The sequence below is a fragment of the Nothobranchius furzeri genome, chromosome 1 (assembly GCF_043380555.1).
Source record: "Nothobranchius furzeri strain GRZ-AD chromosome 1, NfurGRZ-RIMD1, whole genome shotgun sequence".
NCBI lineage: Eukaryota > Metazoa > Chordata > Actinopteri > Cyprinodontiformes > Nothobranchiidae > Nothobranchius > Nothobranchius furzeri.
This window is the reverse complement of record NC_091741.1, coordinates 3,338,398-3,409,546: the sequence shown is the minus strand read 5'-3', so window position 1 is coordinate 3,409,546 and position 71,149 is coordinate 3,338,398.

The window sequence follows — 71,149 nt, the reverse complement described above, 5'->3', positions numbered from 1 at the left end:
TGACATGTGGCAAGACGCTCCTCGGGACGCGTCTTGCTTGGGCCTCTCTCCAGAAGGCCCTCAATCAGACCCAGTGTTGACACGTGGCAAGACGCTCCTCGGGGCGCGTCTTGCTTGGGCCTCTCTCCTGGAGGCGCTCAGTCAGACTGAGTAGTGACATGTGGCCTGACGCTCCTCGGGGCGCGTGTTGCTTGGGCCTCTCTCCTGGAGGCGCTCAGTCAGACCAAGTGGTGACATGTGGCAAGACAATCCTCGGGGCGCATCTTGCTTGGGCCTCTCTCCTGGAGGCTCTCTGTCAGACCCAGTGTTGACATGTGGCAAGACACTCCTCGGGGCGCGTCTTGCTTGGGCCTCTCTCATGGAGGCCCTCTGTCAGACCCAGTGTTGACATGTGTCAAGACGCTCCTCGGGGCGCGTCTTGCTTTGGCCTCTCTCCTGGAGGCGCTCAGTCAGACCCATTGTTGACATGTGGCAAGACGCTCCTCGGGGCACGTCTTGCTTGGGCCTCTCTCCTGGAGGCGCTCAGTCAGACCTAGTAGTGACATGTGGCAAGACGCTCCTCGGGGCGCGTCTTGCTTGGACCTCCCTCCTGGAGGCGCTCAGTCAGACCGAGTAGTGACATGTGGCAAGACGCTCCTCGGGGCGTGTCTTGCTTGGACCTCTCTCCTGGAGGCGCTCAGTTAGACCGAGTAGTGACATGTGGCAAGACGCTCGTCGGGGCGGGTCTTGCTTGGGCCTCTCTCCTGGAGGCGCTCAGTCAGAACTGGAAGATATGTTGCGTCATAAGCCTCTGATGGTTCACCAGGTGCACGGTCCACTCGAAATCCTAATGCTGTATTTGTAGTACATACACTAAGTCTTCTCTGTTGATGTCAGACTAGAGTTTTATTAGAGTTTTACTTTGCAACAATGGGATTCGAGCAATTGATGTGTATATTTTTAATAGTGCACAATGCTACTATTCCTAGGCTGAATGTATGACATGGCTCTTATGTATCATTATGTATCGTTTCCATTAAGTACTAATTTAAATAAAGTCCCTCTGTCCTCAGTGCTAGGTTGTGGGTTTAATACACATTATTATGATCAACCTGTTGAATAGTATAAGCCCCATACAATGTGACGGTCCGTGTGACGGACCGGTGTGTTACGACCCGACTAACGAAACGTACCAGGTGATAACATTGCATCTGCCCATTACAGCGGAGCGAGCGTTTCGCCACACTCCCAAACCAAGGTTAATAGTTGTAGCGCACGCCTTTTCGGACCTCGGTGCACGCGAAACACTGGTGTACACTCACAACATCACGCTCGAGACAGCTCAAGCGTTACGCGAAACAAAGGACGTGTTCAAATCCATAGAGAATATACGGTCTTTAGCGTATGCGTATATAAAGAAGGTCGATGACATTTACAGACCCGGCGGCGTGGGCACCACAGTAGAACAACAAGGTGCTCTCAAGCGCACACAGATACTGGCCGCATTATCACTCGCGATGTCTATCCTGACATACCCGTTTCTGATTTCTATCTATATTAAATTATGACAAGAGCTACTTTAGGTGGTTACGATTACACTCTGACCACGTGCCTTAGTTTCTGCAAGTGACCTATAAATACATTTGCCCACTTGCTCTCACTGCCAATAAAGCGGCTGTACCCACACGTACAACACCCAAGAAAAAAAATTGATCTCGCTGTCTATACTGGGTGTACTCTCAGTAGTCGCAGTTGCTCAGGCCATGGTGGTACGCTCACATAACGCCTCTGAGATACGTTCCATCACACCACCTCCTAGACTACTCGCGAAGGAGTATTCAACACCCCCTTTGTACGAAGACAACCATTATAACGAGCACAGCACAACGCTTGCCGCACGCGAAGACAACATGCAGGAGACAACGCTACCACCTGTCGTGAGAACAACGGATTCGAGTGACAACGATCGCGACTTTGACGAGCACATTACAACACCCTCTGTGCACGAAGACCAGGTGCAGGAGACAACGCTACCACCTGTCGTGAGAAACAAGAGTTTGGTTAACAATGATCATCGCCGTGTCCCATTGTAAACGGGCGCGCCATCGCACACATCGTACATGTGTGTTAACCCACCTGTATGCGACAGACTTTGTGTGTTGCATGACATCGAGATGTATTGACGTCTGTGTCAATACAGGACTCTCTATAAGCCAGGAGCTGGACGCTAACCACCCGTGCATGCGCCACACAAAAGGTATCGTACATGTGTTAACCCACCTGTATGCGACAGACTTTGTGTGTTGCATGACATCGAGATGTATTGACGTCTGTGTCAATACAGGACTCTCTAAGCTGGGAGCTGGACGCTAACGACCCGTGCATGCGCCACACAAAAGGTAACTCGACTAACTACAAAACGCATATTGTGATGTAGAAAGTTGGCTCGACTGTTTGAATCAGCTGCAGCTGCGGTTTACTCACGAAGTGAATCGCACGCTTGTTAGAAGTCTATTCGGAGCACTTAAAAAATACATCGCTCTCATCGAGTTCCGTCTCAGCATTCACCGGCTGATGGGCAAGAGCGTGACATGGGATCGCCAGGAACTTACTTAAGGACTATCATCTCATTTGGCATTTACTCACGGACCCAAGAAACCAGTTCCGAAAAATGGTCGAGAATTATAACTTGTCTAATAGCAACTGGAAGATATGTTGCGTCATAAGCCTCTGATGGTTCACAAGGTGCATGGTCCACTCGAAATCCTAATGCTGTATTTGTAGTACATACACTAAGTCTTCTCTGTTGATGTCAGACTAGAGTTTTATTAGAGTTTTACTTTGCAACAATGGGATTCGAGCAATTGATGTGTATATTTTTAATAGTGCACAATGCTACTATTCCTAGGCTGAATGTACGACATGGCTCTTATGTATCATTATGTATCGTTTCCATTAAGTACTAATGGCATTTACTCACGGACCCAAGAAACCAGTTCCGAAAAATGGTCGAGAATTATAACTTGTCTAATAGCAACTGGAAGATATGTTGCGTCATAAGCCTCTGATGGTTCACAAGGTGCACGGTTCACTCTAAATCCTAATGCTGTATTTGTAGTACATACACTAAGTCTTCTCTGTTGATGTCAGACTAGAGTTTTATTAGAGTTTTACTTTGCAACAATGGGATTCGAGCAATTGATGTGTATATTTTTAATAGTGCACAATGCTACTATTCCTAGGCTGAATGTGTGACATGGCTCTTATGTATCATTATGTATCGTTTCCATTAAGTACTAATTTAAATAAAGTCCCTCTGTCCTCAGTGCTAGGTTGTGGGTTTAAGTGGCAAGACGCTCCTCGGGGCGCATATTGCTTGGGCCTCTCTCCTGGATGCCCTCTGTCAGACCGAGTGTTGACATGTGGCAAGACTCTCCTCGGGGCGCGTCTTGCTTGGGCTTCTCTCATGGAGGCCGTCAGTCAGACCCAGTGTTGACATATGTCAAGACGCTCCTCGGGGCGTGTATTGCTTGGGCCTCTCTCCTGGAGGCGCTCAGTCAGACCCAGTGTTGACATGTGGCAAGATGCTCCTCGGGGCGCGTCTTGCTTGGGCTTCTCTCCTGGAGGCCCTCAGTCAGACCCATTGTTGACATGTGGAAAGACGCTCCTCGGGGCACGTCTTGCTTGGGCCTCTCTCCTGGAGGCGCTCAAACAGACCGAGTAGTGACATGTGGCAAGACGCTCCTCTGGGCGCGTCTTGCTGGGGCTTCTCTCATGGAGGCACTCAGTCAGACCCAGTGTTGACATGTGGCAAGACGCTCCTCGGGGCGCGTCTTGCTTGGACCTCTCTCCCTGAGGCGCTCAGTAAGACCGAGTAGTGACATGTGGCAAGACGCTCCTCGGGGCGCGTCTTGCTTGGGCCTCTCTCATGGAGGCCCTCTGTCAGACCCAGTGTTGACATGTGTCAAGACGCTCCTCGGGGGGCGTCTTGCTTTGGCCTCTCTCCTGGAGGCACTCAGTCAGACCGAGTGCTGACATGTGGCAAGAAGCTCCTCGGGGCGCGTCTTGCTTGGACTTCTCTCCCGGAGGCCCTCAGTAAGAACCATTGTTGACATGTGGCAAGACGCTCCTCGGGACGCGTCTTGCTTGGGCCTCTCTCCAGAAGGCCCTCAATCAGACCCAGTGTTGACACGTGGCAAGACGCTCCTCGGGGCGCGTCTTGCTTGGGCCTCTCTCCTGGAGGCGCTCAGTCAGACTGAGTAGTGACATGTGGCCTGACGCTCCTCGGGGCGCGTGTTGCTTGGGCCTCTCTCCTGGAGGCGCTCAGTCAGACCAAGTGGTGACATGTGGCAAGACAATCCTCGGGGCGCATCTTGCTTGGGCCTCTCTCCTGGAGGCTCTCTGTCAGACCCAGTGTTGACATGTGGCAAGACACTCCCGGGGCGCGTCTTGCTTGGGCCTCTCTCATGGAGGCCCTCTGTCAGACCCAGTGTTGACATGTGTCAAGACGCTCCTCGGGGCGCGTCTTGCTTTGGCCTCTCTCCTGGAGGCGCTCAGTCAGACCGAGTGCTGACATGTGGCAAGAAGCTCCTCGGGGCGCGTCTTGCTTGGGCTTCTCTCCTGGAGGCCCTCAGTAAGACCCATTGTTGACATGTGGCAAGACGCTCCTCGGGGCGCGTCCTGATTGGGCCTCTCTCCTGGAGGCGCTCAGTCAGACTGAGTAGTGACATGTGGCCTGACGCTCCTCGGGGCGCGTGTTGCTTGGGCCTCTCTCCTGCAGGCGCTCAGTCAGACCAAGTGGTGACATGTGGCAAGAGACTCCTCGGGGCGCGTCTTGCTTGGACTTCTCTCCTGGAGGCCCTCTGTCATACCCAGTGTTGACATGTGTCAAGACGCTCCTCGGGGCGTGTCTTGCTTGGGCTTCTCTCCTGGAGGCCCTCAGTCAGACCCATTGTTGGCATGTGGCAAGACGCTCCTCGGGGTGCGTCTTGCTTGGGCCTCTCTCCTGGAGGCGCTCAGTCAGACCGAGTGCTGACATGTGGCAAGACGCTCCTCGGGCCGCGTGTTGCTTGGGCTTCTCTCCTGGAGGCCCTCAGTCAGACCCATTGTTGACATGTGGCCTGACGCTCCTCGGGGCGCGTGTTGCTTGGGCCTCTCTCCTGGAGGCGTTCAGTCAGACCAAGTGGTGACATGTGGCAAGACACTCCTCGGGGCGCGTCTTGCTTGGGCCTCTCTCCTGGAGGCCCTCTGTCATACCCAGTGTTGACATGTGTCAAGACGCTCCTCGGGGCGCGTCTTGCTTGGGCTTCTCTCCTGGAGGCCCTCAGTCAGACCCATTGTTGGCATGTGGCAAGACGCTCCTCGGGGCGCGTCTTGCTTGGGCCTCTCTCCTGGAGGCGCTCAGTCAGACCGAGTGCTGACATGTGGCAAGACGCTCCTCGGGCCGCGTGTTGCTTGGGCTTCTCTCCTGGAGGCCCTCAGTCAGACCCATTGTTGACATGTGGCAAGACGCTCCTCGGGGTGCGTCTTGCTTGGGCCTCTCTCCTGGAGGCGCTCAGTCAGACCGAGTGCTGACATGTGGCAAGACGCTCCTCGGGGCGCGTCTTGCTTGGGCCTCTCTCCTGGAGGCGCTCAGTCAGACTGAGTAGTGACATGTGGCCTGACGATCCTCGGGGCACGTCTTGCTTGGGCCTCTCTCCTGGAGGCGCTCAGTCAGACCCAGTGGTGACATGTGGCAAGACACTCCTCGGGGCGCGTCTTGCTTGGGCCTCTCTCGTTGAGGCCCTCTGTCAGACCCAGTTTTGACATGTGTCAAGACGCTCCTCGGGGCGCGTCTTGCTTGGGCTTCTCTCCTGGAGGCCCTCAGTCAGACCCAGTGTTGACATGTGTCAAGACGCTCCTCGGGGCGCGTCTTGCTTTGGCCTCTCTCCTGGAGGCGCTCAGTCAGACCGAGTGCTGACATGTGGCAAGAAGCTCCTCGGGGCGCGTCTTGCTTGGGCTTCTCTCCTGGAGGCCCTCAGTAAGACCCATTGTTGACATGTGGCAAGACGCTCCTCGGGGCGCGTCCTGATTGGGCCTCTCTCCTGGAGGCGCTCAGTCAGACCGAGTGCTGACATGTGGCAAGACGCTCCTCGGGCCGCGTGTTGCTTGGGCTTCTCTCCTGGAGGCCCTCAGTCAGACCCATTGTTGACATGTGGCCTGACGCTCCTCGGGGCGCGTGGTGCTTGGGCCTCTCTCCTGGAGGCGCTCAGTCAGACCAAGTGGTGACATGTGGCAAGACACTCCTCGGGGCGCGTCTTGCTTGGGCCTCTCTCCTGGAGGCCCTCTGTCATACCCAGTGTTGACATGTGTCAAGACACTCCTCGGGGCGCGTCTTGCTTGGGCTTCTCTCCTGGAGGCCCTCAGTCAGACCCATTGTTGGCATGTGGCAAGACGCTCCTCGGGGCGCGTCTTGCTTGGGCCTCTCTCCTGGAGGCGCTCAGTCAGACCGAGTGCTGACATGTGGCAAGACGCTCCTCGGGCCGCGTGTTGCTTGGGCTTCTCTCCTGGAGGCCCTCAGTCAGACCCATTGTTGACATGTGGCAAGACGCTCCTCGGGGCGCGTCTTGCTTGGGCCTCTCTCCTGGAGGCGCTCAGTCAGACTGAGTAGTGACATGTGGCCTGACGATCCTCGGGGCACGTCTTGCTTGGGCCTCTCTCCTGGAGGCGCTCAGTCAGACCCAGTGGTGACATGTGGCAAGACACTCCTCGGGGCGCGTCTTGCTTGGGCCTCTCTCGTGGAGGCCCTCTGTCAGACCCAGTTTTGACATGTGTCAAGACGCTCCTCGGGGCGCGTCTTGCTTGGGCTTCTCTCCTGGAGGCCCTCAGTCAGACCCATTGTTGACATGTGGCAAGACGCTCCTCGGGGCGCGTCTTGCTTGGGCTTCTCTCCTGGAGGCGCTCAGACAGACCCAGTGTTGACATGTGACAAGACGCTCCTCGGGGCGCGTCTTGCTTGGGCCTCTCTCCTGGAGGCGCTCAGTCAGAACCAGAGGTGACATGTGGCAAGACGCTCCTCGGGGCGCGTCTTGCTTGGTCCTATCTAATGGAGGCCCACAGTAAGACCCATTGTTGACATCTGGAAAGAAGCTCCTCGGGGCTCGTCTTGCTTTGGCTTCTCTCCTGGAGGCCCTCAGTCAGACCCATTGTTGACATGTGGCAAGACGCTCCTCGGGGCGCGTCTTGCTGGGGCTTCTCTCATGGAGGCACTCAGTCAGACCCAGTGTTGACATGTGGCAAGACGCTCCTCGGGGCGCGTGTTGCTTGAACCTCTCTCCTGGAGGCGCTTAGTCAGACCGAGTAGTGACATGTGGCAAGACGCTCCTCGGGGCGCGTCTTGCTGGGGCCTCTCTCCTGGAGGCGCTCAGTCAGACCCAGTGTTGACATGTGTCAAGACGCTCCTCGGGCGTTTCTTGCTTGCGCCTCTCTCCTGGAGGCGCTCAGTCAGACCCAGAGGTGACATGTGGCAAGACGCTCCTTGGGCCTCTCTCCTGGAGGCGCTCAGTCAGACCCAGTGTTGACATGTGGCCAGACGCTCCTCGGGGCACGTCTTGCTTGGGCCTCTCTCCTGGAGGTGCTCAGTCAGACCCAGTGTTGACATGTGGCAAGACACTCCTCGGGGCGCGTCTTGCTTGGGCCTCTCTCATGGAGGCCCTCTGTCAGACCCAGTGTTGACATGTGTCAAGACGCTCCTCGGGGCGCGTCTTGCTTTGGCCTCTCTCCTGGAGGCGCTCAGTCAGACCCATTGTTGACATGTGGCAAGACGCTCCTCGGGGCACGTCTTGCTTGGGCCTCTCTCCTGGAGGCGCTCAGTCAGACCTAGTAGTGACATGTGGCAAGACGCTCCTCGGGGCGCGTCTTGCTTGGACCTCCCTCCTGGAGGCGCTCAGTCAGACCGAGTAGTGACATGTGGCAAGACGCTCCTCGGGGCGTGTCTTGCTTGGACCTCTCTCCTGGAGGCGCTCAGTTAGACCGAGTAGTGACATGTGGCAAGACGCTCGTCGGGGCGGGTCTTGCTTGGGCCTCTCTCCTGGAGGCGCTCAGTCAGAACTGGAAGATATGTTGCGTCATAAGCCTCTGATGGTTCACCAGGTGCACGGTCCACTCGAAATCCTAATGCTGTATTTGTAGTACATACACTAAGTCTTCTCTGTTGATGTCAGACTAGAGTTTTATTAGAGTTTTACTTTGCAACAATGGGATTCGAGCAATTGATGTGTATATTTTTAATAGTGCACAATGCTACTATTCCTAGGCTGAATGTATGACATGGCTCTTATGTATCATTATGTATCGTTTCCATTAAGTACTAATTTAAATAAAGTCCCTCTGTCCTCATTGCTAGGTTGTGGGTTTAATACACATTATTATGATCAACCTGTTGAATAGTATAAGCCCCATACAATGTGACGGTCCGTGTGACGGACCGGTGTGTTACGACCCGACTAACGAAACGTACCAGGTGATAACATTGCATCTGCCCATTACAGCGGAGCGAGCGTTTCGCCACACTCCCAAACCAAGGTTAATAGTTGTAGCGCACGCCTTTTCGGACCTCGGTGCACGCGAAACACTGGTGTACACTCACAACATCACGCTCGAGACAGCTCAAGCGTTACGCGAAACAAAGGACGTGTTCAAATCCATAGAGAATATACGGTCTTTAGCGTATGCGTATATAAAGAAGGTCGATGACATTTACAGACCCGGCGGCGTGGGCACCACAGTAGAACAACAAGGTGCTCTCAAGCGCACACAGATACTGGCCCCATTATCACTCGCGATGTCTATCCTGACATACCCGTTTCTGATTTCTATCTATATTAAATTATGACAAGAGCTACTTTAGGTGGTTACGATTACACTCTGACCACGTGCCTTAGTTTCTGCAAGTGACCTATAAATACATTTGCCCACTTGCTCTCACTGCCAATAAAGCGGCTGTACCCACACGTACAACACCCAAGAAAAAAAATTGATCTCGCTGTCTATACTGGGTGTACTCTCAGTAGTCGCAGTTGCTCAGGCCATGGTGGTACGCTCACATAACGCCTCTGAGATACGTTCCATCACACCACCTCCTAGACTACTCGCGAAGGAGTATTCAACACCCCCTTTGTACGAAGACAACCATTATAACGAGCACAGCACAACGCTTGCCGCACGCGAAGACAACATGCAGGAGACAACGCTACCACCTGTCGTGAGAACAATGGATTCGAGTGACAACGATCGCGACTTTGACGAGCACATTACAACACCCTCTGTGCACGAAGACCAGGTGCAGGAGACAACGCTACCACCTGTCGTGAGAAACAAGAGTTTGGTTAACAATGATCATCGCCGTGTCCCATTGTAAACGGGCGCGCCATCGCACACATCGTACATGTGTGTTAACCCACCTGTATGCGACAGACTTTGTGTGTTGCATGACATCGAGATGTATTGACGTCTGTGTCAATACAGGACTCTCTATAAGCCAGGAGCTGGACGCTAACCACCCGTGCATGCGCCACACAAAAGGTATCGTACATGTGTTAACCCACCTGTATGCGACAGACTTTGTGTGTTGCATGACATCGAGATGTATTGACGTCTGTGTCAATACAGGACTCTCTAAGCTGGGAGCTGGACGCTAACGACCCGTGCATGCGCCACACAAAAGGTAACTCGAATAACTACAAAACGCATATTGTGATGTAGAAAGTTGGCTCGACTGTTTGAATCAGCTGCAGCTGCGGTTTACTCACGAAGTGAATCGCACGCTTGTTAGAAGTCTATTCGGAGCACTTAAAAAATACATCGCTCTCATCGAGTTCCGTCTCAGCATTCACCGGCTGATGGGCAAGAGCGTGACATGGGATCGCCAGGAACTTACTTAAGGACTATCATCTCATTTGGCATTTACTCACGGACCCAAGAAACCAGTTCCGAAAAATGGTCGAGAATTATAACTTGTCTAATAGCAACTGGAAGATATGTTGCGTCATAAGCCTCTGATGGTTCACAAGGTGCATGGTCCACTCGAAATCCTAATGCTGTATTTGTAGTACATACACTAAGTCTTCTCTGTTGATGTCAGACTAGAGTTTTATTAGAGTTTTACTTTGCAACAATGGGATTCGAGCAATTGATGTGTATATTTTTAATAGTGCACAATGCTACTATTCCTAGGCTGAATGTACGACATGGCTCTTATGTATCATTATGTATCGTTTCCATTAAGTACTAATGGCATTTACTCACGGACCCAAGAAACCAGTTCCGAAAAATGGTCGAGAATTATAACTTGTCTAATAGCAACTGGAAGATATGTTGCGTCATAAGCCTCTGATGGTTCACAAGGTGCACGGTCCACTCTAAATCCTAATGCTGTATTTGTAGTACATACACTAAGTCTTCTCTGTTGATGTCAGACTAGAGTTTTATTAGAGTTTTACTTTGCAACAATGGGATTCGAGCAATTGATGTGTATATTTTTAATAGTGCACAATGCTACTATTCCTAGGCTGAATGTGTGACATGGCTCTTATGTATCATTATGTATCGTTTCCATTAAGTACCAATTTAAATAAAGTCCCTCTGTCCTCAGTGCTAGGTTGTGGGTTTAAGTGGCAAGACGCTCCTCGGGGCGCATATTGCTTGGGCCTCTCTCCTGGATGCCCTCTGTCAGACCGAGTGTTGACATGTGGCAAGACTCTCCTCGGGGCGCGTCTTGCTTGGGCTTCTCTCATGGAGGCCGTCAGTCAGACCCAGTGTTGACATGTGGCAAGATGCTCCTCGGGGCGCGTCTTGCTTGGGCTTCTCTCCTGGAGGCCCTCAGTCAGACCCATTGTTGACATGTGGAAAGACGCTCCTCGGGGCACGTCTTGCTTGGGCCTCTCTCCTGGAGGCGCTCAAACAGACCGAGTAGTGACATGTGGCAAGACGCTCCTCTGGGCGCGTCTTGCTGGGGCTTCTCTCATGGAGGCACTCAGTCAGACCCAGTGTTGACATGTGGCAAGACGCTCCTCGGGGCGCGTCTTGCTTGGACCTCTCTCCCTGAGGCGCTCAGTAAGACCGAGTAGTGACATGTGGCAAGACGCTCCTCGGGGCGCGTCTTGCTTGGGCCTCTCTCATGGAGGCCCTCTGTCAGACCCAGTGTTGACATGTGTCAAGACGCTCCTCGGGGGGCGTCTTCCTTTGGCCTCTCTCCTGGAGGCACTCAGTCAGACCGAGTGCTGACATGTGGCAAGAAGCTCCTCGGGGCGCGTCTTGCTTGGACTTCTCTCCCGGAGGCCCTCAGTAAGAACCATTGTTGACATGTGGCAAGACGCTCCTCGGGACGCGTCTTGCTTGGGCCTCTCTCCAGAAGGCCCTCAATCAGACCCAGTGTTGACACGTGGCAAGACGCTCCTCGGGGCGCGTCTTGCTTGGGCTTCTCTCCTGGAGGCCCTCAGTCAGACCCATTGTTGACATGTGGAAAGACGCTCCTCGGGGCACGTCTTGCTTGGGCCTCTCTCCTGGAGGCGCTCAAACAGACCGAGTAGTGACATGTGGCAAGACGCTCCTCTGGGCGCGTCTTGCTGGGGCTTCTCTCATGGAGGCACTCAGTCAGACCCAGTGTTGACATGTGGCAAGACGCTCCTCGGGGCGCGTCTTGCTTGGACCTCTCTCCCTGAGGCGCTCAGTAAGACCGAGTAGTGACATGTGGCAAGACGCTCCTCGGGGCGCGTCTTGCTTGGGCCTCTCTCATGGAGGCCCTCTGTCAGACCCAGTGTTGACATGTGTCAAGACGCTCCTCGGGGGGCGTCTTGCTTTGGCCTCTCTCCTGGAGGCACTCAGTCAGACCGAGTGCTGACATGTGGCAAGAAGCTCCTCGGGGCGCGTCTTGCTTGGACTTCTCTCCCGGAGGCCCTCAGTAAGAACCATTGTTGACATGTGGCAAGACGCTCCTCGGGGCGCGTCTTGCTTGGGCCTCTCTCCTGGAGGCGCTCAGTCAGACTGAGTAGTGACATGTGGCCTGACGCTCCTCGGGGCGCGTGTTGCTTGGGCCTCTCTCCTGGAGGCGCTCAGTCAGACCAAGTGGTGACATGTGGCAAGACAATCCTCGGGGCGCATCTTGCTTGGGCCTCTCTCCTGGAGGCTCTCTGTCAGACCCAGTGTTGACATGTGGCAAGACACTCCTCGGGGCGCGTCTTGCTTGGGCCTCTCTCATGGAGGCCCTCTGTCAGACACAGTGTTGACATGTGTCAAGACGCTCCTCGGGGCGCGTCTTGCTTTGGCCTCTCTCCTGGAGGCGCTCAGTCAGACCGAGTGCTGACATGTGGCAAGAAGCTCCTCGGGGCGCGTCTTGCTTGGGCTTCTCTCCTGGAGGCCCTCAGTAAGACCCATTGTTGACATGTGGCAAGACGCTCCTCGGGGCGCGTCCTGATTGGGCCTCTCTCCTGGAGGCGCTCAGTCAGACTGAGTAGTGACATGTGGCCTGACGCTCCTCGGGGCGCGTGTTGCTTGGGCCTCTCTCCTGCAGGCGCTCAGTCAGACCAAGTGGTGACATGTGGCAAGACACTCCTCGGGGCGCGTCTTGCTTGGACTTCTCTCCTGGAGGCCCTCTGTCATACCCAGTGTTGACATATGTCAAGACGCTCCTCGGGGCGTGTCTTGCTTGGGCTTCTCTCCTGGAGGCCCTCAGTCAGACCCATTGTTGGCATGTGGCAAGACGCTCCTCGGGGTGCGTCTTGCTTGGGCCTCTCTCCTGGAGGCGCTCAGTCAGACCGAGTGCTGACATGTGGCAAGACGCTCCTCGGGCCGCGTGTTGCTTGGGCTTCTCTCCTGGAGGCCCTCAGTCAGACCCATTGTTGACATGTGGCCTGACGCTCCTCGGGGCGCGTGTTGCTTGGGCCTCTCTCCTGGAGGCGTTCAGTCAGACCAAGTGGTGACATGTGGCAAGACACTCCTCGGGGCGCGTCTTGCTTGGGCCTCTCTCCTGGAGGCCCTCTGTCATACCCAGTGTTGACATGTGTCAAGACGCTCCTCGGGGCGCGTCTTGCTTGGGCTTCTCTCCTGGAGGCCCTCAGTCAGACCCATTGTTGGCATGTGGCAAGACGCTCCTCGGGGCGCGTCTTGCTTGGGCCTCTCTCCTGGAGGCGCTCAGTCAGACCGAGTGCTGACATGTGGCAAGACGCTCCTCGGGCCGCGTGTTGCTTGGGCTTCTCTCCTGGAGGCCCTCAGTCAGACCCATTGTTGACATGTGGCAAGACGCTCCTCGGGGTGCGTCTTGCTTGGGCCTCTCTCCTGGAGGCGCTCAGTCAGACCGAGTGCTGACATGTGGCAAGACGCTCCTCGGGGCGCGTCTTGCTTGGGCCTCTCTCCTGGAGGCGCTCAGTCAGACTGAGTAGTGACATGTGGCCTGACGATCCTCGGGGCACGTCTTGCTTGGGCCTCTCTCCTGGAGGCGCTCAGTCAGACCCAGTGGTGACATGTGGCAAGACACTCCTCGGGGCGCGTCTTGCTTGGGCCTCTCTCGTTGAGGCCCTCTGTCAGACCCAGTTTTGACATGTGTCAAGACGCTCCTCGGGGCGCGTCTTGCTTGGGCTTCTCTCCTGGAGGCCCTCAGTCAGACCCAGTGTTGACATGTGTCAAGACGCTCCTCGGGGCGCGTCTTGCTTTGGCCTCTCTCCTGGAGGCGCTCAGTCAGACCGAGTGCTGACATGTGGCAAGAAGCTCCTCGGGGCGCGTCTTGCTTGGGCTTCTCTCCTGGAGGCCCTCAGTAAGACCCATTGTTGACATGTGGCAAGACGCTCCTCGGGGCGCGTCCTGATTGGGCCTCTCTCCTGGAGGCGCTCAGTCAGACCGAGTGCTGACATGTGGCAAGACGCTCCTCGGGCCGCGTGTTGCTTGGGCTTCTCTCCTGGAGGCCCTCAGTCAGACCCATTGTTGACATGTGGCCTGACGCTCCTCGGGGCGCGTGGTGCTTGGGCCTCTCTCCTGGAGGCGCTCAGTCAGACCAAGTGGTGACATGTGGCAAGACACTCCTCGGGGCGCGTCTTGCTTGGGCCTCTCTCCTGGAGGCCCTCTGTCATACCCAGTGTTGACATGTGTCAAGACACTCCTCGGGGCGCGTCTTGCTTGGGCTTCTCTCCTGGAGGCCCTCAGTCAGACCCATTGTTGGCATGTGGCAAGACGCTCCTCGGGGCGCGTCTTGCTTGGGCCTCTCTCCTGGAGGCGCTCAGTCAGACCGAGTGCTGACATGTGGCAAGACGCTCCTCGGGCCGCGTGTTGCTTGGGCTTCTCTCCTGGAGGCCCTCAGTCAGACCCATTGTTGACATGTGGCAAGACGCTCCTCGGGGCGCGTCTTGCTTGGGCCTCTCTCCTGGAGGCGCTCAGTCAGACTGAGTAGTGACATGTGGCCTGACGATCCTCGGGGCACGTCTTGCTTGGGCCTCTCTCCTGGAGGCGCTCAGTCAGACCCAGTGGTGACATGTGGCAAGACACTCCTCGGGGCGCGTCTTGCTTGGGCCTCTCTCGTGGAGGCCCTCTGTCAGACCCAGTTTTGACATGTGTCAAGACGCTCCTCGGGGCGCGTCTTGCTTGGGCTTCTCTCCTGGAGGCCCTCAGTCAGACCCATTTTTGACATGTGGCAAGACGCTCCTCGGGGCGCGTCTTGCTTGGGCTTCTCTCCTGGAGGCGCTCAGACAGACCCAGTGTTGACATGTGACAAGACGCTCCTCGGGGCGCGTCTTGCTTGGGCCTCTCTCCTGGAGGCGCTCAGTCAGAACCAGAGGTGACATGTGGCAAGACGCTCCTCGGGGCGCGTCTTGCTTGGTCCTATCTAATGGAGGCCCACAGTAAGACCCATTGTTGACATCTGGAAAGAAGCTCCTCGGGGCGCGTCTTGCTTTGGCTTCTCTCCTGGAGGCCCTCAGTCAGACCCATTGTTGACATGTGGCAAGACGCTCCTCGGGGCGCGTCTTGCTGGGGCTTCTCTCATGGAGGCACTCAGTCAGACCCAGTGTTGACATGTGGCAAGACGCTCCTCGGGGCACGTCTTGCTTGGGCCTCTCTCCTGGAGGCGCTCAGTCAGACCCAGAGGAGACATGTGTCGAGACGCTCCTCGGGGAGCGTCTTGCTTGGGCCTCTCTCCTGGAGGCACTCAGTCAGACCGAGTGCTGACATGTTGCAAGACGCTCCTCGGGGCGCGTCTTGCTTGGGCCTCTCTCCTGGAGGCGCTCAGTCAGACCCAGTGGTGACACGTGGAAAGACACTCCTCGGGGCACGTCTTGCTTTGGCCTCTCTCCTGGAGGTGCTCAGTCAGACCCAGTGTTGACACGTGGCAAGACGCTCCTCGGGGCGCGTCTTGCTTGGGCCTCTCTCCTGGAGGCGCTCAGTCAGACCCAGTGTTGGCATGTGGCAAGACACTCCTCGGGGCGCGTCTTGGTTGGGCCTCTCTCCTGGAGGCGCTCATTCAGACCCAGTGGTGACATGTGGCAAGACGCTCCTCGGGGCGCTTATTGCTTGGGCCTCTCTCCTGAATGCCCTCTGTCAGACCGAGTGTTGACATGTGGCAAGACTCTCCTCGGGGCGCGTCTTGCTTGGGCTTCTCTCATGGAGGCCCTCAGTCCAACCCAGTGTTGACATGTGTCAAGACGCTCCTCGGGGCGTGTCTTGCTTGGGCCTCTCTCCTGGAGGCGCTCAGTCAGACCCAGTGTTGACATGTGGCAAGACGCTCCTCTGGGCGCGTCTTGCTTGGGCTTCTCTCCTGGAGGCCCTCAGTCAGACCCATTGTTGACATGTGGCAAGACGCTCCTCGGGGCATGTCTTGCTTGGGCCTCTCTCCTGAAGGCGCTCAGTCAGACAGAGTAGTGACATGTGGCAAGATGCTCCTCGGGGCGCGTCTTGCTTGGACCTCCCTCCTGGAGGCGCTCAGTCAGACCGAGTAGTGACATTTGGCAAGACGCTCCTCGGGGCGCGTCTTGCTTGGACCTCTCTCCTGGAGGCGCTCAGTTAGACCGAGTAGTGACATGTGGCAAGACGCTCCTCGGGGTGCGTCTTGCTTGGGCCTCTCTCCTGGAGGCGCTCAGTCAGACCGAGTGCTGACATAAGGCAAGACGCTCCTCGGGGCGCGTCTTGCTGGGGCCTCTCTCCTGGAGGTGCTCAATCAGACCCAGTGGTGACACGTGGCAAGACGCTCCTCTGGGCGCGTCTTGCTTGGGCCTCTCTCCTGGAGGAGCTCAGTCAGACCCAGTGGTGACACGTTGCAAGACGCTCCTCGGGGCGCATCTTGCTTGGGCCTCTCTCCTGGAGGCGCTAAGTCAGACCCAGTGTTGACACGTGGCAAGACGCTCCTCGGGGCGCGTCTTGCTTGGGCCTCTCTCCTGGAGGCGCTCAGTCAGACACAGTGTTGACATGTGGCAAGACACTCCTCGGGGCGCGTCTTGCTTGGGCTTCTCTAATGGAGGCCCACAGTAAGACCCATTGTTGACATCTGGAAAGAAGCTCCTCGGGGCGCGTCTTGCTTGGGCTTCTCTCCTGGAGGCCCTCAGTCAGACCCATTGTTGACATGTGGCAAGACGCTCCTCGGGGCGCGCATTGCTTGGGCCTCTCTCATGGAGGCCCTCAGTCAGACCCAGTGTTGACATGTGTCAAGACGCTCCTCGGGGCGTGTCTTGCTTGGGCCTCTCTCCTGGAGGCGCTAAGTCAGACCCAGTGTTGACATGTGGCAAGACGCTCCTCGGGGCGCTTCTTGCTTGGGCTTCTCTCCTGGAGGCCCTCAGTAAGACCCATTGTTGAAATGTGGCAAGACGCTCCTCGGGGCACGTCTTGCTTGGGCTTCTCTCATGGAGGCCCTCAGTCCAACCCAGTGTTGACATGTGTCCAGACGCTCCTCGGGGCGTGTCTTGCTTGGGCCTCTCTCCTGGAGGCGCTCAGTCAGACCCAGTGTTGACATGTGGCAAGACGCTCCTCTGGGCGCGTCTTGCTTGGGCTTCTCTCCTGGAGGCCCTCAGTCAGACCCATTGTTGACATGTGGCAAGACGCTCCTCGGGGCATGTCTTGCTTGGGCCTCTCTCCTGAAGGCGCTCAGTCAGACAGAGTAGTGACATGTGGCAAGACGCTCCTCGGGGCGCGTCTTGCTTGGACCTCCCTCCTGGAGGCGCTCAGTCAGACCGAGTAGTGACATTTGGCAAGACGCTCCTCGGGGCACGTCTTGCTTGGACCTCTCTCCTGGAGGCGCTCAGTTAGACCGAGTCGTGACATGTGGCAAGACGCTCCTCGGGGCGCGTCTTGCTTGGGCCTCTCTCCTGGAGGCGCTCAGTCAGACCGAGTGCTGACATAAGGCAAGACGCTCCTCGGGGCGCGTCTTGCTGGGGCCTCTCTCCTGGAGGTGCTCAATCAGACCCAGTGGTGACACGTGGCAAGACGCTCCTCTGGGCGCGTCTTGCTTGGGCCTCTCTCCTGGAGGAGCTCAGTCAGACCCAGTGGTGACACGTGGCAAGACGCTCCTCGGGGCGCATCTTGCTTGGGCCTCTCTCCTGGAGGCGCTAAGTCAGACCCAGTGTTGACACGTGGCAAGACGCTCCTCGGGGCGCGTCTTGCTTGGGCCTCTCTCCTGGAGGCGCTCAGTCAGACACAGTGTTGACATGTGGCAAGACACTCCTCGGGGCGCGTCTTGCTTGGACTTCTCTAAGGGAGGCCCACAGTAAGACCCATTGTTGACATCTGGAAAGAAGCTCCTCGGGGCGCGTCTTGCTTTGGCTTCTCTCCTGGAGGCCCTCAGTCAGACCCATTGTTGACATGTGGCAAGACGCTCCTCGGGGCGCGTATTGCTTGGGCCTCTCTCATGGAGGCCCTCAGTCAGACCCAGTGTTGACATGTGTCAAGACGCTCCTCGGGGCGTGTCTTGCTTGGGCCTCTCTCCTGGAGGCGCTCAGTCAGACCGAGTAGTGACATGTGGCAAGACGCTCCTCGGGCCTCTCTCCTGGAGGCGCTCAGTCAGACCCAGTGTTGACATGTGGCAAGACGCTCCTCGGGGCACGTCTTGCTTGGGCCTCTCTCCTGGAGGCGCTCAGTCAGACCGAGTAGTGACATGTGGCAAGACGCTCCTCTGGGCGCGTCTTGCTGGGGCCTCTCTCCTGGAGGCGCTCAGTCAGACCCAGTGTTGACATGTGTCAAGACGCTCCTCGGGCGTTTCTTGCTTGCGCCTCTCTCCTGGAGTCGCTCAGTCAGACCCAGAGGTGACATGTGGCAAGACGCTCCTCGGGCCTCTCTCCTGGAGGTGCTCAGTCAGACCCAGTGTTGACATGTGGCAAGACGCTCCTCGGGGCGCGTCTTGCTGGGGCTTCTCTCATGGAGGCGCTCAGTCAGACCGAGTGCTGACATGTTGCAAGACGCTCCTCCGGGCGCGTCTTGCTTGGGCCTCTCTCCTGGAGGCGCTCAGTCAGACCCAGTGTTCACATGTGGCAAGACGCTCCTCGGGGCGCGTCTTGCTTGGGCCTCTCTCCTGGAGGCGCTCAGTCAGACCCAGTGTTGACATGTGGCAAGACGCTCCTCGGGGCGCGTCTTGCTTGGGCCTCCTTCCTGGAGGCGCTCAGTCAGACCGAGTGCTGACATGTGGCAAGACGCTCCTCGGGGCGCATCTTGCTTGGGCTGCTCTCCTGGAGGCCCTCAGTCAGACCCAGTGTTGACATGTGGCAAAATGCTCCTCGGGGCGCGTCTTATTTGGGCCTCTCTCCTGGGGGCCCTCAGTCAGACCCAGTGTTGACATGTGGCAAGACGCTCCTCGGGGCGCGTCTTGCTTGGGCTTCTCTCCTGGAGGCCCTCAGTCAGACCCATTGTTGACATGTGGCAAGACGTTCCTCGGGGCACGTCTTGCTTGGGCCTCTCTCCTGGAGGCGCTCAGTCAGACCGAGTAGTGACATTTGGCAAGACGCTCCTCGGGGCGTGTCTTGCTTGGACCTCTCTCCTGGAGGCGCTCAGTTAGACCGAGTAGTGACATGTGGCAAGACGCTCGTCGGGGCGGGTCTTGCTTGGGCCTCTCTCCTGGAGGCGCTCAGTCAGAACTGGAAGATATGTTGCGTCATAAGCCTCTGATGGTTCACCAGGTGCACGGTCCACTCGAAATCCTAATGCTGTATTTGTAGTACATACACTAAGTCTTCTCTGTTGATGTCAGACTAGAGTTTTATTAGAGTTTTACTTTGCAACAATGGGATTCGAGCAATTGATGTGTATATTTTTAATAGTGCACAATGCTACTATTCCTAGGCTGAATGTATGACATGGCTCTTATGTATCATTATGTATCGTTTCCATTAAGTACTAATTTAAATAAAGTCCCTCTGTCCTCAGTGCTAGGTTGTGGGTTTAATACACATTATTATGATCAACCTGTTGAATAGTATAAGCCCCATACAATGTGACGGTCCGTGTGACGGACCGGTGTGTTACGACCCGACTAACGAAACGTACCAGGTGATAACATTGCATCTGCCCATTACAGCGGAGCGAGCGTTTCGCCACACTCCCAAACCAAGGTTAATAGTTGTAGCGCACGCCTTTTCGGACCTCGGTGCACGCGAAACACTGGTGTACACTCACAACATCACGCTCGAGACAGCTCAAGCGTTACGCGAAACAAAGGACGTGTTCAAATCCATAGAGAATATACGGTCTTTAGTGTATGCGTATATAAAGAAGGTCGATGACATTTACAGACCCGGCGGCGTGGGCACCACAGTAGAACAACAAGGTGCTCTCAAGCGCACACAGATACTGGCCGCATTATCACTCGCGATGTCTATCCTGACATACCCGTTTCTGATTTCTATGTATATTAATTTATGACAAGAGCTACTTTAGGTGGTTACGATTACACTCTGACCACGTGCCTTAGTTTCTGCTAGTGACCTATAAATACATTTGCCCACTTGCTCTCACTGCCATTAAAGCGGCTGTACCCACACGTACAACACCAAAGAAAAAAAATTGATCTCGCTGTCTGTACTGGGTGTACTCTCAGTAGTCGCAGTTGCTCAGGCCATGGTGGTACGCTCACCTAACGCCTCTGAGATACGTTCCATCACACCACCTCCTAGACTACTCGCGAAGGAGTATTCAACACCCCCTTTGTACGAAGACAACCATTATAACGAGCACAGCACAACGCTTGCCGCACGCGAAGACAACATGCAGGAGACAACGCTACCACCTGTCGTGAGAACAACGGATTCGAGTGACAACGATCGCGACTATGACGAGCACATTACAACACCCTCTGTGCACGAAGACCAGGTGCAGGAGACAACGCTACCACCTGTCGTGAGAAACAAGAGTTTGGTTAACAATGATCATCGTCGTGTCCCATTGTAAACGGGCGCGCCATCGCACACATCATACATGTGTGTTAACCCACCTGTATGCGACAGACTTTGTGTGTTGCATGACATCGAGATGTATTGACGTCTGTGTCAATACAGGACTCTCTATAAGCCAGGAGCTGGACGCTAACGACCCGTGCATGCGCCACACAAAAGGTATCGTACATGTGTTAACCCACCTGTATGCGACAGACTTTGTGTGTTGCATGACATCGAGATGTATTGACGTCTGTGTCAATACAGGACTCTCTAAGCTGGGAGCTGGACGCTAACGACCCGTGCATGCGCCACACAAAAGGTAACTCGACTAACTACAAAACGCATATTGTGATGTAGAAAGTTGGCTCGACTGTTTGAATCAGCTGCAGCTGCGGTTTACTCACGAAGTGAATCGCACGCTTGTTAGAAGTACATTCGGAGCACTTAAAAAATACATCGCTCTCATCGAGTTCCGTCTCAGCATTCACCGGCTGATGGGCAAGAGCGTGACATGGGATCGCCAGGAACTTACTTAAGGACTACCATCTCATTTGGCATTTACTCACGGACCCAAGAAACCAGTTCCGAAAAATGGTCGAGAATTATAACTTGTCTAATAGCAACTGGAAGATATGTTGCGTCATAAGCCTCTGATGGTTCACAAGGTGCACGGTCCACTCGAAATCCTAATGCTGTATTTGTAGTACATACACTAAGTCTTCTCTGTTGATGTCAGACTAGAGTTTTATTAGAGTTTTACTTTGCAACAATGGGATTCGAGCAATTGATCTGTATATTTTTAATAATGCACAATGCTACTATTCCTAGGCTGAATGTATGACATGGCTCTTATGTATCATTATGTATCGTTTCCATTAAGTACTAATTTAAATAAAGTCCCTCTGTCCTCAGTGCTAGGTTGTGGGTTTAATACACATTATTATGATCAACCTGTTGAATAGTATAATAACAATATTCCTGTAAAAGTCATTTAGTAATGAACAACCTCAGTTCTGTGAAAGCACATCATGTCTCTGATGTGTACACTGCAGGCCTGACCGGGGTTTGCATGCAAGGGCCTGTGTGTGTGTGTGTGTGTGTGTGTGCGCGCGCGTGTGTGTGTGTGTGTGTGTGTGTGTGTGTGTGTGTGTGTGTGTGTGTGAAACAAATAAAGATAAATATAGCTAGTGCGGCCACGAGCGGTCGTGCAGGGTAGAGGCTGCACGAAAACGCCTCTAAAAACAAGCGCGTGCCCACGCCCGATCCGTGGAAGCACGTAGACCTAGCACACGTACTAGCAGAAATCAACGATCGCACACGGGTCATTGAGTGTGTACAGGGTTCGTCTGCGTGTGTGGCATTGGGCAATCTAGCGGCACAAGAGTGGCCTGAAGGCGGAACCGGCCAACCCGTTGCCCTCACCATCGTTGCGCTTCGAGATGAACTATTGCTAAAGATGATCGTCCTCATCAACCACGGCGCTACCAGAGTAGCTCGTAACGAAGACCCTCTCCGCGACCTCACGGCCAGTGTGCGCAGTGTACAGCAAATGACTAACGATGTTGCGAGCGATATATCGGAAAAACTTTGCACTGACGCGACGGTCGCCACTGCAGGTTGTGTGAGTCTCGCGCAAAGTGCCATATCAAACGTGCGCAAGCTAGTGACAAGCAACTTCACCAGATCCGTAGATTCTGCATACGCTTGAATACCAACGAAAGTATCGAGAGATAACACCGACACGAGTTGCGCGACGGCGCTGGCTGCAGTCGCTACAACACTGGATTTATTAATCAACGTAATTGTGATCGTAATGGCGTATCGAGTGTGCACCAGAAACTACAACCAGTACTACAGAAAACTGGCATGAGGGTCGCGGTCTAACGTTATGTTGGTGTCTCGCATCGACCGTCGACGGCCGTTTGCCAGCGCCTGAAAATGGCACAGTTGACGAAATGGAAACGCTGACCGTCCATAGTGCACTCTCGCAAGTTCCAACCGCACCATCTCAGGAGACAGACCACAGAGTCATATTAGCGGAGGGTAGATAGAAAATGCGCAAACCGCCGCAACCGCCCATATACATACTATACGAGTTCAACATAGAGTGGAGTAAGAAGTTACTACCGATTGTATTTACAACGTGCAAGCAGCTGGTGTGTGACGCTTTACTTGATTATCACAGAGGTTGCGATGTCCTGTGTTCCACGAGCGCATGGAAACAAGTGAACGAACTTCTACGGACCGTACTGTTGGGGTATGAGCGAGCTGTAAAATCAATACACGCTAGACACTCGGACTTTGCCGCATTACTGGACACGCATATCGCCACAACAAAACCGGGTCAAGTGTTCGGGGCGTCACCGCGCTCGACTATACACGTCTTGGCCTACCACGAGTACATGAGCCCACAAGATCCTAAGCGAGGTAGAAGCCGTTGTGTCTACCCAACGCAAATTCAGCACAGCCGTGCGCGCTAAGACAAGTCCCTCTAGATTGCTGGAAACTTTGGAAACGTGGAAGGCTGGCGTGTACGCGCTTTCTACACATCTCAACGGTATGATCGCGATACTCTCGGCCGCACAACAACTAATGGTCATGTGTTCGGAAGGTCTGATCAGGTCTGACATGACCGGTTGTCAATCGACGTCGAGCGTGCACTCACACACGGATATCCTGGCGTACAGTAAAGCGACAGCGACCTCTACGCTCACGTTGATCGCCGATGTTTCGAAGGGCAATCGAGTGTGTTGGCTGACGAAAGCTATGGTGACCGACGGTCGCGTCGACTACAATGTGCCTCATTGCGACTTTAGAGGCGTATGTGATCCTTTGCAAATCGACAACACCACCGCGGTCGAGTGCGAAGTCACGGTCGGTGGCGTGTTGTCCTTACTGTGCCCCATACAATGTGACGGTCCGAGTCACGGACCGGTGTGTTACGACCCGACTAACGAAAAGTACCAGGTGATAACATTGCATCTGCCCATTACAGCGGAGCGAGCGTTTCGCCACACTCCCAAACCAAGGTTAATAGTTGTAGCGCACACCCTTTCGGACCTCGGTGCACGCGAAACACTGGCGTACACTCACAAAATCACGCTCGAGACAGCTCAAGTGTTACGCAAAACAAAGGACGTGTTCAAATCCATAGAGAATATACGGTCTTTAGCGTATGCGTATATAAAGAAGGTCGATGACATTTACAGACCCGGCGGCGTGGGCACCACAGTAGAACAACAAGGTGCTCTCAAGCGCACACAGATACTGGCCGCATTATCACTCGCGATGTCTATCCTGACATGCCCGTTTCTGATTTCTATGTTAATTAAATTATGACAAGAGATACGGTGGTTACGATTACACTCTGACCACGTGCCTTAGTTTCTGCTAGTGACCTATAAATACATTTGACCACTTGCTCTCACTGCCATTAAAGCGGCTGTACCCACACGTACAACACCCAAGTAAAAAAATGATCTCGCTGTCTGTACTGGGTGTACTCTCAGTAGTCGCAGTTGCTCAGGCCATGGTGGTACGCTCACATAACGCCTCTGAGATACGTCCCATCACACCACCTCCTACACTACTCGCGAAGGAGTATTCAACACCCCCTTTGTACGAAGACAACCATCATAACGAGCACAGCACAACGCTTGCCGCACGCGAAGACAACATGCAGGAGACAACGCTACCACCTGTCGTGAGAACAACGGATTCGAGTGACAACGATCGCGACTATGACGAGCACATTACAGCACCCTCTGTGCACGAAGACCAGGTGCAGGAGACAACGCTACCACCTGTCGTGAGAAACAAGAGTTTGGTTAACAATGATCATCGTCGTGTCCCATTGTAAACTGGGCGTGCCATCGCACACATCGTACATGTGTGTTAACCCACCTGTATGCGACAGACTTTGTGTGTTGCATGACATCGAGATGTATTGACGTCTGTGTCAATACAGGACTCTCTATAAGCCGGGAGCTGGACGCTAACGACCCGTGCATGCGCCACACAAAAGGTATCGTACATGTGTTAACCCACCTGTATGCGACAGACTTTGTGTGTTGCATGACATCGAGATGTATTGACGTCTGTGTCAATACAGGACTCTCTAAGCTGGGAGCTGGACGCTAACGACCCGTGCATGCGCCACACAAAAGGTAACTCGACTAACTACAAAACGAATATTGTGATGTAGAAAGTTGGCTCGACTGTTTGAATCAGCTGCAGCTGCGGTTTACTCACGAAGTGAATCGCACGCTTGTTAGAAGTACATTCGGAGCACTTAAAAAATACATCGCTCTCATCGAGTTCCGTCTCAGCGTTCACCGGCTGATGGGCAAGAGCGTGACATGGGATCGCAAGGAACTTACTTAAGGACTATCATCTCATTTGGCATTTACTCACGGACCCAAGAAACCAGTTCCGAAAAATGGTCGAGAATTATAACTTGTCTAATAGCAACTGGAAGATATGTTGCGTCATAAGCCTCTGATGGTTCACAAGGTGCACGGTCCACTCGAAATCCTAATGCTGTATTTGTAGTGCATACACTAAGTCTTCTCTGTTGATGTCAGACTAGAGTTTTATTAGAGTTTTACTTTGCAACAATGGGATTCGAGCAATTGATGTGTATATTTTTAATAGTGCACAATGCTACTATTCCTAGGCTGAATGTATGACATGGCTCTTGTGTATCATTATGTATCGTTTCCATTAAGTACTAATTTAAATAAAGTCCCTCTGTCCTCAGTGCTAGGTTGTGGGTTTAATACACATTATTATGATCAACCTGTTGAATAGTATAATAACAATATTCCTGTAAAAGTCATTTAGTAATGAACAACCTCAGTTCTGTGAAAGAACATCATGTCTCTGATGTGTACAATGCAGGCCTGACCGGTCTTGCTGGGGCCTCTCTCCTGGAGGCGCTCAATCAGACCCAGTGGTGACACGTGGCAAGACGCTCCTCGGGGCGCGTCTTGCTTGGGCCTCTCTCCTGGAGGCGCTCAGTCAGACCCAGTGGTGACACGTGGCAAGAAGCTCCTCGGGGCGCGTCTTGCTTGGGCCTCTCTCCTGGAGGCGCTCAGTCAGACCCAGTGTTGACATGTGTCAAGACGCTCCTCGGGGCGTGTCTTGCTTGGGCCTCTCTCCTGGAGGCGCTCAGTCAGACCCAGTGTTGACATGTGGCAAGACGCTCCTCTGGGCGCGTCTTGCTTGGGCTTCTCTCCTGGAGGCGCTCAGTCAGACCGAGTGCTGACATGTGGCAAGAAGCTCCTCGGGGCGCGTCTTGCTTGGGCTTCTCTCCTGGAGGCCCTCAGTAAGACCCATTGTTGACATGTGGCAAGACGCTCCTCGTGGTGCGTCTTGCTTGGGCCTCTCTCCAGAAGGCCCTCAATCAGACCCAGTGTTGACACGTGGCAAGACGCTTCTCGGGGCGCGTCTTGCTTGGGCCTCTCTCCTGGAGGGGCTCAGTCAGACTGAGTAGTGACATGTGGCCTGACGCTCCTCGGGGCGCGTCTTGCCTGGGCCTCTCTCCTGGAGGCGCTCAGTCAGACCCAGTGGTGACATGTGGCAAGACGCTCCACGGGGCGCGTCTTGCTTGGGCTTCTCTCCTGGAGGCCCTCACTCAGACCCATTGTTGACATGTGGCAAGACGCTCCTCGGGGCGCATCTTGCTTGGGCCTCTCTCCTGGAGGCGCTCAGTCAGAACCAGAGGTGACATGTGTAAAGACGCTCCTCGGGGCGCGTCTTGCTTGGGCCTCTCTCCTGGAGGCCCTCTGTCAGACCCAGTGTTGACATGTGGCAAGACGCTCCTCCGGGCGCATCTTGCTTGGGCCTCTCTCCTGGAGGCCCTCAGTAAGACCCATTGTTGACATGTGGCAAGACGCTCCTCGGGGCGCGTATTGCTTGGGCCTCTCTCCAGAAGGCGCAATGCTACTATTCCTAGGCTGAATGTGTGACATGGCTCTTATGTATCATTATGTATCGTTTCCATTAAGTACTAATTTAAATAAAGTCCCTCTGTCCTCAGTGCTAGGTTGTGGGTTTAAGTGGCAAGAAGCTCCTCGGGGCGCATATTGCTTGGGCCTCTCTCCTGGATGCCCTCTGTCAGACCGAGTGTTGACATGTGGCAAGACTCTCCTCGGGGCGCGTCTTGCTTGGGCTTCTCTCATGGAGGCCCTCAGTCAGACCCAGTGTTGACATGTGTCACGACGCTCCTCGGGGCGTGTCTTGCTTGGGCCTCTCTCCTGGAGGCGCTCAGTCAGACCCAGTGTTGACATGTGGCAAGACGCTCCTCGGGGCGCGTCTTGCTTGGGCTTCTCTCCTGGAGGCCCTCAGTCAGACCCATTGTTGACATGTGGCAAGACGCTCCTCGGGGCACGTCTTGCTTGGGCCTCTCTCCTGGAGGCGCTCAAACAGACCGAGTAGTGACATGTGGCAAGACGCTCCTCGGGGCGCGTCTTGCTGGGGCTTCTCTCATGGAGGCACTCAGTCAGACCCAGTGTTGACATGTTGCAAGACGCTCCTCGGGGCGCGTCTTACTTGGACCTCTCTCCCTGAGGCGCTCAGTAAGACCGAGTAGTGACATGTGGCAAGACGCTCCTCGGGGCGCGTCTTGCTTGGGCCTCTCTCATGGAGGCCCTCTGTCAGACCCAGTGTTGACATGTGTCAAGACGCTCCTCGGGGGGCGTCTTGCTTTGGCCTCTCTCCTGGAGGCACTCAGTCAGACCGAGTGCTGAAATGTGGCAAGAAGCTCCTCGGGGCGCGTCTTGCTTGGACTTCTCTCCCGGAGGCCCTCCGTAAGAACCATTGTTGACGTGTGGCAAGACGCTCCTCGGGGCGCGTCTTGCTTGGGCCTCTCTCCAGAAGGCCCTCAATCAGACCCAGTGTTGACACGTGGCAAGACGCTCCTCGGGGCGCGTCTTGCTTGGGCCTCTCTCCTGGAGGCGCTCAGTCAGACTGAGTAGTGACATGTGGCCTGACGTTCCTCGGGGCGCGTGTTGCTTGGGCCTCTCTCCTGGAGGCGCTCAGTCAGACCAAGTGGTGACATGTGGCAAGACAATCCTCGGGGCGCGTCTTGCTTGGGCCTCTCTCCTGGAGGCCCTCTGTCAGACCCAGTGTTGACATGTGGCAAGACACTCCTCGGGGCGCGTCTTGCTTGGGCCTCTCTCATGGAGGCCCTCTGTCAGACCCAGTGTTGACATGTGTCAAGACGCTCCTCGGGGCGCGTCTTGCTTTGGCCTCTCTCCTGGAGGCGCTCAGTCAGACCGAGTGCTGACATGTGGCAAGAAGCTCCTCGGGGAGCGTCTTGCTTGGGTTTCTCTCCTGGAGGCCCTCAGTAAGACCCATTGTTGACATGTGGCAAGACGCTCCTCGGGGCGCGTCTTGCTTGGGCCTCTCTCCTGGAGGCGCTCAGTCAGACTGAGTAGTGACATGTGGCCTGACGCTCCTCGGGGCGCGTGTTGCTTGGGCCTCTCTCCTGGAGGCGCTCAGTCAGACCAAGTGGTGACATGTGACAAGACGCTCCTCGGGGCACGTCTTGCTTGGGCCTCTCTCCTAGAGGCGCTCAGTCAGAACCAGAGGTGACATGTGGCAAGACGCTCCTCGGGGCGCGTCTTGCCACGTGTCAACACTGGGTCTGATTGAGGGCCTTCTGGAGAGAGGCCCAAGCAAGACGCGCCCCGAGGAGCGTCTTGCCACATGTCACTACTCGGTCAGACTGAGTGCCTCCGGGGCACATGTCAGCACTCGGTCTGACTGAGCGCCTCCATTAGAGAGGCCCAAGCAAGACGTGCCCCGAGGAGCGTCTTGACACATGTCACTACTCGGTCTAACTGAGCGCCTCCAGGAGGGAGGTCCAAGCAAGACGTGCCCCGAGGAGCGTCTTGCCACATGTCAACAATGGGTCTGACTGAGGGCCTCCAGGAGAGAAGCCCAAGCAAGACGCGCCCAGAGGAGCGTCTTGCCACATGTCAACACTGGGTCGGACTGAGGAACTCCATGAGAGAAGCCCAAGCAAGACGCGCCCCGAGGAGCGTCTTGCCACATGTCACCACTGGGTCTGAATGAGCGCCTCCAGGAGAGAGGCCAAACCAAGACGCGCCCCGAGGAGCGTCTTGCCACATGTCAACACTGGTCTGACTGAGCGCCACAAGGAGAGAGGCGCAAGCAAGAAACGCCCGAGGAGCGTCTTGACACATGTCAACACTGGGTCTGACTGAGCGCCTCCAGGAGAGAGGCCCCAGCAAAGACGCGCCCCGAGGAGCGTCTTGCCACATGTCAACAATGGGTCTGACTGAGGGCCTCCAGGAGAGAAGCCCAAGCAAGACGCGCCCCGAGGAGCGTCTTGCCACATGTCAACACTGGGTCTAATTGAGCGCCTCCAGGAGAGAGGCCCAAGCAAGACGCGCCCCGAGGAGCGTCTTGCCACATGTCACTACTCGGACTGACTGAGCGCCTCCAGGAGAGAGGTTCAAGCAAGACGTGCCCCGAGGAGAGTCTTGTCACATGTCAACACTGGGTCTGACAGAGGGCATCCAGGAGAGAGGCCCAAGCAATACGCGCCCCGAGGAGCTTCTTTCCACATGTCAACAATGGGTCTTACTGAGGGCCTCCATGAGAGAAGCCCAAGCAAGACGCGCCCCGAGGAGTGTCTTGCCACATGTCAACACTGTGCCTGACTGAGCACCTCCAGGAGAGAGGCCCAAGCAAGACGCGCCCCGAGGAGCGTCTTGCCACGTGTCAACACTGGGTCTGAGTTGGCGCCTCCAGGAGAGAGGCCCAAGCAAGATGCGCCCCGAGGAGCGTCTTGCCACGTGTCACCACTGGGTCTGACTGAGCTCCTCCAGGAGAGAGGCCCAAGCAAGACGCGCCCAGAGGAGCGTCTTGCCACGTGTCACCACTGGGTCTGATTGAGCACCTCCAGTAGAGAGGCCCCAGCAAGACGCGCCCCGAGGAGCGTCTTGCCTTATGTCAGCACTCGGTCTGACTGAGCGCCTCCAGGAGAGAGGCCCAAGCAAGACGCGCCCCGAGGAGCGTCTTGCCACATGTCACTACTCGGTCTGACTGAGCGCCTCCAGGAGGGAGGTCCAAGCAAGACGCGCCCCGAGGAGCGTCTTGCCACATGTCACTACTCGGTCAGACTGAGCGCCTCCAGGAGAGAGGCCCAAGCAAGACGTGCCCCGAGGAGCGTCTTGCCACATGTCAACAATGGGTCTGACTGAGGGCCTCCAGGAGAGAAGCCCAAGCAAGACGCGCCCAGAGGAGCGTATTGCCACATGTCAACACTGGGTCTGACTGAGCGCCTCCAGGAGAGAGGCCCAAGCAAGACACGCCCCGAGGAGCGTCTTGACACATGTCAACACTGGGTCGGACTGAGGGCCTCCATGAGAGAAGCCCAAGCAAGACGCGCCCCGAGGAGAGTCTTGCCACATGTCAACACTCGGTCTGACAGAGGGCATTCAGGAGAGAGGCCGAAGCAATACGCGCCCCGAGGAGCGTCTTGCCACATGTCACCACTGGGTCTGAATGAGCGCCTCCAGGAGAGAGGCCCAACCAAGACGCGCCCTGAGGAGTGTCTTGCCACATGCCAACACTGGGTCTGACTGAGCGCCTCCAGGAGAGAGGCCCAAGCAAGACGCGCCCCGAGGAGCGTCTTGCCACGTGTCAACACTGGGTCTGACTGAGCGCCTCCAGGAGAGAGGCCCATGCAAGACGCGCCCAGAGGAGCGTCTTGCCACATGTCAACACTGGGTCTGACTGAGCGCCTCCAGGAGAGAGGCCCAAGCAAGACACGCCCCGAGGAGCGTCTTGACACATGTCAACACTGGGTCGGACTGAGGGCCTCCATGAGAGAAGCCCAAGCAAGACGCGCCCCGAGGAGAGTCTTGCCACATGTCAACACTCGGTCTGACAGAGGGCATTCAGGAGAGAGGCTGAAGCAATACGCGCCCCGAGGAGCGTCTTGCCACATGTCACCACTGGGTCTGAATGAGCGCCTCCAGGAGAGAGGCCCAACCAAGACGCGCCCCGAGGAGTGTCTTGCCACATGCCAACACTGGGTCTGACTGAGCGCCTCCAGGAGAGAGGCCCAAGCAAGACGCGCCCCGAGGAGCGTCTTGCCACATGTCAACACTGGGTCTGACTGAGCGCCTCCAGGAGAGGCCCAAGCAAGACGCGCCGCGAGGAGCGTCTTGCCACATGTCAACACTGGGTCTGACTGAGCGCCTCCAGGAGAGAGCCCCAAGCAAGACGCGCCCTGAGGAGCGTCTTGCCACATGTCAACAATGTGTCTGACTGAGGGCCTCCAGGAGAGAGGCCCAAGCAAGATGCGCCCGGAGGAGCATCTTGCCACATGTCAACACTGGGTCTGTCTGAGCGCCTCCAGGAGAGATGCCCAAGCAAGACGCGCCCCGAGGAGCGTCTTGCCACATGTCAAAAATGGGTCTGACTGAGGGCCTCCAGGAGAGAGGCCCAAGCAAGACGCGCCCCGAGGAGCGTCTTGACACATGTCAACACTGGGTATGACTGAGGGCCTCCAGGAGAGAGGCCCAAGCAAGACGCGCCCCGAGGAGTGTCTTGCCACATGTCACCACTGGGTCTGACTGAGCGCCTCCAGGAGAGAGGCCCAAGCAAGACGCGCCCCGGGGAGCGTCAGGCCACATGTCACTACTCAGTCTGACTGAGCGCCTCCAGGAGAGAGGCCCAAGCAAGACGCGCCCCGAGGAGCGTCTTGCCACATGTCAGAACTCGGTCTGACTGAGCGCCTCCAGGAGAAAGGCCCAAGCAAGACGCGCCCCGAGGAGCGTCTTGCCACATGTCAACAATGGGTCTGACTGAGGGCCTCCAGGAGAGAGGCCCAAGCAAGATGCGCCCGGAGGAGCGTCTTGCCACATGTCAACACTGGGTCTGACAGAGGGCCTCCAGGAGAGAGGCCCAAGCAAGACGCGCCCAAAGGAGCGTCTTGCAATATGTCAACAATTGGTCTGACTGAGCGCCTCCAGGAGAGAGGCCCAAGCAACACGCGCCCCGAGGAGCGTCAGGCCACATGTCACTACTCAGTCTGACTGAGCGCCTCCAGGAGAGAGGCCCAAGCAAGACGCGCCCCGAGGAGCGTCTTGCCACGTGTTAACACTGGGTCTGATTGAGGGCCTTCTGGAGAGAGGCCCAAGCAAGACGCGCCCCGAGGAGCGTCTTGCCACATGTCAACAATGGGTCTTACTGAGGGCCTCCAGGAGAGAAGCCCAAGCAACACGCGCCCCGAGGAGCTTCTTGCCACATGTCAGCACTCGGTCTGACTGAGCGCCTCCAGGAGAGAGGCCAAAGCAAGACGCGCCCCGAGGAGCGTCTTGACACATGTCAACACTGGGTCTGACAGAGGGCCTCCATGAGAGAGGCCCAAGCAAGACGCGCCCCGAGGAGTGTCTTGCCACATGTCAACACTGGGTCTGACTGAGCGCCTCCAGGAGAGAGGCCCAAGCAAGACACGCCCCGAGGAGCGTCTTGACACATGTCAACACTGGGTCGGACTGAGGGCCTCCATGAGAGAAGCCCAAGCAAGACGCGCCCCGAGGAGAGTCTTGCCACATGTCAACACTCGGTCTGACAGAGGGCATTCAGGAGAGAGGCTGAAGCAATACGCGCCCCGAGGAGCGTCTTGCCACATGTCACCACTGGGTCTGAATGAGCGCCTCCAGGAGAGAGGCCCAACCAAGACGCGCCCCGAGGAGTGTCTTGCCACATGCCAACACTGGGTCTGACTGAGCGCCTCCAGGAGAGAGGCCCAAGCAAGACGCGCCCCGAGGAGCGTCTTGCCACATGTCAACACTGGGTCTGACTGAGCGCCTCCAGGAGAGGCCCAAGCAAGACGCGCCGCGAGGAGCGTCTTGCCACATGTCAACACTGGGTCTGACTGAGCGCCTCCAGGAGAGAGCCCCAAGCAAGACGCGCCCTGAGGAGCGTCTTGCCACATGTCAACAATGTGTCTGACTGAGGGCCTCCAGGAGAGAGGCCCAAGCAAGATGCGCCCGGAGGAGCATCTTGCCACATGTCAACACTGGGTCTGTCTGAGCGCCTCCAGGAGAGATGCCCAAGCAAGACGCGCCCCGAGGAGCGTCTTGCCACATGTCAAAAATGGGTCTGACTGAGGGCCTCCAGGAGAGAGGCCCAAGCAAGACGCGCCCCGAGGAGCGTCTTGACACATGTCAACACTGGGTATGACTGAGGGCCTCCAGGAGAGAGGCCCAAGCAAGACGCGCCCCGAGGAGTGTCTTGCCACATGTCACCACTGGGTCTGACTGAGCGCCTCCAGGAGAGAGGCCCAAGCAAGACGCGCCCCGGGGAGCGTCAGGCCACATGTCACTACTCAGTCTGACTGAGCGCCTCCAGGAGAGAGGCCCAAGCAAGACGCGCCCCGAGGAGCGTCTTGCCACATGTCAGAACTCGGTCTGACTGAGCGCCTCCAGGAGAAAGGCCCAAGCAAGACGCGCCCCGAGGAGCGTCTTGCCACATGTCAACAATGGGTCTGACTGAGGGCCTCCAGGAGAGAGGCCCAAGCAAGATGCGCCCGGAGGAGCGTCTTGCCACATGTCAACACTGGGTCTGACAGAGGGCCTCCAGGAGAGAGGCCCAAGCAAGACGCGCCCAAAGGAGCGTCTTGCAATATGTCAACAATTGGTCTGACTGAGCGCCTCCAGGAGAGAGGCCCAAGCAACACGCGCCCCGAGGAGCGTCAGGCCACATGTCACTACTCAGTCTGACTGAGCGCCTCCAGGAGAGAGGCCCAAGCAAGACGCGCCCCGAGGAGCGTCTTGCCACGTGTTAACACTGGGTCTGATTGAGGGCCTTCTGGAGAGAGGCCCAAGCAAGACGCGCCCCGAGGAGCGTCTTGCCACATGTCAACAATGGGTCTTACTGAGGGCCTCCAGGAGAGAAGCCCAAGCAACACGCGCCCCGAGGAGCTTCTTGCCACATGTCAGCACTCGGTCTGACTGAGCGCCTCCAGGAGAGAGGCCAAAGCAAGACGCGCCCCGAGGAGCGTCTTGACACATGTCAACACTGGGTCTGACAGAGGGCCTCCATGAGAGAGGCCCAAGCAAGACGCGCCCCGAGGAGTGTCTTGCCACATGTCAACACTGGGTCTGACTGAGCGGCTCCAGGAGAGAGGCCCAAGCAAGACGAGCCCCGAGGAGCGTCTTGCCACGGGTCAACACTGGGTCTGACTGAGCGCCTCCAGGAGAGAGGCCCAAGCAAGACGCGCACCGAGGAGCGTCTTGCCACATGTCAACAATGGGTCTGACTGAGGGCCTCCAGGAGAGAAGCCCAAGCAAGACGCGCCCCGAGGAGCGTCAGGCCACATGTCAACACTGGGTCTGACTGAGCGCCTCCAGGAGAGAGGCCCCAGCAAGACGCGCCCCGAGGAGCGTCTTGCCACATGTCAGCACTCGGTCTGACTGAGCGCCTCCAGGTGAGAGGCCCAAGCAAGAAGCGCCGCGAGGAGCTTCTTGCCACATGTCAACAATGGGTCTCACTGAGGGCCTCCAGGAGAGAAGCCCAAGCAAGATGCGCCCCGAGGAGCGTCTTGCCATATGTCAACACTGGGTCTAATTGAGCGCCTCCAGGAGAGAGGCCCAAGCAAGACATACCCCGAGGAGCGTCTTGCCACATGTCACTACTCGGTCTGACTGAGCGCCTCCAGGAGAGAGGTCCAAGCAACACGTGCCCCGAGGAGCGTCTTGCCACATGTCAACAATGGGTCTGACTGAGGGCCTCCAGGAGAGAAGCCCAAGCAAGAAGCGCCCCGAGGAGCGTCTTGCCACATGTCAACACTGGGTCTGACTGAGCGCCTCCAGGAGAGAGGCCCAAGCAAGACACGCCCCGAGGAGCGTCTTGACACATGTCAACACTGGGTCTGACTGAGGGCCTCCATGAGAGAAGCCCAAGCAAGACGCGCCCCGAGGAGAGTCTTGCCACATGTCAAACCTGGGTCTGACAGAGGGCATCCAGGAGAGAGGCCCAAGCAATACGCGCCCCGAGGAGCGTCTTGCCACATGTCAACAATGGGTCTGACTGAGGGCCTCCAGGAGAGAAGCCAAAGCAAGACACGCCCCGAGGAGCTTCTTTCCACATGTCAACAATGGGTCTTACTGAGGGCCTCCATGAGAGAAGCCCAAGCAAGACGCGCCCCGAGGAGTGTCTTGCCACATGTCAACACTGTGTCTGACTGAGCGCCTCCAGGAGAGAGGCCCAAGCAAGACGCGCCCCGAGGAGCGTCTTGCCACGTGTCAACACTGGGTCTGACTTAGCGCCTCCAGGAGAGAGGCCCAAGCAAGATGCGCCTCGAGGAGCGTCTTGCCACGTGTCACCACTGGGTCTGACTGAGCTCCTCCAGGAGAGAGGCCCAAGCAAGACGCGCCCAGAGGAGCGTCTTGCCACGTGTCACCACTAGGTCTGATTGAGCACCTCCAGGAGAGAGGCCCCAGCAAGACGCGCCCCGAGGAGCGTCTTGCCTTATGTCAGCACTCGGTCTGACTGAGCGCCTCCAGGAGAGAGGCCCAAGCAAGACCCGCCCCAAGGAGCGTCTTGCCAAATGTCACTACTCGGTCTGACTGAGCGCCTCCAGGAGGGAGGTCCAAGCAAGACGCGCCCCGAGGAGCGTCTTGCCACATGTCAACAATGGGTCTGACTGAGGGCCTCCAGGAGAGAGGCCCAAGCAAGATGCACCCGGAGGAGCGTCTTGCCACATGTCAACACTGGGTCTGACAGAGGGCCTCCAGGAGAGAGGCCCAAGCAAGACGCGCCCCGAGGAGCGTCTTGCCACATGTCACCTCTGGTTCTGACTGAGCGCCTCCAGGAGAGAGGCCCAAGCAAGACGCGCCCCGAGGAGCGTCTTGTCACATGTCAACACTGGGTCTGTCTGAGCGCCACCAGGAGAGAAGCCCAAGCAAGACGCGCCCCGAGGAGTGTCTTGCCACATGTCAACAATGGGTCTGACTGAGGGCCTCCAGGAGAGAAGCAAAAGCAAGACGCGTCCCGAGGAGCGTCTTGACACATGTCAACACTGGGTCTGACAGAGGGCCTCCAGGAGAGAGGCCCAAGCAAGACGCGCCCCGAGGAGTGTCTTGCCACATGTCACCACTGGGTCTGACTGAGTGCCTCCAGGAGAGAGGCCAAAGCAAGACGCCCCCCGAGGAGCGTCTTGACACATGTCAACACTGGGTCTGACAGAGGGCCTCCATGAGAGAGGCCCAAGCAAGACGCGCCCCGAGGACCGTCTTGCCACATGTCACTACTCGGTCTTACTGAGCGCCTCAGGGAGAGAGGTCCAAGCAAGACGCGCACCGAGGAGCGTCTTGCCACATGTCAACACTGGGTCTGACTGAGTGCCTCCATGAGAGAAGCCCCAGCAAGACGTGCCCAGAGGAGCGTCTTGCCACATGTCACTACTCGGTCTGTTTGAGCGCCTCCAGGAGAGAGGCCCAAGCAAGACGTGCCCCGAGGAGCGTCTTGCCACATGTCAACAATAGGTCTGACTGAGGGCCTCCAGGAGAGAAGCCCAAGCAAGAAGCGCCCCGAGGAGCGTCTTGCCACATGTCAACACTGGGTCTGACTGAGTGCCTCCAGGAGAGAGGCCCAAGCAAGACACGCCCCGAGGAGCGTCTTGACACATGTCAACACTCGGTCTGACAGAGGGCATCCAGGAGAGAGGCCCAAGCAATATGCGCCCCGAGGAGCGTCTTGCCACTTAAACCCACAACCTAGCACTGAGGACAGAGGGACTTTATTTAAATTAGTACTTAATGGAAATGATACATAATGATACATAAGAGCCATGTCACACATTCAGCCTTGGAATAGTAGCATTGTGCACTATTAAAAATATACACATCAATTGCTCGAATCCCATTGTTGCAAAGTAAAACTCTAATAAAACTCTAGTCTGACATCAACAGAGAAGACTTAGTGTATGTACTACAAATACAGCATTAGGATTTAGAGTGGACCGTGCACCTTGTGAACCATCAGAGGCTTATGACGCAACATATCTTCCAGTTGCTATTAGACAAGTTATAATTCTCGACCATTTTTCGGAACTGGTTTCTTGGGTCCGTGAGTAAATGCCAAATGAGATGATAGTCCTTAAGTAAGTTCCTGGCGATCCCATGTCACGCTCTTGCCCATCAGCCGGTGAACGCTGAGACGGAACTCGATGAGAGCGATGTATTTTTTAAGTGCTCCGAATGTACTTCTAACAAGCGTGCGATTCACTTTGTGAGTAAACCGCAGCTGCAGCTGATTCAAACAGTCGAGCCAACTTTCTACATCACAATATGCGTTTTGTAGTTAGTCGAGTTACCTTTTGTGTGGCGCATGCATGGGTCGTTATCGTCCAGCTCCCAGCTTAGAGAGTCCTGTATTGACACAGACGTCAATACATCTCGATGTCATGCAACACACAAAGTCTGTCGCATACAGGTGGGTTAACACATGTACGATACCTTTTGTGTGGCGCATGCACGGGTTGTTAGCGTCCAGCTCCCAGCTTAGAGAGTCCTGTATTGACACAGACGTCAATACATCTCGATGTCATGCAACACACAAAGTCTGTCGCATACAGGTGGGTTAGCACATGTACGATACCTTTTGTGTGGCGCATGCACGGGTCGTTAGCGTCCAGCTCCCGGCTTATAGAGAGTCCTGTATTGACACAGACGTCAATACATCTCGATGTCATGCAACACACAAAGTCTGTCGCATACAGGTGGGTTAACACACATGTACGATGTGTGCGATGGCACGCCCAGTTTACAATGGGACACGACGATGATCATTGTTTACCAAACTCTTGTTTCTCACGACAGGTGGTAGCGTTATCTCCTGCACCTGGTCTTCGTGCACAGAGGGTGCTGTAATGTGCTCGTCATAGTCGCGATCGTTGTCACTCGAATCCGTTGTTCTCACGACAGGTGGTAGCTTTGTCTCCTGCATGTTGTCTTCACGTGCGGCAAGCGTTGTGCTGTGCTCGTTATAATGGTTGTCTTCGTACAAAGGGGGTGTTGAATACTCCTTCGCGAGTAGTGTAGGAGGTGGTGTGATGGGACGTATCTCAGAGGCGTTATGTGAGCGTACCACCATGGCCTGAGCAACTGCGACTACTGAGAGTACACCCACTACAGACAGCGAGATCTTTTTTTTTCTTGGGTGTTGTACGTGTGGGTACAGCCGCTTTAATGGCAGTGAGAGCAAGTGGGCAAATGTATTTATAGGTCACTAGCAGAAACTAAGGCACGTGGTCAGAGTGTAATCGTAACCACCGTAGCTCTTGTCATAATTTAATATACATAGAAATCAGAAACGGGCATGTCAGGATAGACATCGCGAGTGATAATGCGGCCAGTATCTGTGTGCGCTTGAGAGCACCTTGTTGTTCTACTGTGGTGCCCACGCCGCCAGGTCTGTAAATGTCATCGACCTCCTTTATATACGCATACGCTAAAGACCGTATATTCTCTATGGATTTGAGCACGTCCTTTGTTTCGCGTAACGCTTGAGCTGTCTCGAGCGTGATGTTGTGAGTGTACGCCAGTGTTTCACGTGCACCGAGGTCCGAAAGGGCGTGCGCTACAACTATTCACCTTGGTTTGGGAGTGTGGCAAAACGCTCGCTCCGCTGTAATGGGCGGATGCAATGTTATCACCTGGTACGTTTCGTTAGTCGGGTCGTAACACACCGGTCCGTGAAACGGACCGTCACATTGTATGGGGCACAGTAAGGACAACACGCCGCCGACCGTGACTTCGCACTCGACCGCGGTGGTGTTATCGATTTGCAAAGGATCACATACGCCTCTCCAGTCGCAATGAGGCACATTGTAGTCGACGCGACCGTCGGTCACCATAGCTTTCGTCAGCCAACACACTCGATTGCCCTTCGAAACATCGGCGATCAACGTGAGCTTAGAGGTCGATGTCGCTTTACTGTACGCCAGGATATCCGTGTGTGAGTGCACGCTCGACGTCGATTGACAACCGGTCATGTCAGACCTGATCAGACCTTCCGAACACATGACCATTAGTTGTTGTGCGGCCGAGAGTATCGCGATCATACCGTTGAGATGTGTAGAAAGCGCGTACACGCCAGCCTTCCACGTTTCCAAAATTTCCAGCAGTCTAGAGGGACTTGTCTTAGCGCGCACGGCTGTGCTGAATTTGCGTTGGGTAGACACAACGGCTTCTACCTCGCTTAGGATCTGTGGGCTCATGTACTCGTGGTAGGCCAAGACGTGTATAGTCGAGCGCGGTGACGCCCCGAACACTTGACCCGGTTTTGTTGTGGCGATATGTGTGTCCAGTAACGCGGCAAAGTTCGCGTGTCTAGCATGTATTGATTTTACAGCTCGCTCATACCCAACAGTACGGTCCGTAGAAGTTCGTTCACTTGTTTCCATGCGCTCGTGGAACACAGGACATCGCAACCTCTGTGATACTCAAGTAAAGCGTCAAACACCAGCTGCTTGCACGTTGAAAATACAATCGGTAGTAACTTCTTACTCCACTCTATGTTGAACTCGTATAGTATGTATATGGGCGGTTGCGGCGGTTTGCGCATTTTCTATCTACCCTCCGCTAATATGACTCTGTGGTCTGTCTCCTGAGATGGTGCGGTTGGAACTTGCGAGAGTGCACTATCGACGGTCGGCGTTTCCATTTCGTCAACTGCCATTTTCAGCCGCTGGCAAACGGCCGTCGACGGTCGATGCGAGACACCAACATAACGTTAGACCGCGAACCTCAGCCAGTTTTCTGTAGGACTGGTTTTAGTTTCTGGTGCACACTCGAAACGCCATTACGATCACAATTACGTTGATTAATAAATACAGTGTTGTAGCGACTGCAGCCAGCGCCGTCGCTCAACTTGTGTCGGTGTTATCTCTCGATACTTTCATTCGTATCCGAGCGTATGCAGAATCTACGGATCTGGTGAAGTTGCTTGTCACTAGCTTGCGCACGTTTGATATGGCACTTTGCGCGAGACTCGCACAACCTGCAGTGGCGACCGTCGCGTCAGTGCAAAGTTTTTCCAATATATCGCTCGCAACATCGTTTGTCATTTGCTGTACACTGCGCACACTGGCCGCGAGGTCGCAGAGAGGGTCTTTGTTACGAGCTACTCTGGTAGCGCCGTGGTTGATGAGGACGATAATCTTTAGCAATAGTTCATCTCGAAGCGCAACGATGGTGAGGGCGACGGGTTGGCCGGTTCCGCCTTCAGGCCACACGTTTGCCGCTAGATTGCCCAATGCCACACACGCAGACGAACCCTGTACACACTCAATGACCCGTGTGCGATCGTTGATTTCTGCTAGTACGTTTGTTAGGTCTACGTGCTTCCACGGATCGGGCGTGGGCACGCGCTTGTTTTTAGAGGCGTTTTCGCGCAGCCTCTACCCTGCACGACCGCTCGTGGCCGCACTAGCTATATTTATCTTTATTTGTTTCACACACACACACACACACACACACACACACACACACACACACACACACACACACACACACACACACACACACACACACACACACACACACACACACACACACACACACACACACACACACAGGCCCTTGCATGCAAACCCCGGTCAGGCCTGCAGTGTACACATCAGAGACATGATGTTCTTTCACAGAACTGAGGTTGTTCATTACTAAATGACTTTTACAGGAATATTGTTATTATACTGTTCAACAGGTTGATCATAATAATGTGTATTAAACCCACAACCTAGCACTGAGGACAGAGGGACTTTATTTAAATTTGTAGTTAATGGAAACGATACATAATGATACATAAGAGCCATGTCGTACATTCAGCCTAGGAATAGTAGCATTGTGCACTATTAAAAATATACACATCAATTGCTCGAATCCCATTGTTGCAAAGTAAAACTCTAATAAAACTCTAGTCTGACATCAACAGAGAAGACTTAGTGTATGTACTACAAATACAGCATTAGGATTTCGAGTGGACCGTGCACCTTGTGAACCATCAGAGGCTTATGACGCAACATATCTTCCAGTTGCTATTAGACAAGTTATAATTCTCGACCATTTTTCGGAACTGGTTTCTTGGGTCCGTGAGTAAATGCCAAATGAGATGATAGTCCTTAAGTAAGTTCCTGGCGATCCCATGTCACGCTCTTGCCCATCAGCCGGTGAACGCTGAGACGGAACTCGATGAGAGCGATGTATTTTTTAAGTGCTCCGAATGTACTTCTAACAAGCGTGCGATTCACTTTGTGAGTAAACCGCAGCTGCAGCTGATTCAAACAGTCGAGCCAACTTTCTACATCACAATATGCGTTTTGTAGTTAGTCGAGTTACCGTTTGTGTGGCGCATGCACGGGTCGTTATCGTCCAGCTCCCAGCTTAGAGAGTCCTGTATTGACACAGACGTCAATACATCTCGATGTCATGCAACACACAAAGTCTGTCGCATACAGGTGGGTTAACACATGTACGATACCTTTTGTGTGGCGCATGCACGGGTTGTTAGCGTCCAGCTCCCAGCTTAGAGAGTCCTGTATTGACACAGACGTCAATACATCTCGATGTCATGCAACACAAAAAGTCTGTCGCATACAGGTGGGTTAACACATGTACGATACCTTTTGTGTGGCGCATGCACGGGTCGTTAGCGTCCAGCTCCCGGCTTATAGAGAGTCCTGTATTGACACAGACGTCAATACATCTCGATGTCATGCAACACACAAAGTCTGTCGCATACAGGTGGGTTAACACACATGTACGATGTGTGCGATGGCACGCCCAGTTTACAATGGGACACGACGATGATCATTGTTAACCAAACTCTTGTTTCTCACGACAGGTGGTAGCGTTGTCTCCTGCACCTGGTCTTCGTGCACAGAGGGTGCTGTAATGTGCTCGTCATAGTCGCGATCGTTGTCACTCGAATCCGTTGTTCTCACGACAGGTGGTAGCGTTGTCTCCTGCATGTTGTCTTCGCGTGCGGCAAGCGTTGTGCTGTGCTCGTTATAATGGTTGTCTTCGAACAAAGGGGGTGTTGAATACTCCTTCGCGAGTAGTGTAGGAGGTGGTGTGATGGGACGTATCTCAGAGGCGTTATGTGAGCGTACCACCATGGCCTGAGCAACTGCGACTACTGAGAGTACACCCAGTACAGACAGCGAGATCTTTTTTTTTCTTGGGTGTTGTACGTGTGGGTACAGCCGCTTTAATGGCAGTGAGAGCAAGTGGGCAAATGTATTTATAGGTCACTAGCAGAAACTAAGGCATGTGGTCAGAGTGTAATCGTAACCACCGTAGCTCTTGTCATAATTTAATATACATAGAAATCAGAAACGGGCATGTCAGGATAGACATCGCGAGTGATAATGCGGCCAGTATCTGTGTGCGCTTGAGAGCACCTTGTTGTTCTACTGTGGTGCCCACGCCGCCAGGTCTGTAAATGTCATCGACCTCCTTTATATACGCATACGCTAAAGACCGTATATTCTCTATGGATTTGAACACGTCCTTTGTTTCGCGTAACGCTTGAGCTGTCTCGAGCGTGATGTTGTGAGTGAACGCCAGTGTTTCACGTGCACCGAGGTCCGAAAGGGCGTGCGCTACAACTATTAACCTTGGTTTGGGAGTGTGGCGAAACGCTCGCTCCGCTGTAATGGGCGGATGCAATGTTATCACCTGGTACGTTTCGTTAGTCGGGTCGTAACACACCGGTCCGTCACACGGACCGTCACATTGTATGGGGCACAGTAAGGACAACACGCCGGCGACCGTGACTTCGCACTCGACCGCGGTGGTGTTATCGATTTGCAAAGGATCACATACGCCTCTCCAGTCGCAATGAGGCACATTGTAGTCGACGCGACCGTCGGTCACCATAGCTTTCGTCAGCCAACACACTCGATTGCCCTTCGAAACATCGGCGATCAAAGTGAGCTTAGAGGTCGACGTCGCTTTACTGTACGCCAGGATATCCGTGTGTGAGTGCACGCTCGACGTCGATTGACAACCGGTCATGTCAGACCTGATCAGACCTTCCGAACACATGACCATTAGTTGTTGTGCGGCCGAGAGTATCGCGATCATACCGTTGAGATGTGTAGAAAGCGCGTACACGCCAGCCTTCCACATTTCCAAAATTTCCAGCAGTCTAGAGGGACTTGTCTTAGCGCGCACAGCTGTGCTGAATTTGCGTTGGGTAGACACAACGGCTTCGACCTCGCTTAGGATCTGTGGGCTCATGTACTCGTGGTAGGCCAAGACGTGTATAGTCGAGCGCGGTGACGCCCCGAACACTTGACCCGGTTTTGTTGTGGCGATATGCGTGTCCAGTAACGCGGCAAAGTCCGCGTGTCTAGCGTGTATTGATTTTACAGCTCGCTCATACCCCAACAGTACGGTCCGTAGAAGTTTGTTCACTTGTTTCCATGCGCTCGTGGAACACAGGACATCGCAACCTCTGTGATACTCAAGTAAAGCGTCAAACACCAGCTGCTTGCACGTTGGAAATACAATCGGTAGTAACTTCTTACTCCACTCTATGTTGAACTCGTATAGTATGTATATGGGCGGTTGCGGCGGTTTGCGCATTTTCTATCTACCCTCCGCTAATATGACTCTGTGGTCTGTCTCCTGAGATGGTGCGGTTGGAACTTGCGAGAGTGCACTATCGACGGTCGGCGTTTCCATTTCGTCAACTGCCATTTTCAGCCGCTGGCAAACGGCCGTCGACGGTCGATGCGAGACACCAACATAACGTTAGACTGCGAACCTCATGCCAGTTTTCTGTAGTACTGGTTGTAGTTTCTGGTGCACACTCGAAACGCCATTACGATCACAATTATGTTGATTATTAAATCCAGTGTTGTAGCGACTGCAGCCAGCGCCGTCGCGCAACTTGTGTCGGTGTTATCTCTCGATACTTTCATTCGTATCCGAGCGTATGCAGAATCTACGGATCTGGTGAAGTTGCTTGTCACTAGCTTGCGCACGTTTGATATGGCACTTTGCGCGAGACTCGCACAACCTGCAGTGGCGACCGTGGCGTCAGTGCAAAGTTTTTCTGATATATCGCTCGCAACATCGTTTGTCATTTGCTGCCACATGCCAACACTGGGTCTGACTGAGCGCCTCCAGGAGAGAGGCCCAAGCAAGACGCGCCCCGAGGAGCGTCTTGCCACGTGTCAACACTGGGTCTGACTGAGCGCCTCCAGGAGAGAGGCCCAAGCAAGACGCGCCCAGAGGAGCGTCTTGCCACATGTCAACACTGGGTCTGACTGAGCGCCTCCAGGAGAGAGGCCCAAGCAAGACACGCCCCGAGGAGCGTCTTGACACATGTCAACACTGGGTCGGACTGAGGGCCTCCATGAGAGAAGCCCAAGCAAGACGCGCCCCGAGGAGAGTCTTGCCACATGTCAACACTCGGTCTGACAGAGGGCATTCAGGAGAGAGGCCGAAGCAATACGCGCCCCGAGGAGCGTCTTGCCACATGTCACCACTGGGTCTGAATGAGCGCCTCCAGGAGAGAGGCCCAACCAAGACGCGCCCCGAGGAGTGTCTTGCCACATGCCAACACTGGGTCTGACTGAGCGCCTCCAGGAGAGAGGCCCAAGCAAGACGCGCCCCGAGGAGCGTCTTGCCACATGTCAACACTGGGTCTGACTGAGCGCCTCCAGGAGAGAGGCCCAAGCAAGACGCGCCCCGAGGAGCGTCTTGCCACATGTCAACACTGGGTCTGACTGAGCGCCTCCAGGAGAGAGGCCCAAGCAAGACGCGCCCTGAGGAGCGTCTTGCCACATGTCAACAATGTGTCTGATTGAGGGCCTCCAGGAGAGAGGCCCAAGCAAGATGCGCCCGGAGGAGCGTCTTGCCACATGTCAACACTGGGTCTGACAGAGGGCCTCCAGGAGAGAGGCCCAAGCAAGACGCGCCCCGAGGAGCGTCTTGCCACATGTCACCTCTGGTTCTGACTGAGCGCCTCCATGAGAGAGGCCCAAGCAAGACGCGCCCCGAGGAGCGTCTTGTCACATGTCAACACTGGGTCTGTCTCAGCGCCTCCAGGAGAGAAGCCCAAGCAAGACGCGGCCCGAGGAGCGTCTTGCCACATGTCAACAATGGGTCTGACTGAGGGCCTCCAAGAGAGAGGCCCAAGCAAGACGCGCCCCGAGGAGCGTCTTGACACATGTCAACACTGGGTATGACTGAGGGCCTCCAGGAGAGAGGCCCAAGCAAGACGCGCCCCGAGGAGTGTCTTGCCACATGTCACCACTGGGTCTGACTGAGCGCCTCCAGGAGAGAGGCCCAAGCAAGACGCGCCCCGGGGAGCGTCAGGCCACATGTCACTACTCAGTCTGACTGAGCGCCTCCAGGAGAGAGGCCCAAGCAAGACGCGCCCCGAGGAGCATCTTGCCACATGTCAGCACTCGGTCTGACTGAGCGCCTCCAGGAGAAAGGCCCAAGCAAGACGCGCCCTGAGGAGCGTCTTGCCACATGTCAACAATGGGTCTGACTGAGGGCCTCCAGGAGAGAGGCCCAAGCAAGATGCGCCCGGAGGAGCGTCTTGCCACATGTCAACACTGGGTCTGACAGAGGGCCTCCAGGAGAGAGGCCCAAGCAAGACGCGCCCCGAGGAGCGTCTTTCCACATGTCAGCACTCGGTCTGACTGAGCGCCTCCAGGAGAGAGGCCCAAGCAAGACGCGCCCAAAGGAGCGTCTTGCAACATGTCAACAATGGGTCTGACTGAGCGCCTCCAGGAGAGAGGCCCAAGCAACACGCGCCCCGAGGAGCGTCAGGCCACATGTCACTACTCAGTCTGACTGAGCGCCTCCAGGAGAGAGGCCCAAGCAAGACGCGCCCCGAGGAGCGTCTTGCCACGTGTCAACACTGGGTCTGATTGAGGGCCTTCTGGAGAGAGGCCCAAGCAAGACGCGCCCCGAGGAGCGTCTTGACACATGTCAACACTGGGTCTGACAGCGGGCCTCCATGAGAGAGGCCCAAGCAAGACGCGCCCCGAGGAGTGTCTTGCCATATGTCAACACTGGGTCTGACTGAGCGGCTCCAGGAGAGAGGCCCAAGCAAGACACGCCCCGAGGAGCGTCTTGCCACGGGTCAACACTGGGTCTGACTGAGCGCCTCCAGGAGAGAGGCCCAAGCAAGACGCGCACCGAGGAGCGTCTTGCGACATGTCACTACTCGGTCTAACTGAGCGCCTCCAGGAGAGAGGTCCAAGCAAGACGCGCCCCGAGGAGCGTCTTGCCTTATGTCAGCACTCGGTCTGACTGAGTGCCTCCAGGAGAGAGGCCCAAGCAAGACGCGCACCGAGGAGCGTCTTGCGACATGTCACTACTCGGTCTAACTGAGCGCCTCCAGGAGAGAGGTCCAAGCAAGACGCACCCCGAGGAGCGTCTTGCCACATGTCACTACTCGGTCTAACTGAGCGCCTCCAGGAAAGAGGTCCAAGCAAGACGCGCCCCGAGGAGCGTCTTGCCTTATGTCAGCACTCGGTCTGACTGAGCGCCTCCAGGAGAGAGGCCCAAGCAAGACGCGCACCGAGGAGCGTCTTGCGACATGTCACTACTCGGTCTAACTGAGCGCCTCCAGGAGAGAGGTCCAAGCAAGACGCACCCCGAGGAGCGTCTTGCCACATGTCACTACTCGGTCTGACTGAGCGCCTCCAGGAGAGAGGCCCAAGCAAGACGTGCCCCGAGGAGTGTCTTGCCATATGTCAACACTGGGTCTGACTGAGCGGCTCCAGGAGAGAGGCCCAAGCAAGACGCGCCCCGAGGAGCGTCTTGCCACGGGTCAACACTGGGTCTGACTGAACGCCTCCAGGAGAGAGGCCCAAGCAAGACGCGCACCGAGGAGCGTCTTGCGACATGTCACTACTCGGTCTAACTGAGCGCCTCCAGGAGAGAGGTCCAAGCAAGACGCGCCCCGAGGAGCGTCTTGCCGTATGTCAGCACTCGGTCTGACTGAGCGCCTCCAGGAGAGAGGCCCAAGCAAGACGCGCACCGAGGAGCGTCTTGCGACATGTCACTACTCGGTCTAACTGAGCGCCTCCAGGAGAGAGGTCCAAGCAAGACGCACCCCGAGGAGCGTCTTGCCACATGTCACTACTCGGTCTGACTGAGCGCCTCCAGGAGAGAGGCCCAAGCAAGACGTGCCCCGAGGAGCGTCTTGCCACATGTCAACAATGGGTCTGACTGAGGGCCTCCAGGAGAGAAGCCCAAGCAAGACGCGCCCCGAGGAGCGTCAGGCCACATGTCAACACTGGGTCTGACTGAGCGCCTCCAGGAGAGAGGCCCCAGCAAGACGCGCCCCGAGGAGCGTCTTGCCACATGTCAGCACTCGGTCTGACTGAGCGCCTCCAGGAGAGAGGCCCAAGCAAGAAGCGCCCCGAGGAGCTTCTTGCCACATGTCAACAATGGGTCTCACTGAGGGCCTCCAGGAGAGAAGCCCAAGCAAGACGCGCCCCGAGGAGCGTCTTGCCACATGTCAACACTGGGTCTAATTGAGCGCCTCCAGGAGAGAGGCCCAAGCAAGACATACCCCGAGGAGCGTCTTGCCACAGGTCACTACTCGGTCTGACTGAGCGCCTCCAGGAGAGAGGCCCAAGCAAGACACGCACCGAGGAGCGTCTTGACACATGTCAACACTGGGTCGGACTGAGGGCCTCCATGAGAGAAGCCCAAGCAAGACGCGCCCCGAGGAGAGTCTTGCCACATGTCAACACTCGGTCTGACAGAGGGCATTCAGGAGAGAGGCCGAAGCAATACGCGCCCCGGGGAGCGTCTTGCCACATGTCACCACTGGGTCTGAATGAGCGCCTCCAGGAGAGAGGCCCAACCAAGACGCGCCCCGAGGAGTGTCTTGCCACATGCCAACACTGGGTCTGACTGAGCGCCTCCAGGAGAGAGGCCCAAGCAAGACACGCCCCGAGGAGCGTCTTGCCACATGTCAACACTGGGTCTGACTGAGCGCCTCCAGGAGAGAGGCCCAAGCAAGACGCGCCCCGAGGAGCGTCTTGCCACATGTCACCTCTGGTTCTGACTGAGGGCCTCCAGGAGAGAGGCCCAAGCAAGACGCGCCCCGAGGAGCGTCTTGCCACATGTCACCTCTGGTTCTGACTGAGCGCCTCCAGGAGAGAGGCCCAAGCAAGACGCGCCCCGAGGAGCGTCTTGTCACATGTCAACACTGGGTCTGTCTCAGCGCCTCCAGGAGAGAAGCCCAAGCAAGACGCGGCCCGAGGAGCGTCTTGCCACATGTCAACAATGGGTCTGACTGAGGGCCACCAGGAGAGAGGCCCAAGCAAGACGCGCCCCGAGGAGCGTCTTGACACATGTCAACACTGGGTATGACTGAGGGCCTCCAGGAGAGAGGCCCAAGCAAGACGCGCCCCGAGGAGTGTCTTGCCACATGTCACCACTGGGTCTGACTGAGCGCCTCCAGGAGAGAGGCCCAAGCAAGACGCGCCCCGGGGAGCGTCAGGCCACATGTCACTACTCAGTCTGACTGAGCGCCTCCAGGGGAGAGGCCCAAGCAAGACGCGCCCCGAAGAGCATCTTGCCACATGTCAGCACTCGGTCTGACTGGGCGCCTCCAGGAGAAAGGCCCAAGCAAGACGCGCCCTGAGGAGCGTCTTGCCACATGTCAACAATGGGTCTGACTGAGGGCCTCCAGGAGAGAGGCCCAAGCAAGATGCGCCCGGAGGAGCGTCTTGCCACATGTCAACACTGGGTCTGACAGAGGGCCTCCAGGAGAGAGGCCCAAGCAAGACGCGCCCCGAGGAGCGTCTTTCCACATGTCAGCACTCGGTCTGACTGAGCGCCTCCAGGAGAGAGGCCCAAGCAAGACGCGCCCAAAGGAGCGTCTTGCAACATGTCAACAATGGGTCTGACTGAGCGCCTCCAGGAGAGAGGCCCAAGCAACACGCGCCCCGAGGAGCGTCAGGCCACATGTCACTACTCAGTCTGACTGAGCGCCTCCAGGAGAGAGGCCCAAGCAAGACGCGCCCCGAGGAGCGTCTTGCCACGTGTCAACACTGGGTCTGATTGAGGGCCTTCTGGAGAGAGGCCCAAGCAAGACGCGCCCCGAGGAGCGTCTTGCCACATGTCAACAATGGGTCTTACTGAGGGCCTCCAGGAGAGAAGCCCAAGCAACACGCGCCCCGAGGAGCTTCTTGCCACATGTCAGCACTCGGTCTGACTGAGCGCCTCCAGGAGAGAGGCCAAAGCAAGACGCGCCCCGAGGAGCGTCTTGACACATGTCAACACTGGGTCTGACAGCGGGCCTCCATGAGAGAGGCCCAAGCAAGACGCGCCCCGAGGAGTGTCTTGCCATATGTCAACACTGGGTCTGACTGAGCGGCTCCAGGAGAGAGGCCCAAGCAAGACGCGCACCGAGGAGCGTCTTGCGACATGTCACTACTCGGTCTAACTGAGCGCCTCCAGGAGAGAGGTCCAAGCAAGACGCACCCCGAGGAGCGTCTTGCCACAGGTCACTACTCGGTCTGACTGAGCGCCTCCAGGAGAGAGGCCCAAGCAAGACACGCACCGAGGAGCGTCTTGACACATGTCAACACTGGGTCGGACTGAGGGCCTCCATGAGAGAAGCCCAAGCAAGACGCGCCCCGAGGAGAGTCTTGCCACATGTCAACACTCGGTCTGACAGAGGGCATTCAGGAGAGAGGCCGAAGCAATACGCGCCCCGGGGAGCGTCTTGCCACATGTCACCACTGGGTCTGAATGAGCGCCTCCAGGAGAGAGGCCCAACCAAGACGCACCCCGAGGAGTGTCTTGCCACATGCCAACACTGGGTCTGACTGAGCGCCTCCAGGAGAGAGGCCCAAGCAAGACACGCCCCGAGGAGCGTCTTGCCACATGTCAACACTGGGTCTGACTGAGCGCCTCCAGGAGAGAGGCCCAAGCAAGACGTGCCCCGAGGAGCGTCTTGCCACATGTCAACACTGGGTCTGACTGAGCGCCTCCAGGAGAGAGGCCCAAGCAAGACGCGCCCTGAGGAGCGTCTTGCCACATGTCAACAATGTGTCTGACTGAGGGCCTCCAGGAGAGAGGCCCAAGCAAGATGCGCCCGGAGGAGCGTCTTGCCACATGTCAACACTGGGTCTGACAGAGGGCCTCCAGGAGAGAGGCCCAAGCAAGACGCGCCCCGAGGAGCGTCTTGCCACATGTCACCTCTGGTTCTGACTGAGCGCCTCCAGGAGAGAGGCCCAAGCAAGACGCGCCCCGAGGAGCGTCTTGTCACATGTCAACACTGGGTCTGTCTCAGCGCCTCCAGGAGAGAAGCCCAAGCAAGACGCGGCCCGAGGAGCGTCTTGCCACATGTCAACAATGGGTCTGACTGAGGGCCACCAGGAGAGAGGCCCAAGCAAGACGCGCCCCGAGGAGCGTCTTGACACATGTCAACACTGGGTATGACTGAGGGCCTCCAGGAGAGAGGCCCAAGCAAGACGCGCCCCGAGGAGTGTCTTGCCACATGTCACCACTGGGTCTGACTGAGCGCCTCCAGGAGAGAGGCCCAAGCAAGACGCGCCCCGGGGAGCGTCAGGCCACATGTCACTACTCAGTCTGACTGAGCGCCTCCAGGGGAGAGGCCCAAGCAAGACGCGCCCCGAAGAGCATCTTGCCACATGTCAGCACTCGGTCTGACTGAGCGCCTCCAGGAGAAAGGCCCAAGCAAGACGCGCCCTGAGGAGCGTCTTGCCACATGTCAACAATGGGTCTGACTGAGGGCCTCCAGGAGAGAGGCCCAAGCAAGATGCGCCCGGAGGAGCGTCTTGCCACATGTCAACACTGGGTCTGACAGAGGGCCTCCAGGAGAGAGGCCCAAGCAAGACGCGCCCCGAGGAGCGTCTTTCCACATGTCAGCACTCGGTCTGACTGAGCGCCTCCAGGAGAGAGGCCCAAGCAAGACGCGCCCAAAGGAGCGTCTTGCAACATGTCAACAATGGGTCTGACTGAGCGCCTCCAGGAGAGAGGCCCAAGCAACACGCGCCCCGAGGAGCGTCAGGCCACATGTCACTACTCAGTCTGACTGAGCGCCTCCAGGAGAGAGGCCCAAGCAAGACGCGCCCCGAGGAGCGTCTTGCCACGTGTCAACACTGGGTCTGATTGAGGGCCTTCTGGAGAGAGGCCCAAGCAAGACGCGCCCCGAGGAGCGTCTTGCCACATGTCAACAATGGGTCTTACTGAGGGCCTCCAGGAGAGAAGCCCAAGCAACACGCGCCCCGAGGAGCTTCTTGCCACATGTCAGCACTCGGTCTGACTGAGCGCCTCCAGGAGAGAGGCCAAAGCAAGACGCGCCCCGAGGAGCGTCTTGACACATGTCAACACTGGGTCTGACAGCGGGCCTCCATGAGAGAGGCCCAAGCAAGACGCGCCCCGAGGAGTGTCTTGCCATATGTCAACACTGGGTCTGACTGAGCGGCTCCAGGAGAGAGGCCCAAGCAAGACACGCCCCGAGGAGCGTCTTGCCACGGGTCAACACTGGGTCTGACTGAGCGCCTCCAGGAGAGAGGCCCAAGCAAGACGCGCACCGAGGAGCGTCTTGCGACATGTCACTACTCGGTCTAACTGAGCGCCTCCAGGAGAGAGGTCCAAGCAAGACGCGCCCCGAGGAGCGTCTTGCCTTATGTCAGCACTCGGTCTGACTGAGCGCCTCCAGGAGAGAGGCCCAAGCAAGACGCGCACCGAGGAGCGTCTTGCGACATGTCACTACTCGGTCTAACTGAGCGCCTCCAGGAGAGAGGTCCAAGCAAGACGCACCCCGAGGAGCGTCTTGCCACATGTCACTACTCGGTCTAACTGAGCGCCTCCAGGAAAGAGGTCCAAGCAAGACGCGCCCCGAGGAGCGTCTTGCCTTATGTCAGCACTCGGTCTGACTGAGCGCCTCCAGGAGAGAGGCCCAAGCAAGACGCGCACCGAGGAGCGTCTTGCGACATGTCACTACTCGGTCTAACTGAGCGCCTCCAGGAGAGAGGTCCAAGCAAGACGCACCCCGAGGAGCGTCTTGCCACATGTCACTACTCGGTCTGACTGAGCGCCTCCAGGAGAGAGGCCCAAGCAAGACGTGCCCCGAGGAGTGTCTTGCCATATGTCAACACTGGGTCTGACTGAGCGGCTCCAGGAGAGAGGCCCAAGCAAGACGCGCCCCGAGGAGCGTCTTGCCACGGGTCAACACTGGGTCTGACTGAACGCCTCCAGGAGAGAGGCCCAAGCAAGACGCGCACCGAGGAGCGTCTTGCGACATGTCACTACTCGGTATAACTGAGCGCCTCCAGGAGAGAGGTCCAAGCAAGACGCGCCCCGAGGAGCGTCTTGCCGTATGTCAGCACTCGGTCTGACTGAGCGCCTCCAGGAGAGAGGCCCAAGCAAGACGCGCACCGAGGAGCATCTTGCGACATGTCACTACTCGGTCTAACTGAGCGCCTCCAGGAGAGAGGTCCAAGCAAGACGCACCCCGAGGAGCGTCTTGCCACATGTCACTACTCGGTCTGACTGAGCGCCTCCAGGAGAGAGGCCCAAGCAAGACGTGCCCCGAGGAGCGTCTTGCCACATGTCAACAATGGGTCTGACTGAGGGCCTCCAGGAGAGAAGCCCAAGCAAGACGCACCCCGAGGAGCGTCAGGCCACATGTCAACAATGGGTCTGACTGAGCGCCTCCAGGAGAGAGGCCCCAGCAAGACGCGCCCCGAGGAGCGTCTTGCCACATGTCAGCACTCGGTCTGACTGAGCGCCTCCAGGAGAGAGGCCCAAGCAAGAAGCGCCCCGAAGAGCTTCTTGCCACATGTCAACAATGGGTCTCACTGAGGGCCTCCAGGAGAGAAGCCCAAGCAAGACGCGCCCCGAGGAGCGTCTTGCCACATGTCAACACTGGGTCTAATTGAGCGCCTCCAGGAGAGAGGCCCAATTAAGACATACCCCGAGGAGCGTCTTGCCACAGGTCACTACTCGGTCTGACTGAGCGCCTCCAGGAGAGAGGTCCAAGCAACACGTGCCCCGAGGAGCGTCTTGCCACATGTCAACAATGGGTCTGACTGAAGGTCTCCAGGAGAGAAGCCCAAGCAAGAAGCGCCCCGAGGAGCGTCTTGCCACATGTCAAACCTGGGTCTGACAGAGGGCATCCAGGAGAGAGGCCCAAGCAATACGCGCCCCGAGGAGCGTCTTGCCACATGTCAACAATGGGTCTAACTGAGGGCCTCCAGGAGAGAAGCCAAAGCAAGACGCGCCCCGAGGAGCTTCTTTCCACATGTCAACAATGGGTCTTACTGAGGGCCTCCATGAGAGAAGCCCAAGCAAGATGCGCCCCGAGGAGCGTCTTGCCACGTGTCAACACTGGGTCTGACTTAGCGCCTCCAGGAGAGAGGCCCAAGCAAGATGCGCCTCGAGGAGCGTCTTGCCACGTGTCACCACTGGGTCTGACTGAGCTCCTCCAGGAGAGAGGCCCCAGCAAGATGCACCCCGAGGAGCGTCTTGCCTTATGTCAGCACTCGGTCTGACTGAGCGCCTGCAGGAGAGAGGCCCAAGCAAGACGCGCCCCGAGGAGCGTCTTGCCAAATGTCACTACTCGGTCTGACTGAGCGCCTCCAGGAGGGAGGTCCAAGCAAGACGCGCCCCGAGGAGCGTCTTGCCACATGTCACCACTGGGTCTGACTGAGCGCCTCCAGGAGAAAGGCCCAAGCAAGACGCGCCCCGTGGAGCGTCAGGCCACATGTCACTACTCAGTCTGACTGAGCGCCTCCAGGAGAGAGGCCCAAGCAAGACGCGCCCCGTGGAGCGTCAGGCCACATGTCACTACTCAGTCTGACTGAGCGCCTCCAGGAGAGAGGCCCAAGCAAGACGCGCCCCGAGGAGCGGCTTGCCACATGTCACCACTTGGTCTGACTGAGCGCCTCCAGGAGAGAGGCCCAAGCAACACGCGCCCCGAGGAGCGTCAGGCCACATGTCACTACTCAGTCTGACTGAGCGCCTCCAGGAGAGAGGCCCAAGCAAGACGCGCCCCGAGGAGCGTCTTGCCACATGTCAACAATGGGTCTTACTGAGGGCCTCCAGGAGTGAAGCCCAAGCAAGACGCGCCCCGAGGAGCTTCTTGCCACATGTCAGCACTCGGTCTGACTGAGCGCCTCCAGGAGAGAGGCCAAAGCAAGACGCACCCCGAGGAGCGTCTTGACACATGTCAACACTGGGTCTGACAGAGGGCCTCCATGAGAGAGGCCCAAGCAAGACGCGCCCCGAGGAGTGTCTTGCCACATGTCAACACTGGGTCTGACTGAGCGCCTCCAGGAGAGAGGCCCAAGCAAGACGCGCACCAAGGAGTGTCTTGCCACATGTCACCACTTGGTCTGACTGAGCGCCTCCAGGAGAGAGGCCAAAGCAAGACGCACCCCGAGGAGCGTCTTGCCTTATGTCAGCACTGTGTCTGACTGAGCGCCTCCAGGAGAGAGGCCCAAGCAAGACACGCCCCGAGGAGCGTCTTGACACATGTCAACACTGGGTCGGACTGAGGGCCTCCATGAGATAAGCCCAAGCAAGACGTGCCCCGAGGAGAGTCTTGCCACATGTCAACACTCGGTCTCACAGAGGGCATTCAGGAGAGAGGCCCAAGCAATACGCGCCCCGAGGAGCGTCTTGCCACATGTCACCACTGGGTCTGAATGAGCGCCTCCAGGAGAGAGGCCCAACCAAGACGCGCCCCGAGGAGTGTCTTGCCACATGTCACTACTCAGTCTGACTGAGCGCCTCCAGGAGAGAGGCCCAAGCAAGATGCGCCCGGAGGAGCGTCTTGCCACATGTCAACACTGGGTCTGACAGAGGGCCTCCAGGAGAGAGGCCCAAGCAAGACGCGCCCCGAGGAGCGTCTTGCCACATGTCACCTCTGGTTCTGACTGAGCGCCTCCAGGAGAGAGGCCCAAGCAAGACGCGCCCCGAGGAGCGTCTTGTCACATGTCAACACTGGGTCTGTCTGAGCGCCTCCAGGAGAGAAGCCCAAGCAAGACGCGCCCCGAGGAGCGTCTTGCCACATGTCAACAATGGGTCTGACTGAGGGCCTCCAGGAGAGAAGCCCAAGCAAGACGCGCCCCGAGGAGCGTCTTGACACATGTCAACACTGGGTCTGACAGAGGGCCTCCACGAGAGAGGCCCAAGCAAGACGCGCCCCGAGGAGTGTCTTGCCACATGTCACCACTGGGTCTGACTGAGCGCCTCCAGGAGAGAGGCCCAAGCAAGACGTGCCCCGAGGATCGTCAGGCCACATGTCACTACTCAGTCTGACTGAGCGCCTCCAGGAGAGAGGCCCAAGCAAGACGCGCCCCGAGGAGCGTCTTGCCACATGTCAGCACTGTGTCTGACTGAGCGCCTCCAGGAGAGAGGCCCCAGCAAGACGCGCCCCGAGGAGCGTCTTGCCTTATGTCAGCACTCGGTCTGACTGAGCGTCTCCAGGAGAGAGGCCCAAGCAAGACGCGCCCCGAGGAGCATCTTGCCACATGTCAACAATGGGTCTGACTGAGGGCCTCCAGGGGAGAGGCCCAAGCAAGATGCGCCCGGAGGAGCGTCTTGCCACATGTCAACACTGGGTCTGACAGAGGGCCTCCAGGAGAGAGGCCCAAGCAAGACGCGCCCCGAGGAGCGTCTTGCCACATGTCACCTCTGGTTCTGACTGAGCGCCTCCAGGAGAGAGGCCCAAGCAAGACGCGCCCCGAGGAGCGTCTTGTCACATGTCAACACTGGGTCTTTCTGAGCGCCTCCAGGAGAGAAGCCCAAGCAAGACGCGCCCCGAGGAGCGTCTTGCCACATGTCAGCACTCGGTCTTACTGAGCGCCTCCAGGAGAGAGGCCCAAGCAAGACGCGCCCCGAGGAGCGTCTTGCCACATGTCAACAATGGGTCTGACTGAGGGCCTCCAGGAGAGAAGCCCAAGCAAGAAGCGCCCCGAGGAGCGTCTTGCCACATGTCAAACCTGGGTCTGACAGAGGGCATCCAGGAGAGAGGCCCAAGCAATACGCGCCCCGAGGAGCGTCTTGCCACATGTCAACAATGGGTCTAACTGAGGGCCTCCAGTAGAGAAGCCAAAGCAAGACGCGCCCCGAGGAGCTTCTTTCCACATGTCAACAATGGGTCTTACTGAGGGCCTCCATGAGAGAAGCCCAAGCAAGACGCGCCCCGAGGAGTGTCTTGCCACATGTCAACACTGTGTCTGACTGAGCGCCTCCAGGAGAGAGGCCCAAGCAAGACGCGCCCCGAGGAGCGTCTTGCCACGTGTCAACACTGGGTCTGACTTAGCGCCTCCAGGAGAGAGGCCCAAGCAAGATGCGCCTCGAGGAGCGTCTTGCCACGTGTCACCACTGGGTCTGACTGAGCTCCTCCAGGAGAGAGGCCCAAGCAAGACGCGCCCAGAGGAGCGTCTTGCCACGTGTCACCACTGGGTCTGATTGAGCACCTCCAGGAGAGAGGCCCCAGCAAGACGCGCCCCGAGGAGCGTTTTGCCTTATGTCAGCACTCAGTCTGACTGAGCGCCTCCAGGAGAGAGGCCCAAGCAAGACGCGCCCCGAGGAGCGTCTTGCCAAATGTCACTACTCGGTCTGACTGAGCGCCTCCAGGAGGGAGGTCCAAGCAAGACGCGCCCCGAGGAGCGTCTTGCCACATGTCACTACTCGGTCTGACTGAGCGCCTCCAGGAGAGAGGCCCAAGCAAGACGTGCCCCGAGGAGCGTCTTGCCACATGTCAACAATGGGTCTGACTGAGAGCCTCCAGGAGAGAAGCCCAAGCAAGACGCGCCCAGATGAGCGTCTTGCCACATGTCTACACTGGGTCTGACTGAGCGCCTCCAGGAGAGAGGCCCAAGCAAGACACGCCCCGAGGAGCGTCTTGACACATGTCAACACTGGGTCGGACTGAGGGCCTCCATGAGAGAAGCCCAAGCAAGACGCGCCCCGAGGAGAGTCTTGCCACATGTCAACACTCGGTCTGACAGAGGGAATTCAGGAGAGAGGCCCAAGCAATGAGCGCCCCGAGGAGCGTCTTGCCTTATGTCAGCACTCGGTCTTACTGAGCGCCTCCAGGAGAGAGGCCCAAGCAAGACGCACCCCGAGGAGCGTCTTGCCACATGTCAACAATGGGTCTGACTGAGGGCCTCCAGGAGAGAGGCCCAAGCAAGATGCGCCCGGAGGAGCGTCTTGCCACATGTCAACACTGGGTCTGACAGAGGGCCTCCAGGAGAGAGGCCCAAGCAAGACGCGCCCCGAGGAGCGTCATGCCACATGTCACCTCTGGTTCTGACTGAGCGCCTCCAGGAGAGAGGCCCAAGCAAGACGCGCCCCGAGGAGCGTCTTGTCACATGTCAACACTGGGTCTGTCTGAGCGCCTCCAGGAGAGAAGCCCAAGCAAGACGCGCCCCGAGGAGTGTCTTGCCAAATGTCAGCATTCGGTCTGACTGAGCGCCTCCAGGAGAGAGGCCCAAGCAAGACGCGCCCCGAGGAGCGTCTTGCCACATGTCAACAATGGGTCTGACTGAGGGCCTTCAGGAGAGAAGCCCAAGCAACACGCGGCCCGAGGAGCGTCTTGCCACATGTCAGCACTCGGTCTGACTGAGCGCCTCCAGGAGAGAGGCCAAAGCAAGACGCGCCCCGAGGAGCGTCTTGACACATGTCAACACTGGGTCTGACAGAGGGCCTCCATGAGAGAGGCCCAAGCAAGACGCGCCCCGAGGAGCGTCTTGCCACATGTCACCTCTGGTTCTGACTGAGCGCCTCCAGGAGAGAGGCCCAAGCAAGACGCGCCCCGAGGAGCGTCTTGTCACATGTCAACACTGGGTCTGTCTGAGCGCCTCCAGGAGAGAAGCCCAAGCAAGACGCGCCCCGAGGAGTGTCTTGCCAAATGTCAGCACTCGGTCTGACTGAGCTTCTCCAGGAGAGAGGCCCAAGCAAGACGCGCCCCGAGGAGCGTCTTAACACATGTCAACAATGGGTCTGACTGAGGGCCTCCAGGAGAGAAGCCCAAGCAAGACGCGCCCCGAGGAGCGTCTTGTCACATGTCAACACTGGGTCTGTCTGAGCGCCTCCAGGAGAGAAGCCCAAGCAAGACGCGCCCCGAGGAGTGTCTTGCCAAATGTCAGCACTCGGTCTGACTGAGCGCCTCCAGGAGAGAGGCCCAAGTAAGACGCGCCCCGAGGAGCGTCTTGCCACATGTCAACAATGGGTCTGACTGAGGGCCTCCAGGAGAGAAGCCCAAGCAACACGCGGCCCGAGGAGCGTCTTGCCACATGTCAGCACTCGGTCTGACTGAGCGCCTCCAGGAGAGAGGCCAAAGCAAGACGCGCCCCGAGGAGCGTCTTGACACATGTCAACACTGGGTCTGACAGAGGGCCTCCATGAGAGAGGCCCAAGCAAGACGCGCCCCGAGGAGTGTCTTGCCACATGTAAACACTGGGTCTGACAGAGGGCCTCCAGGAGAGAGGCCCAAGGAAGACGCGCCCCGAGAAGTGTCTTGCCACATGTCACCACTTGGTCTGACTGAGCGCCTCCAGGAGAGAGGCCCAAGCAACACGCGCCCCGAGGAGCGTCAGACCGCATGTCACTACTCATTCTGACTGAGCGCCTCCAGGAGAGAGGCCCAAGCAAGACGCGCCCCGAGGAGCGTCTTGCCACATGTCAACACTGGGTCTGATTGAGGGCCTTCTGGAGAGAGGCCCAAGCAAGTCGCGCCCCGAGGAGCGTCTTGCCACATGTCACCACTTGGTCTGACTGAGCGCCTCCAGGAGAGAGGCCCAAGCAACACGCGCCCCGAGGAGCGTCAGGCGACATGTCACTACTCAGTCTGACTGAGCGCCTCCAGGAGAGAGGCCCAAGCAAGACGCGCCCCGAGGAGCTTCTTGCCACATGTCAGCACTCGGTCTGACTGAGCGCCTCCAGGAGAGAGGCCAAAGCAAGACGCGCCCCGAGGAGCGTCTTGACACATGTCAACACTGGGTCTGACAGAGGGCCTCCATGAGAGAGGCCCAAGCAAGACGCGCCCCGAGGAGTGTCTTGCCACATGTCAACACTGGGTCTGACAGAGGGCCTCCAGGAGAGAGGCCCAAGCAAGACGCGCCCCGAGGAGTGTCTTGCCACATGTCACCACTTGGTCTGACTGAGCGCCTCCAGGAGAGAGGCCCAAGCAAGACGCGCCCCGAGGAGCGTCTTGCCACGTGTCAACAATGAGTCTGATTGAGGGCCTTCTGGAGAGAGGCCCAAGCAAGACGCGCCCCGAGGAGCGTCTTGCCACATGTCAACAATGGTTCTTACTGAGGGCCTCCAGGTGAGAAGCCCAAGCAAGACGCGCCCCGAGGAGCTTCTTGCCACATGTCAGCACTCGGTCAGACTTAGCGCCTCCAGGAGAGAGGCCAAAGCAAGACGCCCCCCAAGGAGCGTCTTGACACATGTCAACACTGGGTCTGACAGAGGGCCTCCATGAGAGAGGCCCAAGCAAGACGTGCCCCGAGGAGTGTCTTGCCAAATGTCAACACTGGGTCTGACTGAGCATCTCAGGGAGAGAGGTCCAAGCAAGACGCGCCCCGAGGAGCGTCTTGCCACATGTCACTACTCGGTCTGACTGAGCGCCTCAGGGAGAGAGGTCCAAGCAAGACGCGCCCCGAGGAGCGTCTTGCCACATGTCAACACTGGATCTGACTGAGTGCCTCCATGAGAGAAGCCCCAGCAAGACGCGCCCCGAGGAGCGTCTTGCCACATGTCACTACTCGGTCTGTTTGAGCGCCTCCAGGAGAGAGGCCCAAGCAAGACACGCCCCGAGGAGCGTCTTGACACATGTCAACACTGGGTCTGACTGAGGGCCTCCATGAGAGAAGCCCAAGCAAGACGCGCCCCGAGGAGCGTCTTGCCACATGTCAACACTGGGTCTAATTGAGGGCCTTCTGGAGAGAGGCCCAAGCAAGACGCGCCCCGAGGAGCGTCTTGCCACATGTATACAATGGGTCTGACTGAGGGCCTCCAGGAGAGAAGCCCAAGCAAGACGCGCCCCGTGGAGCGTCTTGCCACATGTCACCTCTGGTTCTGACTGAGCGCCTCCAGGAGAGAGGCCCAAGCAAGACGTGCCCCGAGGAGCGTCTTGCCACATGTCAACACTGGGTCTGACACAGGGCCTCCATGAGAGAGGCCCAAGCAAGACGCGCCCCGAGGAGCGTCTTGCGACATGTCACTACTCGGTCTAACTGAGCGCCTCCAGGAGAGAGGTCCAAGCAAGACGCGCCCCGAGGAGCGTCTTGCCACATGTCACTACTCGGTCTGACTGAGCGCCTCCAGGAGAGAGGCCCAAGCAAGACGTGCCCCGAGGAGCGTCTTGCCACATGTCAACAATGGGTCTGACTGAGGGCCTCCAGGAGAGAAGCCCAAGCAAGACGCGCCCCGTGGAGCGTCTTGCCACATGTCAACACTGGGTCTGACTGAGCGCCTCCAGGAGAGAGGCCCAAGCAAGACGCGCCCCGAGGAGCGTCTTGCCACATGTCAACAATGGGTCTGACTGAGGGCCTCCAGGAGAGAAGGCCAAGCAAGACGCGCCCCGTGGAGCGTCTTGCCACATGTCAACACTGGGTCTTATTGAGGGCCTTCTGGAGAGAGGCCCAAGCAATACGCGCCCCGAGGAGCGTCTTGCCACATGTCAACAATGGGTCTTACTGAGGGCCTCCAGGAGAGAGGCCCAAGCAAGATGCGCCAGGAGGAGCGTCTTGCCACATGTCAACACTGGGTCTGACAGAGGGCCTCCAGGAGAGAGGCCCAAGCAAGACGCGCCCCGAGGAGCGTCTTGCCACATGTCACCTCTGGTTCTGACTGAGCGCCTCCAGGAGAGAAGCCCAAGCAAGACGCGCCCCGAGGAGCGTCTTGCCACAAGTCAACAATGGGTCTGACTGAGGGCCTCCAGGAGAGAAGCCCAAGCAAGACGCGCCCCGTGGAGCGTCTTGACACATGTCAACACTGGGTCTGACAGAGGGCCTCCAGGAGAGTGGCCCAAGAAAGACGCGCCCCGAGGAGTGTCTTGCCACATGTCACCACTGGGTCTGACTGAGCGCCTCCAGGAGAGAGGCCCAGGCAAGACGCGCCCCGAGGAGCGTCAGGCCACATGTCACTACTCAGTCTGACTGAGCGCCTCCAGGAGAGAGGCCCAAGCAAGACGCGCCCCGAGGAGCGTCTTGCCACGTGTCAACACTGGGTCTGATTGAGGGACTTCTGGAGAGAGGCCCAAGCAAGACGCACCACGAGGAGCGTCTTGCCACATGTCAACAATGGGTCTTACTGAGGGCCTCCAGGAGAGAAGCCCAAGCAAGACGCGCCCCGAGGAGCTTCTTGCCACATGTCAGCACTCGGTCTGACTGAGCGCCTCCAGGAGAGAGGCCAAAGCAAGACGCGCCCCGAGAAGCGTCTTGACACATGTCAACACTGGGTCTGACAGAGGGCCTCCATGAGAGAGGCCCAAGCAAGACGCGCCCCGAGGAGTGTCTTGCCACATGTCAACACTGGGTCTGACAGAGGGCCTCCAGGAGAGAGGCCCAAGCAAGACGCGCCCCGAGGAGTGTCTTGCCACATGTCACCACTTGGTCTGACTGAGCGCCTCCAGGAGAGAGGCCCAAGCAAGACGCGCCCCGAGGAGCGTCTTGCCACGTGTCAACACTCGGTCTGATTGAGGGCCTTCTGGAGAGAGGCCCAAGCAAGACGCCCCCCGAGGAGCGTCTTGACACATGTCAACACTGGGTCTGACAGAGGGCCTCCATGAGAGAGGCCCAAGCAAGACGCGCCCCGAGGAGTGTCTTGCCAAATGTCAACACTGGGTCTGACTGAGCGCCTCAGGGAGAGAGGTCCAAGCAAGACGCGCCCCGAGGAGCGTCTTGCCACATGTCAACAATGGGTCTGACTGAGGGCCTCCAGGAGAGAAGCCCAAGCAAGACGCGCCCCGTGGAGCGTCTTGCCACATGTCAACACTGGGTCTGACTGAGGGCCTCCATGAGAGAAGCCCAAGCAAGACGCGCCCCGAGGAGCGTCTTGCCACATGTCACTAGTCAGTCTGTTTGAGCGCCTCCAGGAGAGAGGCCCAAGCAAGACACGCCCCGAGGAGCGTCTTGACACATGTCAACACTGGGTCTGACTGAGGGCCTCCATGAGAGAAGCCCAAGCAAGACGCGCCCCGAGGAGCGTCTTGCCACATGTCAACACTGGGTCTGATTGAGGGCCTTCTGGAGAGAGGCCCAAGCAAGACGCGCCCCGAGGAGCGTCTTGCCACATGTATACAATGGGTCTTACTGAGGGCCTCCAGGAGAGAGGCCCAAGCAAGATGCGCCCGGAGGAGCGTTTTGCCACATGTCAACACTGGGTCTGACAGAGGGCCTCCAGGAGAGAGGCCCAAGCAAGACGCACCCCGAGGAGCGTCTTGCCACATGTCACCTCTGGTTCTGACTGAGCGCCTCCAGGAGAGAGGCCCAAGCAAGACGCGCCCCGAGGAGCGTCTTGCCACATGTGAACACTGGGTCTGACAGAGGGCCTCCATGAGAGAGGCCCAAGCAAGACGCGCCCCGAGGAGCGTCTTGCGACATGTCACTACTCGGTCTAACTGAGCGCCTCCAGGAGAGAGGTCCAAGCAAGACGTGCCCCGAGGAGCGTCTTGCCACATGTCAACAATGGGTCTGACTGAGGGCCTCCAGGAGAGCAGCCCAAGCAAGACGCGCCCCGTGGAGCGTCTTGCCACATGTCAACACTGGGTCTGACTGAGCGCCTCCAGGAGAGAGGCCCAAGCAAGACGCGCCCCGAGGAGCGTCTTGCCACATGTCAACACTGGGTCTGACAGAGGGCCTCCATGAGAGAGGCCCAAGCAAGACGCGCCCCGAGGAGCGTCTTGCGACATGTCACTACTCGGTCTAACTGAGCGCCTCCAGGAGAGAGGTCCAAGCAAGACGCGCCCCGAGGAGCGTCTTGCCACATGTCAAAAATGGGTCTGACTGAGGGCCTCCAGGAGAGAAGCCCAAGCAAGAAGCGCCCCGAGGAGCGTCTTGCCACATGTCAACACTGGGTCTGACTGAGCGCCTCCAGGAGAGAGGCCCAAGCAAGACACGCCCCGAGGATTGTCTTGCCACATGTCAACACTGGGTCTGACTGAGCGCCTCCAGGAGAGAGGCCCAAGCAAGACACGCCCCGAGGATTGTCTTGCCACATGTCAACACTGGGTCTGACTGAGCGCCTCCAGGAGAGAGGCCCAAGCAAGACGCGCCCCGAGGAGCGTCTTGCCACGTGTCAACACTCGGTCTGATTGAGGGCCTTCTGGAGAGAGGCCCAAGCAAGACGCCCCCCGAGGAGCGTCTTGACACATGTCAACACTGGGTCTGACAGAGGGCCTCCATGAGAGAGGCCCAAGCAAGACGCGCCCCGAGGAGTGTCTTGCCAAATGTCAACACTGGGTCTGACTGAGCGCCTCAGGGAGAGAGGTCCAAGCAAGACGCGCCCCGAGGAGCGTCTTGCCACATGTCACTACTCGGTCTGACTGAGCGCCTCAGGGAGAGAGGTCCAAGCAAGACGCGCCCCGAGGAGCGTCTTGCCACATGTCAACACTGGATCTGACTGAGTGCCTCCATGAGAGAAGCCCCAGCAAGACGCGCCCCGAGGAGCGTCTTGCCACATGTCACTAGTCAGTCTGTTTGAGCGCCTCCAGGAGAGAGGCCCAAGCAAGACACGCCCCGAGGAGCGTCTTGACACATGTCAACACTGGGTCTGACTGAGGGCCTCCATGAGAGAAGCCCAAGCAAGACGCGCCCCGAGGAGCGTCTTGCCACATGTCAACACTGGGTCTGATTGAGGGCCTTCTGGAGAGAGGCCCAAGCAAGACGCGCCCCGAGGAGCGTCTTGCCACATGTATACAATGGGTCTTACTGAGGGCCCCCAGGAGAGAGGCCCAAGCAAGATGCGCCCGGAGGAGCGTTTTGCCACATGTCAACACTGGGTCTGACAGAGGGCCTCCAGGAGAGAGGCCCAAGCAAGACGCACCCCGAGGAGCGTCTTGCCACATGTCACCTCTGGTTCTGACTGAGCGCCTCCAGGAGAGAGGCCCAAGCAAGACGCGCCCCGAGGAGCGTCTTGCCACATGTCAACACTGGGTCTGACAGAGGGCCTCCATGAGAGAGGCCCAAGCAAGACGCGCCCCGAGGAGCGTCATGCGACATGTCACTACTCGGTCTAACTGAGCGCCTCCAGGAGAGAGGTCCAAGCAAGACGCGCCCCGAGGAGCGTCTTGCCACATGTCACTACTCGGTTTGACTGAGCGCCTCCAGGAGAGAGGCCCAAGCAAGACGTGCCCCGAGGAGCGTCTTGCCACATGTCAACAATGGGTCTGACTGAGGGCCTCCAGGAGAGCAGCCCAAGCAAGACGCGCCCCGTGGAGCGTCTTGCCACATGTCAACACTGGGTCTGACTGAGCGCCTCCAGGAGAGAGGCCCAAGCAAGACGCGCCCCGAGGAGCGTCTTGCCACATGTCAACAATGGGTCTGACTGAGGGCCTCCAGGAGAGAAGCCCAAGCAAGACGCGCCCCGTGGAGCGTCTTGCCACATGTCAACACTGGGTCTGACAGAGGGCCTCCATGAGAGAGGCCCAAGCAGGACGCGCCCCGAGGAGCGTCTTGCGGCATGTCACTACTCGGTCTAACTGAGCGCCTCCAGGAGAGAGGTCCAAGCAAGACGCGCCCCGAGGAGCGTCTTGCCACATGTCAAAAATGGGTCTGACTGAGGGCCTCCAGGAGAGAAGCCCAAGCAAGAAGCGCCCCGAGGAGCGTCTTGCCACATGTCAACACTGGGTCTGACTGAGCGCCTCCAGGAGAGAGGCCCAAGCAAGACACGCCCCGAGGAGCGTCTTGACACATGTCAACACTGGGTCTGACTGAGGGCCTCCATGAGAGAAGCCCAAGCAAGACGCGCCCCGAGGAGTAATTTGCCACATGTCAACACTGGGTCTGACAGAGGGCATCCAGGAGAGAGGCCCAAGCAATACGCGCCCCGAGGAGCGTCTTGCCACATGTCAACAATGGGTCTGACTGAGGGCCTCCAGGAGAGAAGCCAAAGCAAGACGCGCCCCGAGGAGCTTCTTTCCACATGTCAACAATGGGTCTTACTGAGGGCCTCCATGAGAGAAGCCCAAGCAAGACGCGCCCCGAGGAGTGTCTTGCCACATGTCAACACTGTGTCTGACTGAGCGCCTCCAGGAGAGAGGCCCAAGCAAGACGCGCCCCGAGGAGCGTCTTGCCACAAGTCAACAATGGGTCTGACTGAGGGCCTCCAGGAGAGAAGCCCAAGCAAGACGCGCCCCGTGGAGCGTCTTGACACATGTCAACACTGGGTCTGACAGAGGGCCTCCAGGAGAGGGGCCCAAGAAAGACGCGCCCCGAGGAGTGTCTTGCCACATGTCACCACTGGGTCTGACTGAGCGCCTCCAGGAGAGAGGCCCAGGCAAGACGCGCCCCGAGGAGCGTCAGGCCACATGTCACTACTCAGTCTGACTGAGCGCCTCCAGGAGAGAGGCCCAAGCAAGACGCGCCCCGAGGAGCGTCTTGCCACGTGTCAACACTGGGTCTGATTGAGGGACTTCTGGAGAGAGGCCCAAGCAAGACGCACCACGAGGAGCGTCTTGCCACATGTCAACAATGGGTCTTACTGAGGGCCTCCAGGAGAGAAGCCCAAGCAAGACGCGCCCCGAGGAGCTTCTTGCCACATGTCAGCACTCGGTCTGACTGAGCGCCTCCAGGAGAGAGGCCAAAGCAAGACGCGCCCCGAGGAGCGTCTTGACACATGTCAACACTGGGTCTGACAGAGGGCCTCCATGAGAGAGGCCCAAGCAAGAGGCGCCCCGAGGAGTGTCTTGCCACATGTCAACACTTGGTCTGACAGAGGGCCTCCAGGAGAGAGGCCCAAGCAAGACGCGCCCCGAGGAGTGTCTTGCCACATGTCACCACTTGGTCTGACTGAGCGCCTCCAGGAGAGAGGCCCAAGCAAGACGCGCCCCGAGGAGCGTCTTGCCACGTGTCAACACTCGGTCTGATTGAGGGCCTTCTGGAGAGAGGCCCAAGCAAGACGCCCCCCGAGGAGCGTCTTGACACATGTCAACACTGGGTCTGACAGAGGGCCTCCATGAGAGAGGCCCAAGCAAGACGCGCCCCGAGTGTCTTGCCAAATGTCAACACTGGGTCTGACTGAGCGCCTCAGGGAGAGAGGTCCAAGCAAGACGCGCCCCGAGGAGCGTCTTGCCACATGTCACTACTCGGTCTGACTGACCGCCTCAGGGAGAGAGGTCCAAGCAAGACGCGCCCCGAGGAGCGTCTTGCCACATGTCAACACTGGATCTGACTGAGTGCCTCCATGAGAGAAGCCCCAGCAAGACGCGCCCCGAGGAGCGTCTTGCCACATGTCACTAGTCAGTCTGTTTGAGCGCCTCCAGGAGAGAGGCCCAAGCAAGACACGCCCCGAGGAGCGTCTTGACACATGTCAACACTGGGTCTGACTGAGGGCCTCCATGAGAGAAGCCCAAGCAAGACGCGCTCCGAGGAGCGTCTTGCCACATGTCAACACTGGGTCTGATTGAGGGCCTTCTGGAGAGAGGCCCAAGCAAGACGCGCCCCGAGGAGCGTCTTGCCACATGTATACAATGGGTCTTACTGAGGGCCTCCAGGAGAGAGGCCCAAGCAAGATGCGCCCGGAGGAGCGTTTTGCCACATGTCAACACTGGGTCTGACAGAGGGCCTCCAGGAGAGAGGCCCAAGCAAGACGCACCCCGAGGAGCGTCTTGCCACATGTCACCTCTGGTTCTGACTGAGCGCCTCCAGGAGAGAGGCCCAAGCAAGACGCGCCCCGAGGAGCGTCTTGCCACATGTCAACACTGGGTCTGACAGAGGGCCTCCATGAGAGAGGCCCAAGCAAGACGCGCCCCGAGGAGCGTCTTGCGACATGTCACTACTCGGTCTAACTGAGCGCCTTCAGGAGAGAGGTCCAAGCAAGACGCGCCCCGAGGAGCGTCTTGCCACATGTCACTACTCGGTTTGACTGAGCGCCTCCAGGAGAGAGGCCCAAGCAAGACGTGCCCCGAGGAGCGTCTTGCCACATGTCAACAATGGGTCTGACTGAGGGCCTCCAGGAGAGCAGCCCAAGCAAGACGCGCCCCGTGGAGCGTCTTGCCACATGTCAACACTGGGTCTGACTGAGCGCCTCCAGGAGAGAGGCCCAAGCAAGACGCGCCCCGAGGAGCGTATTGCCACATGTCAACAATGGGTCTGACTGAGGGCCTCCAGGAGAGAAGCCCAAGCAAGACGCGCCCCGTGGAGCGTCTTGCCACATGTCAACACTGGGTCTGACAGAGGGCCTCCATGAGAGAGGCCCAAGCAAGACGCGCCCCGAGGAGCGTCTTGCGACATGTCACTACTCGGTCTAACTGAGCGCCTCCAGGAGACAGGTCCAAGCAAGACGCGCCCCGAGGAGCGTCTTGCCACATGTCAAAAATGGGTCTGACTGAGGGCCTCCAGGAGAGAAGCCCAAGCAAGAAGCGCCCCGAGGAGCGTCTTGCCACATGTCAACACTGGGTCTGACTGAGCGCCTCCAGGAGAGAGGCCCAAGCAAGACACGCCCCGAGGAGCGTCTTGACACATGTCAACACTGGGTCTGACTGAGGGCCTCCATGAGAGAAGCCCAAGCAAGACGCGCCCCGAGGAGTAATTTGCCACATGTCAACACTGGGTCTGACAGAGGGCATCCAGGAGAGAGGCCCAAGCAAGACGCGCCCCGAGGAGCGTCTTGCCACATTTCACTACTCGGTCTGACTGAGCGCCTCCAGGAGAGAGGCCCAAGCAAGACGTGCCCCGAGGAGCGTCTTGCCACATGTCAACAATGGGTCTGACTGAGGGCCTCCAGGAGAGAAGCCCAAGCAAGACGCGCCCAGAGGAGCGTCTTGCCACATGTCAACACTGGGTCTGACTGAGCGCCTCCAGGAGAGAGGCCCAAGCAAGACACGCCCCGAGGAGCGTCTTGACACATGTCAACACTGGGTCGGACAGAGGGCATTCAGGAGAGAGGCCCAAGCAATGAGCGCCCCGAGGAGCGTCTTGCCTTCTGTCAGCACTCGGTCTTACTGTGCGCCTCCAGGAGAGAGGCCCAAGCAAGACGCGCCCCGAGGAGCGTCTTGCCACATGTCAACAATGGGTCTGACTGAGGGCCTCCAGGAGAGAGGCCCAAGCAAGATGCGCCCGGAGGAGCGTCTTGCCACATGTCAACACTGGGTCTGACAGAGGGCCTCCAGGAGAGAGGCCCAAGCAAGACGCGCCCCGAGGAGCGTCTTGCCACATGTCACCTCTGGTTCTGACTGAGCGCCTCCAGGAGAGAGGCCCAAGCAAGACGCGCCCCGAGGAGCGTCTTGTCACATGTCAACACTGGGTCTGTCTGAGCGCCTCCAGGAGAGAAGCCCAAGCAAGACGCGCCCCGAGGAGCGTCTTGCCAAATGTCAGCACTCGGTCTGACTGAGCGCCTCCAGGAGAGAGGCCCAAGCAAGACGCGCCCCGAGGAGCGTCTTGCCACATGTCAACAATGGGTCTGACTGAGGTTCTCCAGGAGAGAAGCCCAAGCAACACGCGGCCCGAGGAGCGTCTTGCCACATGTCAGCACTCGGTCTGACTGAGCGCCTCCAGGAGAGAGGCCAAAGCAAGACGCGCCCCGAGGAGCGTCTTGACACATGTCAACACTGGGTCTGACAGAGGGCCTCCATGAGAGAGGCCCAAGCAAGACGCGCCCCGAGGAGTGTCTTGCCACATGTCAACACTGGGTCTGACAGAGGGCCTCCAGGAGAGAGGCCCAAGCAAGACGCGCCCCGAGAAGTGTCTTGCCACATGTCACCACTTGGTCTGACTGAGCGCCTCCAGGAGAGAGGCCCAAGCAACACGCGCCCCGAGGAGCGTCAGACCGCATGTCACTACTCATTCTGACTGAGCGCCTCCAGGAGAGAGGCCCAAGCAAGACGCGCCCCGAGGAGCGTCTTGCCACTTGTCAACACTGGGTCTGATTGAGGGCCTTCTGGAGAGAGGCCCAAGCAAGACGCGCCCCGAGGAGCGTCTTGCCACATGTCACCACTTGGTCTGACTGAGCGCCTCCAGGAGAGAGGCCCAAGCAACACGCGCCCCGAGGAGCGTCAGGCCACATGTCACTACTCAGTCTGACTGAGCGCCTCCAGGAGAGAGGCCCAAGCAAGACGCGCCCCGAGGAGCGTCTTGCCACATGTCAACAATGGGTCTTACTGAGGGCCTCCAGGAGAGAAGCCCAAGCAAGACGCGCTCCGAGGAGCTTCTTGCCACCTGTCAGCACTGGGTCTGACTGAGCGCCTCCACGAGAGAGGCCAAAGCAAGACGCGCCCCGAGGAGCGTCTTGACACATGTCAACACTGGGTCTGACAGAGGGCCTCCATGAGAGAGGCCCAAGCAAGACGCGCCCCGAGGAGTGTCTTGCCCTATGTCACCACTTGGTCTGACTGAGCGCCTCCAGGAGAGAGGCCCAAGCAAGACGCGCCCCGAGGAGCGTCTTGCCACGTGTCAACACTGGGTCTGATTGAGGGCCTTCTGGAGAGAGGCCCAAGCAAGACGCGCCCCGAGGAGCGTCTTGCCACATGTCAACAATGGTTCTAACGGAGGGCCTCCAGGTGAGAAGCCCAAGCAAGACGCGCCCCGAGGAGCTTCTTGCCACATGTCAGCACTCGGTCAGACTGAGCGCCTCCAGGAGAGAGGCCAAAGCAAGACGCCCCCCGAGGAGCGTCTTGACACATGTCAACACTGGGTCTGACAGAGGGCCTCCATGAGAGAGGCCCAAGCAAGACGCGCCCCGAGGAGTGTCTTGCCAAATGTCAACACTGGGTCTGACTGAGCGCCTCAGGGAGAGAGGTCCAAGCAAGACGCGCCCCGAGGAGCGTCTTGCCACATGTCACTAATCGGTCTGACTGAGCGCCTCAGGGAGAGAGGTCCAAGCAAGACGCGCCCCGAGGTGAGTCTTGCCACATGTCAACACTGGATCTGACTGAGTGCCTCCATGAGAGAAGCCCCAGCAAGACGCGCCCCGAGGAGCGTCTTGCCACATGTCACTACTCGGTCTGTTTGAGCGCCTCCAGGAGAGAGGCCCAAGCAAGACACGCCCCGAGGAGCGTCTTGACACATGTCAACACTGGGTCTGACTGAGGGCCTCCATGAGAGAAGCCCAAGAAAGACGCGCCCCGAGGAGCGTCTTGCCACATGTCAACACTGGGTCTGACTGAGCGCCTCCAGGAGAGAGGCCCAAGCAAGACACGCCCCGAGGAGCGTCTTGACACATGTCAACACTGGGTCGGACTGAGGGCCTCCATGAGAGAAGCCCAAGCAAGACGCGCCCCGAGGAGAGTCTTGCCACATGTCAACACTCGGTCTGACAGAGGGCATTCAGGAGAGAGGCCCAAGCAATGAGCGCCCCGAGGAGCGTCTTGCCTTCTGTCAGCACTCGGTCTTACTGTGCGCCTCCAGGAGAGAGGCCCAAGCAAGACGCGCCCCGAGGAGCGTCTTGCCACATGTCAACAATGGGTCTGACTGAGGGCCTCCAGGAGAGAGGCCCAAGCAAGATGCGCCCGGAGGAGCGTCTTGCCACATGTCAACACTGGGTCTGACAGAGGGCCTCCAGGAGAGAGGCCCAAGCAAGACGCGCCCCGAGGAGCGTCTTGCCACATGTCACCTCTGGTTCTGACTGAGCGCCTCCAGGAGAGAGGCCCAAGCAAGACGCGCCCCGAGGAGCGTCTTGTCACATGTCAACACTGGGTCTGTCAGAGCGCCTCCAGGAGAGAAGCCCAAGCAAGACGCGCCCCGAGGAGCGTCTTGCCAAATGTCAGCACTCGGTCTGACTGAGCGCCTCCAGGAGAGAGGCCCAAGCAAGACGCGCCCCGAGGAGCGTCTTGCCACATGTCAACAATGGGTCTGACTGAGGGCCTCCAGGAGAGAAGCCCAAGCAACACGCGGCCCGAGGAGCGTCTTGCCACATGTCAGCACTCGGTCTGACTGAGCGCCTCCAGGAGAGAGGCCAAAGCAAGACGCGCCCCGAGGAGCGTCTTGACACATGTCAACACTGGGTCTGACAGAGGGCCTCCATGAGAGAGGCCCAAGCAAGACGCGCCCCGAGGAGTGTCTTGCCACATGTCAACACTGGGTCTGACAGAGGGCCTCCAGGAGAGAGGCCCAAGCAAGACGCGCCCCGAGAAGTGTCTTGCCACATGTCACCACTTGGTCTGACTGAGCGCCTCCAGGAGAGAGGCCCAAGCAACACGCGCCCCGAGGAGCGTCAGACCGCATGTCACTACTCATTCTGACTGAGCGCCTCCAGGAGAGAGGCCCAAGCAAGACGCGCCCCGAGGAGCGTCTTGCCACTTGTCAACACTGGGTCTGATTGAGGGCCTTCTGGAGAGAGGCCCAAGCAAGACGCGCCCCGAGGAGCGTCTTGCCACATGTCACCACTTGGTCTGACTGAGCGCCTCCAGGAGAGAGGCCCAAGCAACACGCGCCCCGAGGAGCGTCAGGCCACATGTCACTACTCAGTCTGACTGACCGCCTCCAGGAGAGAGGCCCAAGCAAGACGCGCCCCGAGGAGCGTCTTGCCACATGTCAACAATGGGTCTTACTGAGGGCCTCCAGGAGAGAAGCCCAAGCAAGACGCGCTCCGAGGAGCTTCTTGCCACCTGTCAGC